The sequence below is a fragment of the Pongo pygmaeus genome, chromosome 10, assembly GCF_028885625.2.
Source record: "Pongo pygmaeus isolate AG05252 chromosome 10, NHGRI_mPonPyg2-v2.0_pri, whole genome shotgun sequence".
NCBI lineage: Eukaryota > Metazoa > Chordata > Mammalia > Primates > Hominidae > Pongo > Pongo pygmaeus.
The window spans coordinates 73,481,984-73,554,072 of NC_072383.2; the positions used below are offsets into that span (position 1 = coordinate 73,481,984).

The 72,089-nt window shown below is 37.5% G+C and overlaps 2 protein-coding genes across 2 annotated transcripts; one reads left to right on the forward strand and one right to left on the reverse strand.

Moving 5' to 3' along the window:
• Nucleotides 1-18,100: 18,100 nt before the first annotated feature.
• On the forward strand, nucleotides 18,101-36,767 carry GLIPR1 (GLI pathogenesis related 1). Its single transcript, XM_054443309.2, has 6 exons — nucleotides 18,101-18,886; nucleotides 19,661-19,906; nucleotides 28,021-28,133; nucleotides 33,187-33,272; nucleotides 36,327-36,353; nucleotides 36,457-36,767. The coding sequence occupies exons 1-6, from the start codon at nucleotides 18,713-18,715 to the stop codon at nucleotides 36,609-36,611; spliced, it is 801 nt and encodes a 266-aa protein (XP_054299284.1). The 5' UTR covers nucleotides 18,101-18,712; the 3' UTR covers nucleotides 36,612-36,767.
• On the reverse strand, nucleotides 34,341-49,597 carry KRR1 (KRR1 small subunit processome component homolog). Its single transcript, XM_054443308.2, has 10 exons — nucleotides 49,288-49,597; nucleotides 46,004-46,176; nucleotides 44,502-44,636; nucleotides 44,191-44,316; nucleotides 44,023-44,106; nucleotides 42,899-42,955; nucleotides 41,623-41,793; nucleotides 39,657-39,734; nucleotides 39,457-39,550; nucleotides 34,341-37,627 (listed from the first exon to the last, which is right to left on the reverse strand). Exons 1-10 carry the CDS (start codon nucleotides 49,370-49,372, stop codon nucleotides 37,485-37,487), a joined length of 1,146 nt encoding a protein of 381 aa, XP_054299283.1. The 5' UTR covers nucleotides 49,373-49,597; the 3' UTR covers nucleotides 34,341-37,484.
• Nucleotides 49,598-72,089: the final 22,492 nt, after the last annotated feature.

Here is a 72,089-nt window from a genome sequence, read left to right on the forward strand (position 1 = left end):
CAAAGGCCTTTTCTGCATCTATTGAGATAATCATGTAGTTTTTGTCGTTGCTTCTGTTTATATTCTCGATTATGTTTATTGATTTGCATATGTTGAACCAGCCTTGCATCTCAGGGATGAAGCCCACTTGATCATGGTGGATAAGCTTTTTGATGTGTTGCTGGATTCGGTTTGCCAGTATTTTATTGGGGATTTTTGCATCAATGTTCATCAGGGATATTGGTCTAAAACTCTCTTTTTTGGTTGTGTCTCTGCCAGGCTTTGGTATCAGGATGATGCTGGCCTCATAAAATGAGTTAGGGAGGATTCCCTCTTTTTCTATTGATTGGAATAGTTTCAGAAGGAATGGTACCAGTTCCTCCTTTTACCTCTGGTAGAATTCGGCTGTGAATCTGTCTGGTCCTGGACTTTTTTTGGTTGGTAAGCTGTTAATTATTGCCTCAATTTCAGAGCCTGTTATTGGTCTATTAAGAGATTCAACTTCTTCCTGGTTTAGTCTTGGGAGCGTGTATGTGTTGAGAAATTTATCCATTTCTTCTAGATTTTCTAGTTTATTTGCGTAGAGGTGTTTATAGTATTCTCTGATGGTAGTTTGTATTTCTGTGGGATCGGTGGTGATATCCCCTTTATCATTTTTTATTGCATCTATTTGATTCTTCTCTCTTTTCTTCTTTATTAGCCCTGCTAGTGGTCTATCAATTTTTTGATCCTTTCAAAAAACCAGCTCCTGGATTCATTGATTTTTTGAAGGGTTTTTTGTGTCTCTATTTCCTTCAATTCTGCTCTGATCTTAGTTATTTCTTGCCTTCTGCTAGCTTTTAAATGTGTTTGCTCTTGCTTCTCTAGTTCTTTTAATTGTGATGTTAGAGTGTCAATTTTAGATCTTTCCTGCTTTCTCTTGTGGGCATTTAGTGCTATAAAATTCCCTCTACACACTGCTTTAAATGTGTCCCAGAGATTCTGGTATGTTGTGTCTTTATTCTCGTTGGTTTCAAAGAACATCTTTATTTCTGCCTTCATTTCATTGTGTACCCAGTAGTCATTCAGGAGCAGGTTGTTCAGTTTCCATGTAGTTGAGCAGTTTTGAGTGAGTTTCTTAATCCTGAGTTCTAGTTTGATTGCACTGTGGTCTGAGAGACAGTTTGTTATAATTTCTGTTCTGTTACATTTGCTGAGGAGTGCTTTACTTCCAACTATGTGGTTGATTTTGGAATAGGTGTGGTGTGGTGCTGAAAAGAAGTATATTCTGTTGATTTGGGGTGGAGAGTTCTGTAGGTGTCTATTAGGTCCACTTGGTGCAGAGCTGAGTTCAATTCCTGGATATCCTTGTTAACTTTCTGTCTCGTTGATCTGTCTACTGTTGACAGTGGGATGTTTAAGTCTCCCATTATTATTGTGTGGGAGTCTAAGTCTCTTTCTAGGTCACTAAGGACTTGCTTTATTAATCTGTGTCCTCCTGTATTGGGTGCTTATATTTAGGATAGTTAGGTCTTCTTGTTCAATTGATCCCTTTACCATTATGTAATGGCCTTCTTTGTCTCTTTTGATCTTTGTTGGTTTAATGTCTGTTTTATCTGAGACTAGGATTGCAACCCTTGCCTTTTTTTGTTTTCCATTTGCTTGGTAGATCTTCCTCCATCCCTTTATTTTGAGCTTATGTGTGTCTCTGCACATGATATGGGTTTCCTGAATACAGCACACTGATGGGTCTTGACTCTTTATCCAATTTGCCAGTCTGTGTCTTTTAATTGGAGCATTTAGCCCATTTACATTTAAGGTTAATATTGTTATGTGTGAATTTGATCCTGTCATTATGATGCTAGCTGGTTATTTTGCTCATTAGTTGATGCAGTTTCTTCACAGTGTCATTGATCCTTTATATTTTCGTATGTTTTTGCAGTGGATGGTACTGGTTTTTCCTTTCCATATTTAGTGCTTCCTTCAGGAGCTCTTGTATGGCAGGCCTGGTGGTGACAAAATCCCACAGCATGTGCCTGTCTGGAAAGGATTTTATTTCTCCTTCACTTATGAAGCTTAGTTTGGCTGGATATGAAATTCTGGGTTGAAAATTCTTTTCTTTAAGAATGTTGAATATTGGCCCCACTCTTTTCTGGCTTGTAGGGCTTCTGCAGAGAAATCCACTGTTAGTCTGATGGGCTTCTCTTTCTAGGTGACCTGACCTTTCTCTCTGGCTGCCCTTAACATTTTTCTCTTCATTTCCACCTTGGAGAATCTGATGATTATGTGTGTTGGGGTTGCTCTTCTCGAGGAGTATCTTAGTGGTGTGCTCTGTATTTCCTGAATTTGAGTGTTGGTCTGTCTTGCTAGGCTGGGGAAGTTCTCCTGGATAATATCCTGAAGTGTGTTTTCCAACTTGCTTCCATGCTCCCTGTCACTTTCCGGTACACCAGTCAATTGTAGGTTTGGTATTTTCACATAGCCCCATATTTCTTGGATGCTTTGTTCATTTCTTTTCATTCCTTTTTGTCTAATCTTGTCTTCATGCCTTATTTCAGTAAGGTGATCTTCAATCTCTAATAGCCTTTCTTCCACTTGATCAATTCAACTGTTGATACTTGTGTATGCTTCACGAAGTTCTCATGCTGTGTTTTTCAGCTCCATCAGGTCATTTATGTTCCTTTCTAAACTGGTTATTCTAGTTAGCAGTTCCTGTAACCTTTTGTCAACGTTCTTAGCTTCGTTGAATTGGGTTAGAACATGCTTCTTTAGCTCAGAAGAGTTTGTTATTACCTACTTTCTGAAGCCTACTTCTTTCAATTCATCAGTCTCATTCTGCATCTAGTTTTGTGCCCTTGCTGGAGAGGAGTTGGAATCATTTGGATGAGAAAAGCCATTCTGATTTTTGGAATTTTCAGCATTTTTCACTGGTTTTTCCTCATCTTTGTGGATTTATCTACCTTTGATCTTTGAGGATGATGATCTTTGGATGGGGTTTCTGTGTGGGGGTCTTTTTTATTGATATTGATGTTATTGCTTTCTGTTTGTTAGCTTTTCTTCTAATAGTCAGGCCCCTCTTCTGCATGTCTGCTGCAGTTTGCTGGAGGTCCACTCCAGACCCTGTTCGTGTGGGTATCACCAGTGGAGGCTGCAGAACAGGAAAGATTGCTGCCTGCTCTTTCATCTGGAAGCTTTTCCCAGTGGGGTACCAGCCTGATGCCAGCCAGAGCTCTCCTGTATGAAATGTCTGTCAACCCCTGTTGGGAGGTCTCTCCCAGTCAGGAGGCATGGGGGTCAGGGACCCACTTGAGGGGGCAGTCTGTTCCTTAGCAGAGCTGGTGTGCTGTGCTGGAAGAATCCCCCTTGTCAGAATCAGCTGCTGTCTTCAGAGCCAGCAGGGAGGAAAGATTGAGTCCACAGAAGCTGTGCCCACAGCCACCCCTCTGCACTGGTGCTCTGTCTCAGGGAGATGAGAGTTTCATCGGTAAGCCCGTGACTGGGGTTGCTGCCTTTCCTTCAGAGATGCCCTGCCCAGTGAGGAATAATCTAGAGAAGCAGTCTGGCCACAGCCACTTTGCTGCACTGTGGTGAATTCCACCCAGTCCACACCTCCCAGTCTACTTAGCACTGTCAGGGGAAAACTGCCTACTAAAGCTTTGGTAATAGTAGATGCCCCTCCCCCCACCAAGCTCGATCCTCCCAGATCTACTCCGTACTGCTATGCTGGCAGTGAGAATTTCAAGCCAGTGATTCTTAGCTTGCTGGGCTCTGTGGGAGTGGGACCCGCTGAGCGAGCACTTGGCTTCCTGGCTTCAGCCCCATTTCCAGGAGAACATTTGGTTCTGTCTCACTGGGGTTCCCAGGCACCACTAGGGTACAAAAATAACTTCTGCAGCTAGCTCGGTGCCTGCCCAAACAGCTGCCCAGTTTTGTGCTTGAAACCCAGGGCCCTGGTGGTGTAGGCACACGAGGGAATAGTCTGATCTGTAGATTTCAAAAAACATAGGAAAAACATAGTACCAGGCTGGGTAGCACAGTCCCTCATGGCTTCCCTTGGCTAGGGGAGGGAGAGCCCTGGCTCCTTGCACTTCTCAGGTGAAGCAATGCCCCACCCTGCTTCTGCTTGCTCTACATGGGTTACACCCACTGCCTAACTAGTCCCAATGAGATAAATTGGTTACCTCAGTTGGACATACAGAAATCCACCTGCCTGCTGCACTGGTCTAGCTGGGAGCTGCAGACTGGAGCTGTTTCTATTCAGCCATCTTGGCCCCTCCCCGACAGGGGATCCTTAAGGGAGTTCCAAACATGAAAACAAAAGAATGATATCTGCTACCACAAAAACACACTTAAGTACATAGCCCTCAGACCCTATAAAGCAACTATACAAGAGACCACAAAGCAATCAGCTAACAACTTCACAATAGTTTCAAAGCCTTACATATCAATATTAACTTTGAATGTAAACCTTCTAAATGCTCCACTTAAAGGGCAAAGAGTGGCAAGTTGGTTGAAAAAAACAAGACTCATCCACCCATCCAGTGGTGTCTTCAAGAGATCCATCTCACATGTAACAGCACTCACAGGCTCAAAGCAAAGGGATAGAGAAAGATTTATTATGCAAACAGAAAACAAAACAAAGGAGAGGTTGCTATTTTTATATCAGCTAAAACAGACTTTAAATCAACGACAGTAAAAAAGGAGAAGAGCATTACATAATGATAAAGGGTTCAATTCAACAAGAAGATTTAACTATCCTAAATATATTCACACCCAAAATTAATTGGAGCACCCAGAATCATAAAACAAGTGCTTCTGGACCTACAAAAAGATTTTAACAAATACACAATAATATCAGGGGACTTCAACATCCCACTGACAGCATTAGACAAATCATGAAGGTGGAGAACTAACAAATTCTGGACTTAAATTCAACATTTAACCAACTGGACTGAATAGACACCAACCAAATCCTACACCCATCTGCCACGGAACATACATTCTTTTTATCTGCACACAGAACATACCCTGAGATTGACCATATGCTTGGCCATAAAAAAAGGTCTCAATAAATTCCAAAAAATCAAAATTATACCAATCATACTCTCAAATCACAGTAGAATAAAATTAGAAATCAATACCAAGAAGATCGCTCAGTACCAAGAAGATCACTCAAAACTACACAATTACACGAAAATTAAACAACTTGCTCCTAAATGACTTTTGAGTAAACCACAAAATTAAGGCAGAAATAAAATTCTTTGAAATAAATAAAAACAGAGACCCAATATACCACAATCTCTGGGATGTAGCAAAAACACATTAAGAGGAAAGTTTATAGCACAAATGCCTATGTCAAACAGCTAGAAAGATCTCAAATCAACAATTTAACATTGCACCTAGAGAAACTAGAAAAATAAGCGCTAAAACCCCAAAACTAGCAGAAGAAAAGTAGTAATGAAATTTAGACCCCAAAATCCATACAAAGAATCAATGAAACCAAAAGCTGACTCTTTGAAAGAATAAAAAGATTGATAGACTGCTAGCAAGATTAACAAAGCAAATATACTTTAAATGGGGACAAGAAATTCAAAATAAAATGTGGGAGAAATTATTTAATTTTTTTAAAAATAAAAATGGTTGGACACAGTGGCTCATGCCCATAATCCCAACACTTTGGGAGGCTGAGGTGGGAGGATTGCTGAAGCCTAGGAGTTCAAGACTAGCGTGAGCAACAGTGAGACATCACTGCAAGAAATAAAATAAAAATTTAGAAACAGAGTTCATTTTTCTCTCATATTTAACAAATGCTTAGCTAACATTTGCAACTACGGATTAATTTTTAGGGAAAAAATGAAATGAGTGTTGATTGGGGAGGTCAGCATTATTTTTAGCAAAATTACGTGGTAACACAGAACAGCGTTTTTCACTTCACGGTTGATTTTCAAAGTAAAGAGAGTTATTAAAAAGTATGTATCAGAGATCTTCATCAATTTTCCAAAGAACTCTTAGCATCATTTGACATTTAAATTATTCTTTTTTTTTTTTTTTGAGATGGAGTCTCGCTCTGTTGCCAGGCTGGAGTGCAATGGTGCTATCTCAGCTCACTGCGACCTCCACCGCCTGGGTTCAAGTGATTCTCCTGCCTCAGCCTCCCTAGTAGCTGGGACTATAGGTGGGCACCACCATACCGGCCTAATTTTTTGTATTTTTAGTAGAGACAGGGTTTGACCATGTTAGCCAGGATGGTCTCGATCTCCTGACCTCATGATCCGCCCGCCTCGGCCTCCCAAAGTGCTGGGATTACAGGCATGAGCCACTGCACCTGGCCTAAATTATTCTCTTTTCAAGGACTAATGGAGTTACTATTTTGTTTGCTCTCCTTCAGGTGTTAATTGGTTTAATTCCAGTCAGCTGTTTGTCAACAGGTTTCGAATTTCTAAAATCCTGAATGTCTTGTGAGAATTGTGATGTCTTTTTGCAATTTATTTATTATATCACATTTGCCTTGTATTGTTGGACATTAACAGCACTGTACGATTAATAAGAAACCTACAAAGATGTTGACTCTTCCCACTAGGATTAATTGTAATTATATAGAAAGTAATTGTATAAGTTTGTTAATAAATTTGTGTGTGTGTTATGACTACTTTCGTTGCTCTATTCCACCTTGTACAGGTGGTGACTTGAATTTTGTGAATACTTGGAAAATGAGGATGCCATATTTTAATTGTTATAAATGTATATGTTAGTACAGAATTTTATAGAATCTCCTGATAACGGGGCATGGTGGCATTATCACCTACTTTTTTTCTTTTTATTTAAGTTGTGGGATACATGTGCAGAACGTGCAGGTTTGTTACATAGGTATACATGTGCCATGGTGGTTTGCTACACCTATCAACCCATCAAATTCTATGTTTTAAGCCTCGCATGCATTAGGTATTTGTCCTAATGCTCTCCCTCCCCTTGCCTCCCACCCTCTGACAGGCCCCAATGTGTGATGTTCCCCTCCCTGTGTCCACGTGTTCTCATTGTTCAACTCCCATTTATGAGTAAGAACATGCGTATTTGGTTTTCTGTTCCTGTGTCACCTACTTTTTAATTATAATCTCATATTGACAAGAAACTTGAATTTACCAGATAGTTTGGAGAATTATAAAAACAGAATATTCTTAATATAAATTTATATACCACGTTCCCAGTTAGAAATATTCCTAAGCTCTTTCAGCCTATACTTTTGTGTTAATCACTATATCTACACTGAGCATTATGGATTTTTTATTTAAAACAGCACTGTATAATAGAAACATAAGCCACACATTTCACATTTTCTTTTAGCTAAATTAAAAAGGTAAAAAGAAGCAAGTAAAGTTAATTCTAATTTTATTATTTAATCTAATGTATCCAAAATATTTCAACTTATAATCAATATAAAAACTATTAAGGAGATATTTTACATTCTTTGTTTCATACCAAGTCTTTAAAATCTGAAGTATATTTTGCATGTAGAGCACATCTCAATTTAGACTAGCCACATTTCAACTGCTCAGTAACCCCATGTGACTAGTAGCTCTAGTATGAGGTAGCACAGATGTATTTATTTATTTATTTATTTATTTATTTAGGGACAAGGTCTTGCTGTGTCACCCAGGCTCGAGTGCAGTGGTGTGATCTCAGCTCACTGCAACCTCTGCCTCTGAGGCTCATGTGATCCTCCCACCTCAGCTTTCCAAATCGCTGGGACTACAGGCACATGCCACCACACCCAGCTAATTAAAAAAAAATTTTTTTTTTTTTTTTTTTTTTTTTTTGTAGAGATGGGTTCTCACTATATTGCCTAGACTGGTCTCGAACTCCTGGGCTCAAGAGATTCTCTCCCCTTGGCCTCCCAAAGTGCTGGGATTACAGGAATGAGCCACTGTGCCCAGCCCTGATAGCACAGATTTAAGGATTGAGCTCTTACAAGTGGCTCATCTCTAGAGCACGTCTTATTCAATATTCAAGTACTTTTCTTAATATGATTTGAGGTAGGGATTCTGTATTAGAGGGTGTTATGAACTCAATGTTTGTGTCTTTCTAAAAATTCCTACGTTGAAACCTTAATCCCTAAGGTTGGGCCTTTGAGAGGTTATTAGGTTCAGATGAGGTCATGAGGGTGGAGCCCCTATATGGCAGTTGCTCTGCCGTGTGAGTACACAGCAAGAAGTTGACCATCTACAAGCCAGGAAGAGGGCCCCCATTTGGAACTGAATTAGCCATCACCCAGATGGTTGTGTGGGACTTCCCAGCCTCCAAAATAGTCAGAAATAAATTCTGTTGTTTGAACCACCCAGTCTACTAAGACACAGGGAAAGACCAAAATGTAATACAATGACAACTACCACTGCCTCACAATTTGGTGGAAAAGAAAGACGTATGAAAAGGAAATAAGGGAACAAAGAAGAAAGGCAATTCTTATGGGAGTCAGAAAATACAACATAGAAAAGGTAACATTTGAGTTGGGCCTTGAAGGATAAGCAGGAGTTTGATACAGAAATAAGTAATCAAATGGCATTCCAGTCAAAAGGAACAGAAACACTGAGTAACTGAAGAACCTGGTATTTTGTGTCTGTTAAGAAGTTTAATAAACCTGAACTACAAGAGACAGGGTCTCCAGGGTGGGTAGGTGGCCTGAGGATTGCAAAGTGTTTGTATCAACCACTGCTCAAAACAAGAAGATCTGATTTAAAATGTTGCTGAGCAACAACAAACTGATGATGCCCACAGCATAGTTTTTCTATTTTCTGTAGTTTTACTTAAACTAAAACAAAGTTTTTTTATCAAGGATTGGCTAAGTTAGCTCATAGGAAGATCCTAAGATTACTGAAGATTCTTGTGTGAACATGCTTGCGATTTTTTATTATTGGCTTCCAGGCTAGATAAAGATATAAAGACAGCTTGGGACTGGGGATGCTGGGCTGAGAGAATAAGATAATGAGAAGCCTGAAAGTCACCATACATATGGAGAAAAGATTTAGCAGCAGGGGCAGTGAAGAGCTTAAGAAGTAGAAGGGAGACTCTTGCGGCCAAAGGACAGGAATTGGGGGATAGAGCAATTCTACTTGGTAAGGCCCAGGGTATGTCTGCATGGAAGATTTGTTAACATTGCTGGAATAGAATTGGTTAAAGAAGTTCGTGGGCAGAGTGTTAGACATTCAAATGCAGATAAAGACTATAGGCCAAGGCTCAAGACCTCAGGAGTTATAGAGGAGGTCTGAGGATGAAGATGGTATGAGTAGAACTGGTATAAATGAATGTCAGACATCTCAAATGTTACTGAGGGAACGCTGTGTAGCAATGTCAGCATTGGAAAACTGGGAGCTATTTGGTCCCAACATCCCAAGATACAGTGAATGAGAGTGAATGAATGCCTTTAGCCAAGCGCTTTACCAGGGATAGGATGTCAAAAGGGCAAAGAGAAGCAGCATGGCACAAAATAGTGATTCTCAAACTTTGACTGTGTCCCAGAAACACTGGGGAGAGCTGATTAAAAGCACCGATTGGTTGTTATGGTGTGGACATTCAAATGCATGCCAAGAGAGTCATTGTTATAAAGAAGAGAGACTGCCTGGGTTTTTTGTTTTTTTTTTTTTCTTGCTAGGGTATGCAATTTCTTTCTTTTTTTTTTTTAATTATACTTTAAGTTTTAGGGTACATGTGCACAACATGCAGGTTAGTTACATATGTATACATGTGCCATGTTGGTGCGCTGCACCCATTAACTTGTCATTTAACATTAGGTATATCTCCTGGGTTTAAATTCACTTCTTTCACTTACTAACAGTGTAAACTTGAGCAAATTACTTAACTCTGACTCTCAGCTTCCTCATCAAACATGTAGCTATATAATACATACCTTTCAGGATCATAACGAAGTAAACTTGAACTGAGAACATGCCAGACTATAGTGTGCCATGAAAAGTATCAGGCCGATGGTCACGGGACATAGTGAACTGGCAGAAGATAGCTACTCTCTGTAAGTGGAATAATCCAGTATGTAACTATTAGGCTTCCCCAATCTTGGGCAGGGTCAAAGCTATAGGGCAGAAGATGAAGGCTCATTGCTATATATCTATGCTAAAGAAAGTTTTAAAAATATTTAAAGACAAGTATAACAATGTTTAAGAGTTTAGAAGTTCATATTACTCAATTCTCATCTTAATATTATCTTTAAATCCATATTTTTAAAAGTGACTTGCCTGTTTAAATATGAGCAGCATAGATCCCAGCAGTGCTTATAAATTAGGTGTGGTGGCTCACTCTCTTTTTATATCACATCAGTCAAAGAAAAAAGCAGAAGTTCCACAGCAGCTTCCTCTTTGAAGAGACTGCCTCAAGGGCAGATAAAGTAAGGAAGTGATAAAGTAAAATCTAGCATGCAAAGGGAGAGAAAATATAAGTACTTAAATATATGAATTAGCAACATGCCTTCTTTGAGGAGACTTCAGTCAGGCTCCTCTAAGCCCTCTTCTCAACTGGGGCTTGATCTTGGCCCTCATCATTCCCAGACCTGCATATCCTGGTTTTAGCAAGAATCCTGTTAAGTCAATTTAGAGGAAATATTTCCCATTCTTTTCTGATCATCCTGGCCTGACCGCAGCAAGAACCCTGTTAGATCAGTTTAATAAGAATCCCCTCATCCTTGATGTCTCTTCTTAGTGATTTTTCCATCCAGACTCTGCTCCTTGGCTATAAATCCCCAGGTGTCTTTATTGTACTCAGAATTGAGCCCAATTCTATACTAAGGTCTTTTTTTCCTTTTTGCAATTTTTAAAAGTAAAATATATCTTTACCACTTTAGTGTCTAGCTCTGGTTCTCTTTAATAATATGTATAACCAGATACATGTATACATATAGTTCCAATGTTTAATATATGGTCTCAATGCCCATATGCTGATGATGAAAGTATAAATTAATACAAGTCCCAAGAGAGTAACTGGATACTCTACATTTGAAATCTTTAAAACACTCATATCCTATTCACTTATTCTAATTCTAGGAATCAATCTTACTAAATATAGAATATATAAAGATATCCACAGCATTATTATAATAAGGAATAATTGAAACAGATCTGAATATTCAACAATAATGTGTTATGTAAATTATGCATTCATTTGCAAAAACATTGTATAGTCCTTAAAATGTTTATGAAAAATTATAATAACCAAAAACATGCTTATGAAATAATAAATACAGAAAGCAAGATACAGAATTGCATGAAATTATGCCCTTGATTAACAAACAAAATTTCCATATGTGTATTATATATTTTAAATATATATATGAGAATATGTATAACAGATTGATAGAGGCACATGAAAATGTTGAGAGGGAGTTTTCTGAGATGTATTGATAATTTTTGTTTCCTTTATCCTCAAAAAGTCAGGATTCTTAGTTGCAAAGAAAAGAAGCCACTAAAGTGGAAATGATATTTATTAAAAGAAATTAGGTAGCTGACAGAATGATTAAGGGGGCTGAGAACAGTCTCTAGGCTAAGCTTCCTAGGGCAATGCCCACCAAGTCTGCTGTAAAGAAAATCATCACCGTTGCTGCTATTGAGTAATAAATGCCAGCAACAGAACTTTTCTAAAACTTTTGGCTACCCTGCTCTTCTAGAAAACTACCACCTCTTAAACTACAATCCCCCAAAACTGTACACGTCTGTTGCTATCTGTCAAAAATGGAAGCTTCATGCAGAGGCTGTTTCTTCATATTGCTCATCTCCAGATCAAAGTCTTAGAGAGCTCCAAGCAGAGGAGTGACATAGCTGACTTATATTGTAAGAGGATAATTCTGACTGCCAGACGAGCATATATGTAAAGGGCAAGGAAGGCAGCAAGGACAGTACTTAGAAGCCATTGTAATAATCCAGGCAAGAAGTAAAGCCAGGTTGGTAGAAGGTGGAGTGATGAGAAATAGTTGAATTCTAGATACATTTCAAAGACAGACATAGTAGGAATTACTAATTAACTACGTTTGAGGAGTGAGAGAAAGAAAATGCAGGAATAATCCCAAGATTTAGACTTCAGAATTTGGAAGATATTTTGGTGACAATGTACTGAGATGAGGAAGATCTTGGGGCAGATGTGACAGGTAGCAGTTGAGTGCATGAGGTGAGCTCAAGGCTAGAGATAGAAATATGGAAAATGCCTTGCATAATAGCTGGCAACTAGTGGGATAGTGGGCAGGGATTTCCTATTGGGTACAATTTTGGGCATATCTGGGCTTGCCTAATCAAAGTCCTATTTTCATGTAAATGAAGGAGCCTCCTAGGAAGAAAGTTGTGCTGAAATTGACCCAATAGAAAATTCTTTAGCCCTTGACAGAAAAGGAAGATTCTGAGCAGCATGGATACCATCACTTGAATTTTATCTCCTAATCCAAACTCTGTAGATAGGCAACCAGGGAAGATATAAGTAAAAACTAAAGGGTGTATGAGCATGGAGCACTGCTCTGGGGCTGACCCTATGGACTGACTTCTTGAGGCACCCCTAATAGAAAATCATGGAACCGTGGCCACACAAGAGAAAAGACAAGTGTCTGGAAAAGTAGCATAAGCTCTTGGTGGAAATGGACTTCTTCACCAGTTAATGTAAAAGAAACCCTCAGACAACCTTTTGTGGGTGATTTTACAAGGCGTTGAGGTCCTCTGTTAGGCAGTTGTAGGCAAAATCAATGAGGTATGTATTACAATCCCACTCTGACACAGTTGGCTCCATTTGGGGAAGAAAGATCTGGTTGCAGTATATATTATCACTAATGAAAGGGATTGAGAAAAGGAAAGTAGTAAGAGTACAAAAGAATAGATTTTCTTCTCTTACATCTGAGAAATTGAAAGGAAATATCACATAGCAGAATCCTTGGCAACCAGAAGAATTTAATGTAGCTATAGTTATGCTTGAATATACAAATATAATTAACCTAGTCCTGAGAACTGCATATAACCTAAAATCATCCAAGCTAGGCAAAAGATGTTAAAGTAAAAAATTAATTTTACAAAGCTATATATTTTTAAAAGGCAATTATTTTTGAAAATGATCCTTTGTTGGGTAGAGAAAGGGAATACATAATAAAGCTAAAAATGTCCAAACATACAACATAAAATTGTTGCAGTCTAATAACTGAAAAAGCCAATATTACTGTTTTGTACATTATTTTAGAAGAAATGAGTATATTTAGTAGGAGCATTGCTCTGCTCCAGTGTCATTGTATAAGAATTAACTTTGAATAAGAAGTGGCATTTGCCCAATATTTTTCATCTGAATATCTAAAACTGTTTAAAAACTAATTATACAATGTTTATGGGTCATTAAATACATCTATTTCTAATATTAGGAAAATACGTTATTTATTTAGACTATTCAAATGAATACCAAATGCAGTGTATAAAAAGTCACAAGGTAAAGAACCTGTCAAGAAACAAATTTAACATCATTGTGAGTAGTTTGTATCAAAAATCCACTATTGATCTACAGCACTAATACTTAGTGTCAAGATATATTTTTTCCTAACTTGATTTTATTCTCTTATCAAAATGTAATGCTATAAATATGAAAATGTTCTAGGTTAAATATAGCCTCAACTGTATGTATGTGTATTAGTCCATTTTCATCCTGCTAATAAAGACATACCCAAGACTGGGTAATTTATAAAGAAAAGGGTTGGGCACGGTGGCTAACGCCTGTAATCCCAGCACTTTTGGAGGCAGGCAGATCACGCGGTCAAGAGATGGAGACCATCCTGGCCAACATGGTGAAACCCCATTTCCACTAAAAATACAAAAAAATTTGCTGGGTGTGGTGGCATGTGCCTGTAGTCCCAGCTACTTGGGAGGCTGAGGCAGGAGAATCACTTGAACACGGGAGACGGAGGTTGCAGCGAGCGAGATCGCGCCACTGCACTCCGGCCTGGTGACAGAGGGAGACTCCGTCTCAAAAAAAAACAAAAAAGAAAAGAAAAGGAGGTTTAATGGACTCACAGTTCCACGTGGTTGGAGAGGCCTCACAATCATGGCAGAAAGTGAAAGGCATGTCTTACATAGCAGCAGGCAAGAGAATGAGAGCCAAGCAAGAAGGGAAACCCCTTATAAAACCATCAGATGTCATGAGACTTATTCACAACCATGACAAAAGTATAGGGGAAACCACCCCCCATGATTCAATTCTCTCCCACAGGGTCCCTCCCACAGCATGCGGAAATTATGGGAGCTACAATTCAAGATGAGATTTGGGTGGTGACACAGCCAAACCCTATCAGTATGGAATGCACTTATGCATACCTAGAGTAATAAAGGAAAAGAAATAATAATAATAGCTGGTATATATAGTACTTACCCTGCGTCAGGTACTACCTAATCTGTTTTTAGAAATAACTTCTTATTTAAATTTGTTTATCAATCCAATGAAGGAGGTAATATTATCATTCCTATTTTACAGATAAGGAAACTAAAGGACAGAAAGACAAAATGCCCATTCATACACCTAGTACAGAGTATTTGATTTGAACCCAGACAGTCTAATGAACTTGTGCTCTTAACAACTACAGACAAGATTTGCAATGAGACCTTAAATTAACATCTTACTAGTGTCATTCCCCTGGTCCAGTTATTTATCCTCTTTATGTCCCAATATTTTCATCTGTAAATAGGAATAATTATGTGTATACACATACATATATATACACACATATATATGTCACAAGATTATTATGAGAGCATAGTGAGATAATGAATTTGAAAAGGTTTGGTGCTTGTCATCACTGCTGCCAACTAACCTAAGCTAACATGGCCTCAAATGTCAGGTTTTTTTGATAAATATTGAAGCCTCTTGCAGTTACAGCTGAGTTATGCAAAGGCTGTGTTCCCCTCCCTTACAAACCCAATACCTGATAGCATGCTATTATGAAAGTAAGTCTTGGACAATTTTGCTAAGTGTCTTAACCTTCATTAGCAAACAATTACAAAAACATTCCTGCTGTCTACTCTTAGACGCTCCAATGGTAAGCTCACTAAACAGACATTCTAAAGTTAAGACTAGCAACCTCGAAGTCAAGACAGAAAACGGGGACCTCTTGTGAGGTGGCAATTCCCTTGAACACTACACCAGCAGGAATAGAGATCTGAGGATGTCTGCTTTAAACTTCATTCATGCAATAGCAGGAGGCTGTGTTCAATCTCCCTACAAGCCATTCACCATGAAAATTACTCATTTTGCTAGTGAAAATGATTGTCTAACATGCCCTGTTCTAATTAACAAACTCTCAGGTATCGATTTCCATAACCATATCTGAAGTGTTACCATCACCTTTGGAGTGCAGATTCCTGGTTAGAGTACTTCAGCACTAATTAACTGCTTCTAGAATATGGACTATAGTTAACTTGTACATTGTCACATATGTAAAACTAATTTATACCAAATTAAAGTATCATCACGCAACAATGTAACAGTGATGTGTTTGCTTAATAAATATAGCACCTCCCTCTTTCTGAATCCTTTATCTTTGTCCATCCCCACACCCAACACATAGCCCCAGCGGAATAGGTGGCTAGAGGTTTTGGAGCCTAAATGTTTATGGAATCTAATCAGAAATTGTGGGATTATAGAAAATTCTATATCATTTCTCCCCAAGAAATAAAAAAGCTCATCACGTATATAAATGGATATATTTAGAACAGTATAGCAAGGTTGAGATTTTTCCACATAATATAAATGATTATCTCTAGCTACACAAACTATTGCTTTTTATAAGACACTTGAGTAAAACTTGCTGGGATAGAGAGACATAGTCCATTGTGCAGAATTACCCACAATAGTGAAATTGTGGATATTCTTTTAGTCTTTTATCTATGCATGGGTTTATCAGGCAATGTATATGTGTGAATTTGTGCATGATTTTAAAGATCCCACGACTCTCCAAAATAACTGCAGTTTATTTTATTACTATGAAAGATAGCATGTTCTCGCTGTAAAAAAATTAAACGATACAGAGAAGAATTAAAAAGAAAGTTAAAAATCTTTTAAAATGCTACCATGAGTGATGAGCACTAAAAACCAATCTCTCTGTCTTAACACACATGCATAATTATCAAAGAGATCATGGTGAAGACTTGGGTTAAGAAGTGGAAAAAGTCATAGCAAAGTTCAAAGCCTTCTAAGCAGTGCAGGCTTACATTTGCTTCCACGTAAAAGTTCCTGTTCTGTGGCAAACCACTTCTCTGGACTTTTGGTGCAAACATATAGTGTGAATTGAAAAGTTTTAGACTTGTAGCTCTAAGGAGCTAACCTGGTCTGCACAATAACACAAAAATCATCTCTGTGATGGCAGACTTTCCCTTTTGCTGATTATTTTCAGGAAATTAGAGACAAAATATTAAATCATTTCAAGACCAAGGTAACATTGCTCATTCTTGGGAGTTATATGTGTATAACACGGATTATGCAAGCAACAACAAAACACCACTGATTTTGCTTGCTCGTGGGGTTTCCTCTTTCTTGTTGTATTCAAAACTCAGTCTAGCTCACAGAGACCCAGAAGAAGATGAGAAGCAGTCCTTAGACATGGTTACCACTTCAAACTGGAGAAAGGTCTCTTTGTTTATTGTCACTACATTGATCAAAAGTTGCCTATGAGACCTGGATAAGACACGGCTTATCTCAGATTCCTATAATGTAAAGACATGCTAGTAGAACTTAGGCAGCCTGGACAAAATTTGATTTTATGTATGAGTATTTTTAAGGTTATTTGTGTGTGTGTGGCAACAGTAATTCTGCCTTATGGTTCTGTAATGGTTTTTGGTTGGTTGGTTGGTTGGGCTTTTTTGAGATGGAGTTTCACTCTTGTTGCCTAGGCTGGAGTGCAATGACACAATCTCAGTTTACTGCAACCTCCTCCTCCCAGATTCAAGCAATTCTCCTGCCTCGGCCTCGCAAGTAGGTGGGATTACAGGCATGCGCCACCATGCCCAGCTAATTTTGGTATTTCTAGTAGAGACAGGGTTTCACCATGTTGGTCAGGCTGGCCTTGCACTCCTGACCTCAGGTGATCCGTCCTCCTCAGCTTCCCAAAGTGCTGGGATTACAGGCATGAGCCACTGCGCCTGGCCTGTATGTTTGTTTTTAATGATGGGGTCTCGCTCTGTCACCCAGGCTGGATTGCAGTGACCTGACTATAGCTCTTCACAGCCTCAAATTGTGGGGATCAAGCTATCCTCCCACCTCAACTTTCTGAGTAGCTGGGGCTACAGGTGTGCCTGAAATGTTTCTTTACTTTTTGTTTGCATTAGAAATATTTCCCCACCTCATTCCATTTTCCATATCTCTTAATTTTCTAAAATACACGTGTTTTCTAAAACCAGGTCTAAACCCCACCTACAGCTAAAATCCTCCAATAACTTGCCATGACTTTGGTGATAAAATAAAAAATCATTAGCAGAATTGAGAAATCCTTCCTGATCTGACTCTTCTCTTCCCCAAGTGGCATGAAAGCATCATTTGGATTCTGAATTCCATGACACCAGGTATCAAGTTTCCTACCAGTCAGAATCAGTACTTATTTACAGATGGAGACAACATGGAGAGGTTCTTGCTCTATTCTTGCCATAACACCATGTCTTCAACTTCACAACTAGATATATAGTTCCTTTCCCTCTAATTCCCTTCTCCTCTCCAGCCCTTTTTCACTTGATCAACACCTAGCTGATTCTAGCCTCAGCAAAGGCCTCACCTGCTATATGTAGGCCAGCTCTGCCATTTCCAGAATGGGTTAAGTATGCTCTCTTGTGTGTCCATATCTCCCTGTGCTTTCCCATATCCAGATCTCCAACAGCCCCTGTTGTAACTATCTTTGTCATCACCATCTCACAGCTCTTACCACTGTGAGCTCCTTGGGGCCAGTGACTGTGTTTTTATTTCTGTATTACTAAGGTGAATATACAAGGCAGGAATTTAATATCAGCTAGTTCATTTGATCTTGCCAAACCTCTATAATTAAGGAAGCAAAAAAGGTCCGATACCCTCATTCGATAGGTGGCTGAGGTTTAGAGAGTTTGGTATCCTGTCCAAGGTCTTACAGCTAGTTAGAAACAGAAACTAAATTTTCAACTTGAGTCCTGTATTCTTTCTACTATTCTCTCTCTCAATCCCTCTCTCTCTCTCTTTCTTTCTCTTTCTCTCTCTCTCACACACACACGCTTACATGTTTCTACCATCGTGAATGAATTCTAGGTCACGTTTATGATGTTAACCGGATATTCCAACCACTGTGTGTTGATATGACTCTAAAAAGAAAAAGATTTCTGAAAGCATTTTGCGAGGCATTTATAGAAGTAAGAGATATGTTTTCATTTTATCACCACAACCTCCATTAAAAATTGGAGACTATTATTCCTGGAGACTTCAGAATTTTCTTTGGAAATATCCCCCAATTCAAAAGGAAGTCTGACACAGCCTCATAAAAATCTATGTCGTAATAGGTGCTGTGTCACTGAAAACCACTGAAAAGACAGGGTTAAGAACACAAAGTGAGCTGCACACCATATATGGAAAAACCCGTTTCTTAAAACTAGTGATGAACTCATGCTCTGTTCTGTTTTCTCAAAGCTGAAGTCAGCTAGGTTCGCAAAGCTGTGAGCTGAGCACTCAGGCAATCACACTCTCAGAAACTGCGGCGGCTCTGGACTGCAGCCTCCCAAGGCTCCATGCCAGACAAAGCATGCGTGTCACACTTGCTACAATAGCCTGGATGGTTTCTTTTGTCTCCAGTTATTCACACACAGCAAATATTTTGCCAGATATCGAAAATGAAGATTTCATCAAAGACTGCGTTCGAATCCATAACAAGTTCCGATCAGAGGTGAAACCAACAGCCAGTGATATGCTGTACATGGTAAGGAAAATATCATTAATTGTGGCGTAAGTCAGTCAGAAACAACTAATGTATATTGACTTTGGTGTTAATACCATCGTAATCCTGAATGATTTTTTTTCATTGTGATTAATGTATGCAGTAAATTCATAGTCTGTGATCAAAACACATCCAGTTTAGCTCTGTCTACTCAACTGTTGTTACAAGCAAGTGCCACAGCACATTTTACTTCTCTTTGGACACTTCCTGTTTTCTGATTTTCAGTGGATTTTACTTCTCTTTTTGTTATTTTCTTCCCTGTTAATTTTTGTGATTTGGTTTTCTTTTGTTTTTTCTGCGTCTAAATTGACTTATTTTTTGTTGCTGACAAAGTACTGAGTTGCTCAGGTAGGCAGAATGGCATCTGGGGAAAGGATGGGATTTTGATTCAGTAAGGCTTGGGATTGAATTTCAGATCTGTGGCTTTAAGCTGGTTTTTAACCTTTCTGAACTTCTTAGGATATGGGCTGTTGTGGTTATGGAATAATGTTGTGAAACATGGCACACACTATTTTGCCCGTAATTAGCCTTCAGTGAAATGGCAGTTTTCCTCACTTAGATTCTAAATTCCATGAAACTAAATCATCACGTTTTCTACCAGCCCTACTCAGTGCTTGAAGACCATATTTATAGAGGACTTATATGCAGTGGTATCTTCTCCCCTTATCTCACCTCGTTTTCCACTCAAATTCTCACTGTACTCAGCCCAGTTACATTTTAGATGAACCCCCTATTGTTTAATGTTTATTTTTGCAGACTTGGGACCCAGCACTAGCCCAAATTGCAAAAGCATGGGCCAGCAATTGCCAGTTTTCACATAATACACGGCTGAAGCCACCCTACAAGCTGCACCCAAACTTCACTTCACTGGGAGAGAACATCTGGACTGGGTCTGTGCCCATCTTTTCTGTATCTTCCGCTATCACAAACTGGTATGACGAAATCCAGGACTATGACTTCAAGACTCAGATATGCAAAAAAGTCTGTGGCCACTACACTCAGGTAAGGATCTGCCCTATATTGTCTTGAAACTGTTTTTTCAAGTGTGAGGAGAAAATTGTACTATGAGGTTAAGAAAATGTATAGTATGCTAGTATACCTGTAAATATAAGGGAGCTACAGACTTACTTTAAAAATAATAAATAGAACAGACTCCAATAACAGAAAGTAGTGCTTGAAAAGTTTAGTTGTGTGAACTAAACACATAATAGGTAATATGTGAGGCCCACCAACTTGGACAGGCTTTGAACAATTCCTGTAACAGCTATTCTCCCATAGGACTTTGTTCCATTTGTGAGAAATCAGAGAACCTTCTGAGTGAAAGGATTTTCAGGTTCCAGCTGGCATGAGTTTTAAATGAAATTTGAGGCAATTGTTTTGGGACTATAAAATTGGAAGAAACAAGCCTCTCAGACAGAAACATCAATAAGAACTGATGCTTCCACAACCTCTCATTCTCTCAAACATCGACTGAAAACCTACTGTGTGCCATGCACTAGGCACCACGCATGGTGCTACACAAGCAGGGAGAAAAAGTCAGTCCCAGGCCAACAGAGAGGCCAACGTGTAAACTTATATGAACCATTCTGAGGGTATTCTGCCCCCAGAATCCATATTATTAGTCCCAATAGCCACATTCAGAGCCACCCATTGAGTTTTTTTTTTTTTTTTAAATTTTTACTCAAGCTGATTCTGGCTCCCTAACCCTACCTCACATTTGCAGGGTGATGGAAACAACTCCCTAGGGAGCATCTGTCATAATCATCTTCAGACGCTGCCTTCCTCTCCTGGCTACATTTTGTTTATTTACTGTCACTTCCTGGCCATCCTTGTCAAACCAATAACTTACGGTACTTAACCTATAATTGACTGTTTTGGGGCACAAAAAATCAGTTGAGGTATGAAGGCAAAAACGTTTCTATCAAGGCAGTTACATTGAAATATTAGGTGGTTTTAAGGAACAACATGGTGTTAGAAAAACTCCCTCACTCCAGCTCAGCCTTACAAAGCCTGTGATCTCATTCGTGGTGTTACAGATGAACCAAGTTTGGTGCAGTTACAAAAAATTAGTATTATAAGAGTAAAATGAATTTCTCCTAAATTTACTTCATAAACTAACAATTTTGGTTTACATTTACAAATAAATTTAACCAGGAAATAAGTTTCCTTGGATTCCAACAAGACCTAGGGGAGTAGAAAGCTAAATCTAGATAGCCTACAAGTGGTGCTTGTACTATTATGCATTGCGGTATTTAAATACTCAGAAATAATTGTCAGTTTGAGGGTGCCTACTTTCATTTATTTATTAGTCAGTGTTTAAGCTTTTACCCTATAACAGGCACTAGTGATATGTCTTAGTCCAGATTCTTGGGAAACAGAGCCTGAGACAATAGTTTATGAGCTAACATTTTATTGGGATACAATCTTGGAGAAGTGGAAGTGAGGAGAAATAGGGAATGAGCCAGGGAAGGAGGAGATATACAGCTGGAAATGGTCCCTGACCCTCAGGAATTTACCTTTTGGGAGAGACTTAGTGTAAATGGATTATGACAGTGTTTGGCTAGTACAATTTAGAGAAGCTGACAAAGTGCCATCTGAGCAAGGAGGACAGAGTGAGCAACTTATCCAGCCAAAAGGAAGTGTAAAGCTTCACACTGCAGGAGACATGTGAATTGGTACTTGAAAACTGAGTGGGAGTTTTTCTGGATGAAAAGGAAAGGGAAGAGAATTCTCAGCAAGGTGTGGAAAGTATACAATGTGTATGAATGGGCCTGGTACTTTAGATCAATGGCAAGAAGCTCAGCATGCCAAATATATAGAGGTCAAAAGACTGTAAAATTGACAACAGACTCCTAAACCATGCTCAATACACAAGTTAAGACACTCCATGTTCACCATTCCAGGAAATCGAAAGAAGAGAAAATTTGAGTTTATGTCATAAATGCCTCAGATTTCACAGATGGCCCTCCCAAAATTAACTGAGCTTACTTGTAAAATTTCCCCTTACATCTAAGGGAAAAAAGGAGGACTAATATTTTGGTCATGAGAAAATTCATTTTCTAAAACCCAGTCCCATACATACAGATATTAAAACCCAAGCTCAGTGATCCTAACATGAGTGATCCTCTTTAAGAGACCACTACATTCTACCCCCACTTCAGAAGAGGGGCACTCATCATGGGGAGAATGTCCAAGAACCCCCCGGGCTGGGAAGATAGAGCAGCAGCAATCACTTTTTAAATGGGCATACTGTTTAGCTCTCTACACTGAAGACCTCATTCAATTATTACCACGAATCTATTCAGGAGATGTTAATGGCATTACCCACAGGTGAATAAACAGACTTAGAGAGGTTAATAAGTTGTTCCCCTGATGTCATTTAGTTAGTAAGATGAAGAGTTGAGGTTCAGATATTAGATAGGTTGGAAGGCTTAAATAATAATTTCACTTGCGACCATGTGAAGAGACCACCAAACAGTCTTTGTGTGAACAATAAAGCTTTTTATCACCTGGGTACAGGCAAGCTGAGTCCAAAAAGAGAGTCAACGAAGGGAGATAGGAGTGGGGCTGTTTTATAGGATTTGGGTAAAGAAAATTACAGTCAAAGGGGGTTGTTCTCTGGCTGGCAGGGGTGGGGGTCACAAGGTGCTCAGTGGGGGAGCTTTTGAGCCAGGATGAGCCAGGAGAAGGAATTTCACAAGGTAATGTCATCAGTTAAGGCAGGAACAGGGCATTTTCACTTCTTTTGTGATTCTTCAGTTACTTCAGGCCATCTGGATGTATACGTGCAGGTCACAGGACATATGATGGCTTAGCTTGGGCTCAGAGGCCTGGCAAATAAAATATGTGTACATTATCTAATAAAATACTAGTATTTAGTAGGCATTGAACAAAGGGTAGATCCCTTACATGAGCTGGTTTTCCAACAATTATAATGGAAGAAGGATCTGATAGCTAGGTGAAAGACTCTGTTTTCATCATGACAAGAAATCTTCCTGGGGGACTCAAAACTACTCAATTGCTGTGTTAAATTCATGCTGGACAGTTACTTTAAGTGGATATTACAACCTCCTACTTATCCTCATCTTCTCTTCAAAAATCAAGCTATTTGCAGATTTTGGCTGATGATGGGAGGTTGTACAAAATAAAGAAAATAGATTCAGACCCATTATCTCCTCACAAAATGTATGATGTTTCTTGATGTATTCATTCAACACTTTAGCTTTGTCTTCACTAGAGATACACTGGCATTGAGGAAAAATGTTGGTGTATAAAATGGAAGATGATTCAAATTCGACATTCTGTTGCTGACAGTTCAGCTTTATAAAGTTTAGAAATAGTTTGATTAAAGTATCTGGGCAGGGTAGATTACTTGGGTTTGATAGTGCTAGGATTTCTCACTAGATGGCGCTACTGATCTTATTTTAGTTTTTCTCTCCCTGCCTCCTCCCACCCTCTTGCTATCTTTATTTTTATACTCGCGTAGAACCGTGGAAATGTGACATGTTTCACAATTTCTGTAGTATGTTTCATATATGTTATTACAATGTTACCATATCCCTGATAATGAACCAGAAGAGCTCATACTGAGAATTGAAAGAGAAAGATGGTGGGAAGGGGTTGTGGGCCTATAAGGCAGACATCTTCCTCCTCTCTGGGTTCCCCAGGTGCAGTGCTTTTGTAAGAAAGGTATAAAGAGTGGTTCCTGGTTCTGAAGAGCTTGCTAAAAGAGAAAACACTCTAAAAGCATCTTGCTGAGGGCATGGACTGTCCTCACAGTACTTCATGGCCAGGCAGAATTAGGTTCCAATCTTTTACCTATAAAAGTAAGAGCAATAACACTTATTTATTGAGTTGTTATAAGGATTAAATATGATGTCACATGTCAAATGCTTAATGGTACACCTAAGTTCTCAAAAATGAGTAGCGCTTATAATTATGGTTTTTTGTTTACTACAGTAAGAAAATATACAACAGAAACCTGCCTGATAAAAAAAAATTAGTTTTAAGAGTTTTTAAGCCTAAGAAACTTAGTGGTAAGGAAATGAGACAAGAATATTTGCTGAGTGCTTGCTATGTTCCAGAAGCTCATTTAAAACTTCAAAATAGGCCTATGGAGTTGGTATTGTTATTATCCTCATTTAATAGATAAGGAACCTAAGACCAAGGTCACACTGTAAGTAGCAAAGCTTGAATATGAACACAAGCCTTGTGGCTCCAAAGCCCACAAGTTTAACCAAAAACCAGAGTGCCCATGAAGCTTTTAAAAAGAGACTGACTTGGAAAGATAGATAAACTGTGCTACATCCATGTAATAAATATTACTCAGCAATAAAAAGCAGTGACTACAAATGAATACAACAAACGCTTATACTAAGTGAAAGAAGCCAAATTCAAAAAGCTATATTTAGACTGAGTCCATTCATATAACATTTCTGGAAAAGGCAAAACTACTGAAACAGATTAATGATTGCTGGGGTCTGGGGGTGGGGGTTGACCACAAAGGGGCTCAAGGGAACTTTCTGGGACGATAAAAATATTCTATATCTTGAATGTGGTAGTGGCTACACAACTGTATTCTTTTGTCGAAATTCGTAGAAATGTACATCTAAAAATCATAAATGTTATTGTATCTTTATTATACCCTAATAAACCTGACTTTAAAAAAAAGAGGCCAACTAAAACACACAAAATGAATGGTAACTAACATTTGCACACTTCTGAGGAAAAAGTATTAAAATGGGGAAGGGATCCAAAGATTAAGAATGCTTTTGATATAACAACGCTACAGAAGAAAGTGCTGGAAGACCAAAGGATAAAAATATAAAATGAGCCAAGGTGACAATACAGGAATAAAGACAACACTGAACACAGCATGCACAGGAATTATCTGAGGAACTTGTTAAAATGCAGACTCCAAAAGCAACTCCAGTGACGGGCATTCAGTAGGTCTGAGACAGGCCCAAGATCATTTTAAACAAAGGACCCCACATAAAATCACTTGAGATATATGAATAAAATTAAGAAATTTTAAAAATAAAACTGATTAGAAAGTAGAAGTTTAAGGATCAAACCTGAGGATTAACAACCCTTATAAAGCTGGGCTTTCGCAGTGAGACAGAGGCCTAAGCTGATTCATTGCCTGTTGAGGCTGGAGTTCCCTGCAAGGGGTTCCTGGGGATAAAGAAATGTTTCTAGGGAGCACCCCTTTTAGATCATGGAGTAGGGAAGTACACTTTCCCTTGCCAAAGGTGGGTACCCTCTCCAGTTGCCCAACCAAGGAGAAGGCAGCCCACACTCGGCCCACCATCTCCCTAGTCACGTCCCCACCTCTACCACACCTGTAAATCTTGGAGAAGCTGAGACTCCAACCTCAGCTCCCCTCTTGCCTCACTTCCTACTCTCCCTCCAGGTGTTACAGGAAAGGGGTCGGGATCCAAACCCCAAGAGAGGGTTCTTGAATCTCGTGCGAGAAAATTCAGGGTGAGTCCGTAAGGTGAAGGCAAGTTTATTAAGAAAGAAAAGAAATAAAAGAATGGCTACTCCATAGACAGAGCAGCCCTGAGGGCTGCTGGTTGCCCATTTTTATGGTTATTTCTTGATAATATGCTAAACAAGGGGCGGATTATTCATGCCCTCCCTTTTTAGACGATACAGGGTAACTTCCTGATGTTGCCACGGCATTTGTAAACTGTCATGGTGGGAGTGTGGCAGTGAGGACACCAGAGTCACACTCATCGCCATCTTGGTTTTGGTGGGTTTTAGCTGGCTTCCTTACTGCAACCTGTTTTATCAGCAAGGTCTTTGACCTATATCTTGTGCCGACCTCCTACCTCCCCGTGACTTAGAATGCCTAACCGTCTGGGAATGCAGCCCAGTAGGTCTCAGCCTCATTTTACCCAGCCCCTATTCAAGATGGAGTTGTTAGGGCCGGGCACGGTGGCTCACGCCTGTAATCCCAGCACTTTGGGAGGCCGAGGCAGGCAGATCACCTGAGGTCAGTAGTTTGAGACCAGCCTGACCAACATAGTGAAACCCCATCTCTACTAAAAATACAAAATTAGCCGGGCATGGTGGCACATGCCTGTAATTCCAGCCACCTGGGAGCCTGAGGCAGGAGAATCGCTTGAACCTGGGAGGCGGAGGTTGCAATAAGCTAAGATCGCACCATTGCACTCCAGCCTGGGCAACAAGAGCAAAACTCCGTCTCAAAAACAAACAAACAAAAAAACACAACACCAAGATAGAGTTGCTCTAGTTCAAACACCTGATACAGGGAGCAAATTTCATTTATTTTTAAAGTAAACTTCTTCGTTTTCTGCAGCCACACTGGCTTTTCTTTCAGTTCTGTGAATGGGTCAGTCCCACCCAGGGATCACACAGGATGTTGCCCTCTGCTGGAAGACTCCAGACCAGCTCATCCCAGCTCCAGCTCCACCTCATTTCTTCAGAGAAAGGCACCATGCCATATATGCCCTTAGCATCTTCCACTTCCGGGTCACAGTGGTCAAACCCTCACCTGATGAGTTTCATGACTGCTTTTTTTCTAAGTTTTGTGAATGTACCCACTGGTTCTAGCTCATTCATTTTTGTGTCCCCTGTATTTAGCACAGTTCTTATGACAAAACTGCTCAAAAACTTATGAGTCAAAAATAATTTAAAATGTAATTTGATACTGCTGTAAAAAGGAGTGCATTTAATTGCTGGCTGTATCCACCTTTAAATACTTTCTTCTTTAGGCTTTTGTGACACCAAACACTCTTGGTCAAGATGGGCTATATAATTGAATTTGTGGAGCCCATTGCAAAATGAAAATGTGGAATCTTTTGTTCAGAAAGCAAGAGAAAAGCACCACTAAAGGTGCTATAATATGTGACAGCACTGATCTAAACCAAGCATGGGGCTCTTTTGAGTGCTGGATCCCATGTAACGGCGCAGGTCTCTCTGTTCTTGGTTTCCCTCCTACATCACTGACCACTCCTTCAGTCTGTTTTGCAGGCTGGTTTTGTGTTTGCTTTCATTATCCCAGACTCTCATTTACTTGATCTATTATATTTGCCTGTGTGATCTAATCTTGCCCCATGTCTTCCAGATTTACATCTCTAGCCTTACCCTGTCTTCTGGACTGCAGCCACCAAGTCAATCTTCACTTGATGTCTAATAGGCATCTCAAAATCAACATATTCTGAACAGAACCCCTGCCCATGCTCCCACCTACCCTCCTCCTTCCCTAGTTTTCTCCATCTCAGTAAATGTTTCTCAGGCCCCAAACCAAAACTTTATCTCTTCCCCTCTTACCCTACACTCAAAACAAAATCCTTTTAGCTTTACCTCTAAGCTGAGCCATGAACCTGATTCATTCTTGGGAGCTCCACTGGCATCACCCACGTGTGAGTCACTGTCTTTTCATTCTTATACCATTGAAACAGCCTGCAAAATTACCTGCTTCCTGTTTCCCTTGCTCTTCTCAGTGCGTTCACTTCATAACCACCAAAGTGATCTAAGACATGAAAAAGAACATAGCACTCACAAGAATCTCCCTGATCGGTTTCTCTGCCTTTGACCTCACTGCTTACAACTCTCCCCAACTCATCAGATCTTGGCTTCACTTGCTTTCTTCCTGCCAATCTATAATGCCAAGCAAATTCCATCTCAGGGCCTTTCTCCCTGGTGTTCCCTCTGCTTGGAATGCTCTTCCTCCATTGTTTAAGTTTCCTGAATGTTTGTCCTGAGTGCTGCATCCTCGTCATCCAAGTCTCAGTTCAAATGCTTCTTCTTCAGAGATGTCTTCCCTGAACATCCAAGTTAAATCAGCATCACCTCGCCAGCAATCACTCCCTATTGCATTACCCTGTTTTATTTCTTCATTGTACTGTCAAAAATTATCTTATCGTTTATTTCATACACACACACACACACACACACACACACACCCACACACACACCCCAATAATGGTAACTACAGGTCTATCCAGCTGATTTCTGAGCATCTAAACCTTCCTGGGTTTTAAGCACTCTAACTAGAGTGGTATACCTCACCATGTGTATGAAGACCTAATCATACCCAATGTTTATCTTATGGTTTCTCTCTGTTAAAAATCCTTATTTCCTTTCAGGTTGTTTGGGCAGATAGTTACAAAGTTGGCTGCGCAGTTCAATTTTGCCCTAAAGTTTCTGGCTTTGACGCTCTTTCCAATGGAGCACATTTTATATGCAACTACGGACCAGGGTAAGTGCCTGAATCAACCGGTTTATAGGAAATGCCCCCCAAAAAAAACAACAAAAAAATCATTTTAGCAGTATTCCTCTTCATTATAGAAAATCTGGATAGTAAAGTATAAATAAAAAATTAACATAACCTTTAATTCTTCTGCCCAGAGATATACTTCATTAACATTCTGGTACATTTTTCTTCGAGAGAGAGGGTGTGTGTGTGTGTGTACATCCTTCATATATACTACCTAAATACATACGCACATATTTTTAAGAGTGGTAAGACTAAAATATTCATCAGGGACATAAATTGTATATGGTAATACCACAAAGTGGAAGAACTGATGTTATATTTATTGGTTTATTAAAAACTTGGCAATGTTACACAATTTTCAAAGCAAAACAAATTCCTCAACTTATATAACCTATTTCATTTACTTTTGACAGTTGTTTTTAAAACAGATATAGTTCCCACTTTGGGAAACAGGGAAAACACCTTCCTCCTACTTTCTTTAAACTTACATATGTGTGCTTGTGTCATACACATATTTAGAAAACTGATCATACTGAAAATATACATTTTCTATTTTTCACTTAAAATTATGCTGTGAAAAATTTTCCCCTTTTCAAAATTTTAAGTGATTTTAATCATAAAAATGATATTGTTTATATAATGCTTACAATGCTCTCAGCACTGTTAAAAGTGCTTCACATATATTAACTTAATCTTCACTAAAAGTTTATGAGATGGCTCCTATTACTACCCCTGTTTGACAAATGAGAACAGCAAGGCACATACGGGGTCAGCAACCTGCCCAAAGTTCTACAGTTAGTGACTATCACTGATGGACTTTGATCTGGCTGTCTAGCTCCAGAGTCCATGCTCTTGATGGTACCACCATCCTGTTGAAGAATTTAGATTGTTCACTATATTTTCATTTAATATATGATGAACAACCTCTTATATATATCTTCAGTCACTTCTATTTCCCTATAATTCCTTGAGATACTAGCACATAAAGACTGTGACCATTTTTGTTTTATTTTTAAGTACATATTGCCAAATTACATTCCACCATTCTATCAATTTGTATTTCACCATCAGTACTAGGTATTATAATTTCTTAGTATTTTCTAATTTGATGGAAATGGCATTTCATTTGCTTTCTTTTGCATCTCTGTGATTACTAGTAATTACAAATTTCTTCACATAATTGTCTATTTATATTCCTTTTTCTGTGGATCATGTGGGCTGACCATTTTTCTACTAGATTTTCTTATTTATAAAAGTTGTTTATTTTAAAGGTTTTTAACCATTTGCAATATATATGTATATAACGATCTTTAATTTGTTGCCTTTGAATTTTTGGATTCCTGGAGATTGGCTGAAAGAAAGCCATTTCCCTGATGTAATGTGCAGAAGACATGCTCGATATTCTGATTGAGTGCTGTAGGTGTGAAGGAGGAGACAAAGCAAGTGTCATTCAGAAGATGACAGCTTTGACTTAATATCTTAAGAGTTGGAAAATAGAGAAAACCCAGAAAAAACTAGACAAAGCCATAATTCAGTTAGTGGTAACTTTTCATATGACTTTTTTTTTTTTTTTTTTGAGACAGGGTCTCTCACTCTGTCACCCAGGCTGGAGTACAGTGGCTCGCTTATGGTTCACTGCAGCCTTAACCTCCCAGGCTCAAGCAATCCTCCCAACTCAGCCTTCCTAGTACTTGAGACTACAGGCACATGCCACCATGCCCAGTTAATTTTTTGTAGAGACAGAGTTTTGCCATATTGCCCAGGCTCGTCTCCAACTCCTGGGCTCAAGTGATCCACCTGCCTTAGCCTCCCAGAGTGCTGGGATTATAGGCATGAGCCACTACACCTGGCCTCATATGACATTTTTAATGGTTAAGATACAGTTAATTTACTGTGTGACCCTGGACAAGTTAACTCTGAATCTCAGTTTAACCTCCAATAGATCAGGATAACAGCACCCATCACTTAGAGTAGCTATGAAAGTGACAAGAGAAAGCTTTGTAAAATACTAGGTACATATAATGCTTGGCAATGGTGAATGTTTTGTAAGTATTCATGATTTTTATTCATTAAAGTACAAATGTAAATTTTCCTGGTTTAGACTCACTTATCTTCAGAGTTATAAACAATATTAAATTATAAAACTTACAACCAAAGTTATAATGCTTCCATAAAGACTAACTTCAAATATTCATTTATTCAACAAATATTTGTTTACTGAGCTCCAAAGAAGAACAAGGCCGTCTCTGTCTTTATGAGAGTAATATTTATGGGCCAGATAATAAAAATACAAATAAAATAACTGCATCATTATAGGGGCAATTAAGGAACTATAAATAATACTGTAATAGAAACTATCAATAGGCAAGGCCCCTATTTAAAATAATCAGGGAAGGGCTTCATGTGTTATATTTAAGCTGAGGCATGAAGAATGAGAAGGAATCAGGCATAAGAACTTCTGGAACAGCTGTCTAGTGGAGAAAAGAACAGCAAAAATTCCGTGAAGAAAAGTTTGGCAAGTTTAAACCACAGAGACTGGTGCCCTCGGTCCGCTAAACAGATGAAACGGGGGGAGGAAGGCAGCTGCAGATCTAGCGGGAACTTTTAGATCATGACAAAGTTTACATAAGAAGCCATTCAAGTATATTAAGCAGGGGAGCGATGAGACCTTTAAATTTGGACATCAGTCTGGATGGAAAATGGATTAGAGGAGCATAAAAGGTAAAACAGAGAGACCAGTTAGGAATGTCCTCATTTCCCTTTGCCCTCTGCCCTCTGAGGTATTATTTTCCTGTACACAAAAAGTTGTAGGCCGCCATTCCACGTAATCTTAGGAAGTCCAGTATCCTCCTCGTTATTTCTAAGGATACCTCAGAATGGGGTCTGGGATGCTTAATCTTCCAGTTGCCTGTAATACTCTCTTCTTCATTTCCCCTGGGCACCATGAACAAGGGTATGGTGTGTAAGAGATCTTTACTCAGAGTGGATTAGTGGAAGAGAGGATTATAGCACAGAAGAGGAAATAACTTTGACCACAAGATAGTCAAGATAGTACCAGTGTGCTTAGGCCGTCACTGCCTTAGGGACCCTTACCCATATTTATCTTTTTCTTTAAAGATCTGTCTTCGGTCTTCCCCTGGGTCCCAGAACCCCAACCCTCTTCTCTCTCAGGCTACCAGGGAAAACATTGAAATGTCCTGTTGCTTTATTGTGCTGAATACTTTAGGTCCCACAGTCTTAATGACTCCCATCTAGACAAATCCAGGCCTTTCCAGTAGCATCTTTCTCCCAAGATGAATACTACCATTTCCATAGACCTCACCAACTGTCTTGGTTTTTAGCTTATTTTTAAGTAGCATTTTTTACCTTTTCCTTTACAGTTTGGAATGCACAACTAAGTATCGTAAGTGATTTTATTAAAATCATTCTAGAACTTAAACTACTTAATACTGTGCTTATTAACAATGAAAGACATTCCAATAATTAATGTCTATTTGGGACATCTTTTGAAATTGCTATCAGAATTTCTACTATATTACCTTTTTTCCATGGTGTAGAGTAAGCACAAGGCAAATTAAATTTCTGAAGCAACTTAAAATTTGGAGCAAAATAAGAACATAGATTTGGGGTTGGAAATAAGGTGTCATTATAAAGTTGTGTGTCTAAGGTGAGAGTTCTCAACTTTGGAGGTAATTGTACAGTGTTGGGGAGAGGAGGGCCATAAACTTTGATTAGAAAAAACTTGTATTTTTATTTTCACTAACCTCTATTAAAAATAACATTTCCTTTCATTATAAATGAAGACAACACTCCACCGTCATATTAGCAATAAATGTGACTGACTTAACAGTATCATCTGTGTAAATATGAGATTTTCATACCACACTTCAGTTGCTGCAGAGAACTCAAAATATAGTTTGTGTTCATCACTACTTTGAAACTAATAGCCCCCGGTAGATCTTAATAGAGAAGCACATATTACTGTATTACAAATCTTGTGTTAAACATTTTGATAACTATTTCAATTTAATTGGTTTCCTTTATAATCCTATGTATTTTATGCATTTAACAACAAACTATGTTGAGAAAGAGCTCATAGGCCTCACCAGACTGCTAAAGGGTACGATTACACAAAAAAAGTTTAGAACTTTTTCCAAAAGCAGAGTTCCAAAAAAAATTAGTGCTATGGCAGGTTCATTGAGATAAATGTGCAGCCTCTCCCCATTACTACTATGAGGATATTTATGGGGATATAAAATGCTTGGATATTATTTCACTTTCTAGTCTGTGACCTTGGTCAATTACTTATACTCTGTGACTCAAACTCTAGCTATATAATGGGTATAAATAGACAACAGTAACTTCCTCACAGGGTTTTTGTGAAGATTATTTTATTCAAGGTTGTTTAGAACAAAGACAAGCACATGGTAGTGCTCACTAATTAGTAGCTATTATTCATATCACATCTTGTATGTGAAAACAATTTGCACTTTAGAAATTCCCCCATACCATTATTTATTATTTTTTTGGAAGGCACCAGCCAAATGGCTCCTATCCAGTGAAAATTATGGAGGGCTGACCAACTGAGAATATTGAATGTGGGTCACCATAGCTTTTCTAAGATGGACGGTTTTTTGAATGGCAGTAATCATATAGGCCAGAGGGCAGGTAAAGAGAGGGAGCACAGCCCTGGAGTCAAATCCAGGTTTCCTCTGACTCTGAAATGTATAAATTGTGATTAAAGGCATCTCTTACATCTTTTGTCTCATCTGTAAAACAAGAATAACTTCCTCTCAGAGCTGTCACAATTAAATGGGATGCAGATTAAAATAGGTGCATAGACGCAGGTACATAGAATGAACTATGCAAATATTAGCAGCCTTCCATTTCTGCCTTCCTGTCTTCGCTTCTATTACCAACTCTCTGGACCTTTGTACTTCACTCCACTATTCTTCTGGATTTAGTTAAGGATTCATAGTAAATTGCAATTTTAAAAAACCGAAAAACTTCTAATGGACATCCTTCTACTTTACAGAGGCAATTACCCAACTTGGCCATATAAGAGAGGAGCCACCTGCAGTGCCTGCCCCAATAATGACAAGTGTTTGGACAATCTCTGTGGTGAGTAAAAGGAACAATCTATCAACAGAATAATGTAACAGTAACATGTAACTTTCTACAGAATTAACAATGAAACCACGTTTTATCCTAACCGCTATCTTCAAGGAAACTGGCATCAAGTAGCAATTAAACCAATGGCTTACTGTTCTAGGAATACCTTTAAGAGAAATTTAAATGTGAAAATCACGTTCTTTTTATTTAGTTCTAATTGGTCAAACAACAACAAAAAAACCGTCAGAAATTGTAGACTAAGATTCCTAAGATTTGCTTATTTCAGCAAGATCAAAAATAAATATAACAGGTCATCCAAACAAACAGAATTCTGCTTTTTTTTTTTTTTTTTTTTTTCTTGAGACAGAGTCTTGCTCTGTCGCCCATGCTAGAGTGCAGTGGTGCGATCTCGGCTCACTGCAACCTCCATCTCACGGGTTCCGGCGATCCTCCTGCCTCAGCCTCCCAAGTAGCTGGGATTACCATGCCACCATGCCCAGCCTGGCCAACATGGCAAAACCCCCTTCTACTAAAAATACAAAAACTAGCTGGGGTGTGGTGGTGGATGCCCGTAATCCCAGCTACTCGGGAGGCTGAGGCAGGAGAATCACTTGAGCCCGCGAGGTGGAGGTTGCAGTGAGCAGAGATTGTGCCACTGCACTCCAGCCTGGGTGATACCGTGAGGGTCTATCTCCAAAAAATGAAAATAAAATAAAGCTGCAACATGGCACTTTTTATTAGCCAGACAGCATTTAATGAAGAAGTGTAGAAGCTGCAAGCAGGTAAATTTCCAAGGATGTTTTACTAAACATCCAAGCAAAATTCTGCTTTGTGATTTTGAAATATTAGTAAGTGGCCAAGAGTTTATTCCTGGTTGTTGTTCTAGACGCAAGCCCTTCCATCCCAGTATGTTTTTATTTTTACCATGGTGTGAAGGGGAAACTTCAATTAAGCTGTGCAAAGCCTGTGGTACTTTCGTGTCCATATTTGTAACAAACTGAACTCAGAGCAGCCGGGCTAGAGTAGGGTGCTTAGAATAGAGGAAGGACAGAGTGGGCCAAGTTCCACTGCACGAAATTTAGTTTGGAAAAAAGTGTTCCATTGCTCATGTTTTATAAGGTCCCTTCCAGGCCTAAAATTATAAAATTCTATATATTAAACTGCTTGCTCTCCTCCTTCCCATTTAATGTTGAATACTTATCTTTACATACAATAGTACTTTTGCAAAGTTTTCTGAGCCATTTTTCTCCCAGTCCAATCATGCTTTATTTCACTTACATCACTCTTGTGAAGAAAAGTCAGTAACATGTAGCCACAATGCAGATAATATCACGGTATCAACGTATTCACTGAATTCTTCCTTTCACTCACTCTTCACTTCAAAACATATATATTTCTTCCTTCCAAATTAACCAGTATACATAAGGGCTAAAACTATGGATTTCAGAACCAGTATGCCAAGTTTTGGTGCAATTTCCAGTTCGACCACTGTGACTTTGGGCAAGTTTCTGCTTCTCTTTTTTTTCAACGAAATAATCCAGTGAAAAAAACGTTTCCCTTTAAAAATCTAGGCAATTAGTAACACTACCACCACCGCAATGACAAAAATACTTCTGGTTTTAGCTTTTGATCTTTGGTGATCTAATTTGAGATGATCTTTAATCTTGGGGAATAACATTTAGAAGATTAAAGCTCTAGTCCAATAATGAAAACCCTTGGACTCTTGAGAAAACACATGCTAACTTGTATTTATAAGATGTGAAACTCATTACCCATTTACTTCAGATAAGTGCTCGACATCTTACAGATTGATCTTGTCACTAATTTCCTATTCTCAAAGCTAGCTTTATGTAATTTGTTTTCATGTAAGTTTAGGCTTACTTGAAAGTATTCTACTCTTCGCACTAATACTGAATAAGTAAGATTTGTGACTAAAAAACTTAAGAATCACCATTTGACCTTTTATAAGGTCTGATGAAGGTAAAGGTTAGAGGATAAAAGCTTTTATTTAACAGATTCCTTCTCAGACAAATTATGGCAAGCACTGGAGCATAAATTCCTTCGTGGTCTCCTAGATACTGCTGGTAGTTCAATAAATACCCTTGGAGGCCAAATCAGGACTGTTTTACAAAATGTGCTGGGCATATTAGTGGTTACATAAGATGATTTTAGCTAGTTCACAGATGTACATTTGTTTCAATAGTTGAATATTGAACATTTAAAAATATATATAAGAAAAAATAACTAGAACACCACACTCTTGATTTCATGGACATAACTGCCAAGAAAAGTGAGGGTAGCATCTTTACAGTAATTCACCACAGACAAAGCCCACTCACAGGTATGAAGACCAGGGATGCTCACAAGTGCCCAGAGGACCAGATGATTGATGGGTTCTACCACGAGCATCTAACAGCGACTGCTGCAGAACTGGTGTGGAAAAGGTTTCTGTTTCATAAAAGAAAGTATCCAGAAGGCTAAAGGCAGTTGTGGAATTTATTTCTTCCCAGTGCTCTGATTGTCAAAATTTGAATAAAGCTCAGTGAAAGGAGGACAGTAATTAATGACTTGATAGCCAAACATCATAATGATGATTTAGTGACATACTAGACTGGATGAAAGAGAGGTCACTGTCTTTTCACTATGGACTCATCATAAACAGTATCATTCTCCTCAGGAAGAAACTTATTTTTAGAACTATATTTTAATAAATTTCTCACATTCTAATATTTAATTTTTATTTTTTAAATTTTATTACCTGGTAGTTATGATGTGTAAAATGATTTTCCATTTATAGTAATGGTATAGTTTCCTTTTTATAAAAGGTTTATTTTATAAAAGGTTTATAAAGTTTATACAAAAAGTCAACTTAACTTAAAAATACCAAGTTAATTCAGTCAGTTCAAAAAAATTTTGAATAATTAAACTTGGAAAGTCACTTCAATAAAGCCAAAGCAAGTTAATGGTCATAATTATAAGACTTAGCTTTTTAAAATAAAACCCTCAACTGTATCTACCCTTTTAATTTTTTTTCTTTTTTCTTTCTTCTCCCTAACTTTACAGTTAACCGACAGCGAGACCAAGTCAAACGTACGTACATCAATCTTAAATTGTTTCATTAAGAGCTATATGAATTCTGTCAGTGCATTATGAGGAACAATGTCTAAGAGGATATTCTATGTTTGTTTCACAGGTTACTACTCTGTTGTGTATCCAGGCTGGCCCATATATCCACGTAACAGATACACTTCTCTCTTTCTCATTGTTAATTCAGTAATTCTAATACTGTCTGTTATAATTACCATTTTGGTACAGCACAAGTACCCTAATTTAGTTCTTTTGGACTAATACAATCCAGGAAAGAAAAAACCCAAAAACCAACCTTATTCACATATGGCTTTTTTTTAACCAATAACAATTAGGTGTACTTCTATTTTAAAACATTTCAGAAAAAAATATATGTTACAGCAATACTCTTACTCAAAAGAAGAAATTTCCTAACTCTATCAGATAAACTCATCTTTACTATAAATAAGCATTATTTGCAGGTTGCCACAGGTGGACTTTCAGTAAGTAACCTAACCCATGTTTCAGCTTCTAAATCTGCAAAATGAGCAAGGTACAGTAGCACATTTTTAGGTGATTCTTAGTAACTCCAGTAGCCTTCATTAGTTAAAAACATTATTATTTTCTGCATGCTGCTTCGACTCTACATATCTGGTTTTCCCTGTCTTCTTGGTTTACCACTTCCCCAGATTCAGAACAGAGGAGTAACTAGAGGATCTGATTTTAGAGGCCTTAATTTTTTGTTTGTGGACTGTCAAAAGTAAAACCAAATTTTCAAAAGGGATAAACCTAAATATTTACTTGTTATCAATCATTAGAGAGGGGAGAGGGAGCATCAAATGCTGGGACATCATTACTAACCAATGGCATCAGACACTGGATTTAATGGATAATCACAATGGTCATAATGTATACAAAGACATATATACCACTTTCTAGTATAAATTTTTCAAAAAATACAATAATAATATAATTTATAAAGAACACTCTTCTATGACCATTGATAAAGACCACTCTTCTATGAACAACCACCACCAAAAAAAAAAAAAAAAAAAGAAGCCCTCAGAAAATTTCTCACAAATAAGGCAACTAATGCCTGGTATCTCAAAATCCTTTACAAAAGGAGATAGTTCTAGTCAAGGAGTTTTGGGTGTGTTACTTTTTCTTCTTCTTTTTCTTTTCATCTGCCTCCATCTTAAGCGCAATTTCTTCAGCTGTAAGAGCTCCCAGTTTCTTATTCTTTGCTTTCTTAACCTTTTCCTTGATGCTGGCCACATCAATTTTAGTTTCAGCAGAAGCTAGACAAATTAAAAGCACAATATATGTAATACTTTACTTTACTTTAGATTTTACCAAGTAAAACAAAGAATATATGTTTAAGGCAGTAACTTCAGAGTACTCTTATAATTGAATAATTGAAAGATCACAGTATAAAATATAAAAACACTTGCCTAAAGCAGTTAGAAATTTCTTCAGACTAAGATAAAACAAATCATAAAATACTTTAAATATATATTAGTACAAGTATACATAAAAATGGCATAAATGGCATAATTGAACCAATTACTGGATTCAACTATATTAAGACTTATTTCCTTAAATCCTACTTCAGACTAAATTATTTTACCTACATTCTTTTAATCCTACTTCAGACTAAATTATTTTACCTAAATTCTTTTCCATATTTTGGAACCATATTTTGGAACTTTTGAGTCCTCATTATTTTCCATCTTGCACATTAAAATAATTTAAAATTACATGTATCCCTTCTCAATAAGTTTAATCAGCTAACCATAAGCTAGAGGTCAAAATCTACTTCCTCTAATATCAAAACCAAAATTTAAAGTTTTCCAAATATTAATTCAATATTAACTGAATATTCAATGAATTAATTCATTTAATATTAGATTAATTCATTGAATATTCCATAAATGACTAATAGTATTTTAACAAGATTTTGGTATATTTAACAACATTTTGGTAATTAATAAAGACAATAATTTGGGAGTATTTGGAAGTCCCCCTAACAGAAGCCAACTATCTAATCAATGCCAAAAGTGTGAACAAAATAGAGAGAGGAAGCAGTGAAAAAGAAAAGAATGCAACTTTTTCTTACCATTCAAAGTACAGGATCACAGCATGAAAGAATCATAAGATAAAACATCATAATGTACAAACTACCCAGCAACCTGAGAAGCACAGAGAGTGTTAAAGCCTCCACCGTGCGGAGAAACTAAATTAGGGTAACTAGCTATTGAGTACCTTCAAAGCACTCAACTGACAGGTTGTACAAACTGGAAATTATAATACTTATGACATTTCTACCTTTTATATAACCAATAATCTACCATAGAATATAGTATTTTTAAAGCTATTAACAAGCAATATATTAAAATAATGTATTATATCTGTTTCTGACCAAGTCTATGTACAATATTGCTGGTGAGCCCTCTCCCCTCAGTGTGTCACTGTTCACTTTGGAGGGTTACTTTAGGAAGAGGACAAGTGTTACCACAGGGGGAAAAAAATGCAGAAGAGGATGCATCAGAAGAAATGAAGAAATGGCATGAGAATGTTTTCTCTTAGTGTCTTTTAAATACTAGGTTAGTGCGAAAGTGATTTCTGCCATTTAAAAACCACAATCACTTTCACACTAATAGCTCCTGAATAAGACCTGTCAGTGTCCTTTAGTCTAAGGTGATGAGAAATCCATGTTACCAATATAGAAACCAAACTCTAAGCCAAGATCACATAAAGAGAAGAAAAAGTACAACTTCTGATAATTCCTCTTTGAGAGGCATGACAGCAGAGCTCAGGGATCTTCTTGCATTTCTACAGAAGATGCACTGGCTGCCCTGGGTTTGTATCTTTCACAACAAAGGGTCTTTCCCAAGCACAGACCAGAGGTCAGGAGAGGACTGTCAATCCAGTTTGCACTGAAATAGGCATTAGCTGCCTCTAAATTATAAATTATCTCAGCCATCCCTTGTCCTTAGGATTAGTAATTAATGAAATGCTAAGAAAACTGATGAAAAGATACAACTGTTTCTTAAAGAGATTCAGACAAATTTACTATGGGTTTACTTTTCCTAATTAATAAAGACTTTTACATCATAGAAAGCATTACCTTCCTTAGGTTTCACAATTGGTTTTTCCTTAGGTGGAATAAATGCTTTGTTTCTTTCCTCTTGTCTCTTACTGATGGCTTCTGCTTGTTTAGCCTACATTAATAAATAAAAAATACATCAGTTAAATGTATTTATAGTTAAATAATTCAAGTATCTATGAACTTTGCTATTAATGTGAGCCAGACATAAAATGCCTTACCTTTATTGCTTCCATTTTCTGCCGCTTCTTCTGATTTGCCTTCAAAAAGTATTCACCACTAGCCAATTCTTTATCAATCTGTTGAAAATGGTATTTACAATTATATCAGAAATAATGTAGAGGAGAAGTCATGTCCTAAGCAAGTCACAATATCCTTAGGGTAAAAACAATGGGGTCAAACTCTGATTTATTAATAAAAATGGTAGTGACATAAAGGAAACAGAGTCTAAGCTGAGGGGAATACACACACAAAAGTGTGGAGGTAGGAAAGCACCTCCATGGAATACAACCCAGAGTAGTTCAGGGATATGGCATGGAAGGTCACTGATTCAGAAAAGTGTGAGAAGAAACTGGAGAGAGTGTTGTGGGGAAAATTTGAAGAAGCTTCAATGGCAGACAAAGTAGGAGTGATAAGATTTAGAAGTGACTGTAGGTTTCTGAGAAGACTGAAAAGACCAAAGCACAATTTTAATGGAGAGGAATGAAGAACAGATGAGAGCCTGGAATAAAGGTAGTGGCATGCAGAATAAAAGCCAGAACTATCAGGAATTGGTGACTAATTAGCAAAAGCAACAGCCTGTTCATTCAATATACAGCCAACATGTAAAATGTGTATAACCGACCTGTCTCCCACTTATATAGCATTATTATATCTAAGGCACTATTCTAAGCTCTTTATAATTACTCATTTAATCCTCATTAACAATTCTTTAAGATAGGTATTATCATTACTCCCACTTTAGGTATGGGGAAACTTAAGTATGGATGGGATAAATAACTCGCCCAGTCACATTATGAATAAGTATAAGAACAAGTCAATCGAGACATCACTGTTTCAAGAAGCTTACACAGCTACGGAAGAAAGATAAGTCAATTACTACAAGAAAGGGCCATAAGAAATAAGGCAGGTGTTACAGAAGCATGGTTTAATGACTGCATCACTCCACTTTCCCCCTAACTACTATCAATTTCCTCCATGATCCAACACTTCCATTGTTGTTTTCACTATGATCATCATTTTCCCCATCAATCACAACTCTTCCCTGAAAGACTCCAACCATGGTTGTGGAAAAAAGAGATGTAGAAAGCAATGAGTTCACATGCTGAGCAGAAGTAGAAAGGGAAGGCTTTAGGATATAGCCAAGGAAGGGAATAATGAAGCAAGAACCCCCAGGAGATAGGTGAAGATGGAATTCAAAGAACACAGAAAAGGCTGATGCAGGTGGAAGAAAACCCATACGTGAGAGAAGAGGAAACAGAAAGGGGTTCTTATCTGGTGGTCTCAAATATTTCAATAAAATACAATGTCATATGCTAAACATGGGAGGGCACTGAGAGAATTAAGAGGAAACATGAATTCTGAATGAAATTAATCCAAAGATAAAACTTTCTCTAACTTAATTTGGTAGCCACGTTGCAAGGAAGAAGTCAAGTTTTTAGACTGATCCAAGTTTTAGAGCTTTGCTGAGAAGGTGGGACAGAAGTAAAAAGGGGCATGAATCAAAACAATGATGTGCAAGAACAAAATGGAAACTGGTCATGATGGGAAAGGAAATGAAGCAGAAGACACTTGACAAAAGGAATCATAACTTAGAAAAACGGTGGGTGTTAAAATTTACAATTTAAAATTTCAGAACTAGAACAATCAGAGCACACAGTCACAATAATGTTGCCAAATCAGAGAAAAGAGTATTGTAGACTAAATTGTTGAACTTTTATCCGTGGAACATTTACAGTGGCTACAGGGTCACAAACCTCCTGGATGCAGTTTATAATCAATGTGAAGGCCCCACTGCACACCTCCATGCACTCAGCTCAAAATATGCCTATTTATATTTACCCTCAGTTTCTTATAGCTCTGCACACACACATTATATATATATACACATATCCCACCTGAAGTACCTTCAATAAAGTTTCTGACCAAATTCATACCTTCATATGAAGTTCAACGTTTAGTACTAACCTGACTTTCTGGTTGTGGTGGTGGGAATGGCGTATATTCTTTCTTAACAGTTTTTTTCTTTGGTTCTTTGCGTTTATTCACATTTTTATGTTTGAACTGCGGCAAAAATCTCTCCCAACTTTGTGATCGTAATTCAGAATCTTTTGCCAACTCTCTCTTAATCATTAAGCTCTTTAGTCATGCAACAAAGTAAAAATTTTTACTTTCCAAAGTCACACATTTGTCAGACATTATAAATATTGCTTCTATAAATAATAAAAGAAACAGTTCCTAGTTTCTTTGGTGAAATTAAACCAATTACATAAGCAAAAAGGTAAGTTATCACAAACATGTATAATTATTAGAAAACCATTAGAAATTTAATTATAAAATGCAGAATTGTTAAAATGAGACAAAAATAAAACTGAATTTTCAACCATTATTTCATTAAAACATTTAAAATGCAACTTATAAAAGCAGGGAGGGCTCTTAATTAGCTGATGTTCCCTGCAAGCAGGAAGTTTTCAGTAGCAACTGAAATATCGTAGAACAAGACAAAAGTAAACTTTCTCATGATTACAGAAAACCAGTATTTTCACATTTCCCTATTCCATTTAAATTTTAGACCTTGGAACATCAGAGGATGCAAACCAGGGATCAGACACATAGCTTTGTTTTTATCTGCAATATCCCAATGTAACTCAAAATCACTTTCCCCCTAATCTAACAGTGACTTTATAACTTAAGTTCATCAAATTGAAGTGGATTGCTCAACAAACCCATCATAAAATAGTTCTGTGTACCATGGTTACATTTCCAAGAATAATCAAACTTTGTGCACACAGGGATATAACATCTCTCTCAAAGGGGCTACAATTTGTGTGTTAAATTCATAAAAAGGTTTTAATGCAACATGAGATGTTCCAGATTTTAATAGAAAAATGCAGATTTCTGAAAGATCATATCCTTAAATACATGGATTCATAATCGAAAACTGGATTGATATGATCTACAACAGATTCTGTGAAGCTTACTTTCATTGATTACAACTATATAACATATTACAGTATCCCCTTCAGTAGTTTTCACACTGTGCTCCATAGAGAGCTTCTAAGAAGTACCTACAAAACTGGGGTAGAATTAAGTAGGCTGAAGTCTACCCCTAATTTACCCAAAATAGCTCTGCTTTATCTGTTTGTGCATTAGAATTTCATAAAACATTTAATTTCAAGAAAGGTTTCTGTAGCTAAAAGAAGTATGATAATCACTGGTACAGTTATATATAATTACCACTCACTTTAATGTTATAAATTGGATGAATATTCTTCATAGTATCTAGGACTACTTTTCTAACCTGAAATTTACAAAGAAAAATGAATTAGTCACAAGGATTTTAATGAGCTATGGAGAAGAGGATTAATACTGTAAAATATCTAATCAGGTAATGGGTACCAAATTAAATAATTTAATTAAATAATTAAGTAGTTCCTTCAACTGCTCTGAGTGGCTTCTAGATCTTTCATAAAGGCAGTCAATCTCCCTTGAATACAATACAGTTTCTCAATTACTGCTAAAATGTAGCACAGAACTAATACAATACTCTAAAGCAATGTGATTTAGGAGGAAGAGGGCTGGAATACAAGGACTGCCACTGCATACAGGAAAATCACTTTCCTGTTCCAGCTTTTCTCATTTGTAATATAAAGATAAAACCATATACCTCAAGACTCTCTTGTAAGAATTGTATTCAACATACTTAATTATTGCTCCATGAGAAAAGAGCAGACAATTTATGACAAAAAGGGCCAACAGGATTACTATTAAAGGCCCTGGAAATGAAGCACAACCTCACAAGCCAGATCCAGACAGTAATAGTATCAAAAGGAGTTAACAGAAATAGCATTTGCTCCACAGATTTTCTCACCACATTTAATTTGAGAAGTTAAAGAAAATGTTCATGAAAAGTTATTAAACATACTAAAATTCAAACAAAAGAAAATACATCTTGAAGAAAAGTTTTCAGAGTGTGACCTCTACTGGCTGTATACACTACTGCAAATAACTGGATTTTTGCTCAATTTTCCCGTCATTTGGGCATATGTAACTATATATACCATGTTGTTCATACATGCTACAGACTGAAGACCTTAATGCTCATTTAAATTTTATAGTGGGAGGAGTAACAGTGTGCAGACCATCTAATTCAGAAATGGATGTCTCCATAGTTGCCAAGGTTGGCCAAAACATGTTAGGGTCCAGATACGATGATTCCCTTGAATTATATGACACAAAAAGTATTTACTAATGGGAAATCAAAGCACATTCTAAAAAAAATACAATTATAAAGCATTATCCAATAAATTATAACCAAATTATTTGTTCTCTGCTGAAAATGAATCGAAGATAATACATAGTTCTCACCTCTTTTAAGCCACTAAAAGGTCCAATGGCTGAAACTGTGTTTCCCTGAACCATAATGTAACAATTAGTTAAGAGTTCCAATGCCTGTATCAAGAGATCAAGTTAAAATTCATTACTCTGAAAAATTATTAAGGAAGAGACTCAAGTTTTCCACTAATTAAAAAATACCTTCAATGTAGATCCTTTGGGACCAATAAGCCGTTGTCTTCGTTTTACAAATCTCTCTTTATTCCTTACTAAAGAACCTATTTTAATGATGTCACATGCAACATCATCCTGAAGAATTCGTACTGCCTTTTGCAAAAAAAAAAAAAAAAAGACATTATCAACATTTTTTACAATTACATTCATTTTCCAGGCTCATGCTATTGTTATCTAAGCACAAATATGAAAACTTGATGGTGGAAAGAGGAAAAGATGGGATGTTATAGGTTAACACTGATGCAAACAAAGCAAAGTCTCTGTAATTCCAGATTTACCTGTTCAAATGAAACACTCCTTGCTAACAGTTTTATCAGATCTCTGGCCCTAATGATGATATATGGATCAAAAGTCTTCTTTGTAGTACAAACAGTCATGCTGCCTTCGATCAGGTCCAGGGTTGCATTAACATGCTACAAAAGGAAAGAGCAAACAAGCAGTTGTCTAAAAATGAGTTTTTTAAAGATAATTATAAAGCCTCTCCTAACCAACCTATTAATTTCTGTCACCTCTCAATTCCTATCAATTACTTCCCTGAAGAAGCTAGGTAGTTAAGTATAAATAATGAATACTCAACTACTTTCACACTTTACAGACTATAAGAAACTGGAGCAATTGAAACCATTTACCGTTGGTTTTAGAATACTTTGTACCCACTGGAATATAGATTGCCTCTAATTTAAAAATTATAAATCAAACAAATGGGATCATACTTAAAATCTGACTAAGGTAAAAATGTAAAGCTATACAGCTTTCCTATTCTGGACCCAGCTCCAGTCTACCATCTGCTCCACTGGGTAAGAATTGACTTTCCCTTTCAAACTTTTCTAGCTATTTAGGGGACTAAATACAAAGTAAAAGCAAATTATCATAGTTTCAGAAAAAAGCAATGATTAGAAAACTTAAGCATTAACTTTCAACAGGAAAAAACAGATTTCAACAAAGCGAATTAAAATGCTATTTTCTCACTTGTGAGCATAATCTCAAGAATATTTCAACATAGTTAAGTGCTGAACAATTCAACATATGGTTGAGTCTCTATGAGTTTACAAAAAAAAAAAAAAAAATGAGCTCAATCCCAGATGCAGCTATAAAACACAACCTGCAGCTTGCTGAGCCACCTTCACCCACAATGGCACAACCAACTCCAGAGCAGTCCCACAGTGAGAAACACATTTTATATCACAACCTAATACATATACACACACACGCACAAAGCCAGTATCAACAAAAGATACTTTTACCATGTGATATGTCATTTTCTAAAGGCTCATTATAGCCATTAAATTGACTTCTCAATACACTAATGGGTTTCAATCCCCAGTTTGAAAAAAAAAAAAATGCAGTTATCTAGGGGCATAGCATCAGCAATAAACAAGGAAAAGTTGGACACATCCACATCTTCCGTTTAAGATGAAAGGTAATCCATTAGAAACATGACTAAGCTCAGACTGGGACAGATACATGACAACTATCATGGCCTGGAGCAGGCATACTGAAATTGGGACTTCACAGGTGAATTTCAGACAGCTGTGAAGCTCCTAAAGTATTAAAGGTATGCAAATTTTTCAAAGTAATTTATTACTCATAAAATTAAAAACAAATGAACATTAGGTAAGAAGAAAACTTACCTAAATAGTTTAAAATACTAAAGGAACCAAAGTAACCAGCTATGTTAGTGCCATTAAAAAAAAAAAAAAAAAGCATTAGCATACATACACCTAAAGGCATAAGCAAGAGCAAAGTCTCAAATAAATGTACTGATATAAGATACACATACATGTTCATTTAAGGCTTTCTGCACCAATGGCCAACACTCTTTCAAGTAAGCTTCCCTGTATTTTGGGAACAAAGTTGCAAAACTGCTCTCCTCCAAAAGTCCTCTGGGATTGTCCTCTTTGGAAAAAGCTGGTTCCTTCCAACCATCAGGAACTGTAAGGAGTTCTGATTCATCTACAGAAAGGAAAAAATTTACACATCACATTTTAACTGTCTTGGACATACACATCACATTTTAACTGTCTTTTGGACATACACATCACATTTTAACTGTCTTTTGGACACTTTATGAACATCCTATGCACATATTCACAAGCCTTCCAATACTCCTTGCATTTCCTTTTCCCCTGCTTTTTATATTATTCAAGAGTCAAAGAACATTCCTCTGTCATTATCATCAATTCTCTGTATTCAAATTATCTGTACACATTTCAGTTGCCTCATATGAAAAAGTTCCTTAAGAGCAGAAACCCTCTTCACACTAATTGGCATATGCCAGGCAGATAGTGAGTACTCCTGAAACATGTACTGCGCTACACTATCATAAAATTGAAGATTTGAATGCCATTTTGGTTAGTATTTTAAATACAATTAACCTTTCTGACTTTCCTGGAGTGTATGGAACCTGGATGTGTGTGTTTGTGTAAAACTTCTGAAAGAGGATTCTAGTTTATCTTTCAGTTAATAATCACTGGTAATTCTAGATTTTCCTAAGCATTTTGTGTGCCTTATTTCCATATGCCTTTCATCGTAACTATAAAAGGTAGAATCTGTATTATTATTCTCATTTTATAGAAGATGGTCTAAAAAGGCTAATTGACTTGCAACACAAAGCTCACTCAGCCTGGGACTCCTTTCACTACAAGAAAATGCCTCCTAAGGGCCGTAAATTATCTTCTGAATCATTTATTTAAAAAACTCTTGGTCTTGAATTTGAAGAACTCCTTAAATTCAATAGCTATACTCTAACAGTTATACTCAAAGGTATGATCCATAGACTTGCAGTATCAGCACAAACTGTAAGTCTGTCAGAAATGCAATTATTGGGCCCCACTACAGACCTACTGAATGAGAATCTCTTCGACGAGGGACAGGAGTCTGTGTTTTACCACGCTCAACAGGAGACTCTTAAGCACGGTAAAGCTTGAAAAACAGGTCGTTACCCTATGTTATCAGCCTCAGACAGGTAAACTTTCTGCTTATACTCACATCCACTTTGCTATTTCTGGTTCAAATCACAGACAATTGGCTAGTCTTCATATAAAGGATTCTCCAATGTTCTTTAAAGAACACAAATTCCACAAAAGTGATTACTTATATTATATACTTTTTTTTTTTTTTTTTTTTTTAAAAAAAAAAAAAGACAGGGCCTCGCTCTGTCACCCAGGCTGGAGTGCAATGGCTCCATCCCAGCTCACTGCAGCCTGGACCTCCTGGACTCAAGCAATCTATTCACTTGCCTCAGCCTCACAAGTAGCTGGTACTACAGGCATGTGTCATCATGTCCAGCTAATTTTTTTTTTTTTTTTTTTTTTTTTTTTTGGTAGGGAAAGGGTTTTGCCATGTTGACCAGGCTGGTCTCCTGCGCTCAAGCAATCCCCCCTCCTCAGCTTGCCAAAGTGCTGGGATTACAGGAGTGAGTCACTGCAACTGGTTACTTACAATGCTTACCTGACGAAGTCCCTATCCAATTTAAACACTTCAAAGGCTATGGATCATTTTTTTTAAAATCCCCACTACAACCTAAGGAAAAAAAACTGACAAAAGAAATACACAGGAGTTTCACAATTAAGGAAGCCTCAAAACATGTGAAAAGATATGCGACCTCATAGGTGATCAGAAAATGCAAATTAAAACTGCAACCAAATACCATTTCATACTTACCAAAATGACAGAAATTCAAAATTCAGATAACATGTATTCATACGAATGTAAGGTAATGACAACTTTCGTCCACTCCTAGTGGGAACAAAACTGACACCAGCACTTTGGAAAAAAGTTAGCATTACTTACACACATCCTACACTTCAGTGATTCCAATCCTATGTTCACAACCTAGAGAAACCCTTGAACATGTTAACCAGAAGACATGTACAAAGATGTTTTATCAGTATTGTTTATAACTGCAAGCAATTGGGAACAATCCAAATGTCCACCGATAGTAAAATGAAAAAATAAATTCGGGTATATTCATACAAGGAAACGCCACATAACAGTGAAAAGACTAAAACTACACCTGCAAGTATCACCCTGTTTGAAAAACAAAAAGCTAAATCTAAGAAGCAAGACACAGAAAAATGCATACAGTCCACTTTCATGTACATAAAATTAAAAAACAAGCTAAAATTAAGCCACTTCATGACTACAAGAGGAGGAACAGAATGCAACACAATTCAAAGTGGTTACGTCTGATACAGGAAAAGAGAATATGATCTGAGAGGTGCACGTAAGGGTTTGAGGGGTATGGTAATGCTCTATTTTACTTAGTCTGAATGCTAGTTTCTTGCATGGTTTTATTAAACTCTACATAAGTTGTATCCTCTGCTATGTAAGTTACATAATCATTTAATGAGCAACAACAAAGAAACCTTGAATACTTTCCCAATGCATCTAAATTGAGAGTTCAATGTTTTTAACACTTCCTATAAGCCTGGTTGAACAGAACCCCAGGCTATTTCTGACTTCTCTATCATTCACACTGAAGAAAACGGGTAAAACCAGACTACAACGCAGGAGTTAACAATTAAAAGGTAACACAACCTAAAGAGTAAGGGCTGTGTCGTCTAATATTTTAGTATCTGACAAACAGGAATTGATAATCTTTCAAAATGTCTTTACTGACAAACTAGAGCTAAGGACATGTCGGATAGCTCCTTTCCCCATACTTCACCCCATTATCAGGGTCCACTCCTGTATATCACGACTACTTATTCCCACCTCACCCTATTCCTCATTCCGTCAGTGACTTTCAGCCACCTGCAGGCTACAAGGTTCTGGGTCGCCCTAGGCATTTTCTTAATACTCATTCTTTTACAGAAGACGTAATCCGCAACAGCTTCGCTTTGGGGACCCTTTAGCAAAAGCAATGAATTAGGAACACCTGGGTGGCACCATATCGGCCAGTCGTTCCTGTGGGCCCAGCCAAAATCTTATCAGCGATTATTCAGGTACTCAACTACACAGTACAGGCTCCAGGTGGTTTTATAAGTTCACAAGCAACGAAAGAAAAAAACATCGCAACTCAACGTACACAAACCCCAAGCTTCGGTTCCCACATAACATCACCTTGGTTCTCCGGCTTCGGCTTCTGGTTACGAAATTCACTTTTTCCAGCCCCTTTTTCTGGCCGCTCCAGCAACGGAGACGCCATTTTCAAGCTGCTTCCGGTGGCTCCGGAAATGAAACTGTTCTTAAACCCTACCGGCTAAAACGTCTACCCTCAAAATGAGTTCCGCGGAACTCAGACGAGGAGATCTGCGCAGTCTCCATGCGTACGTGCGGTAAGCCCGCGCTTTTACACACCATAGCTTCTCCTACGTGGCCAATGAAGAGCCGGAGACTTTCTCCCAGTATGCACTGCAACCATGGCGTTTGCGTACTGGGACTTGTAGTTTAGCAGGTGGTATAGGCAAATTGGATACTGTTTTATCCGTAGTTTCCTCGTGGCCTCACGGTCTAACCGGGACCATCGGACAGCGGAGTGCTACCAACCTGTCATTGATGTCATTCATTCTTTCGATAAATATTTATATGTTGGACGAATATGCGCTAGATGTTGGGAGGAAGTACAAATATGAGAATACGATGTATATTGGGCCTCCACTGCAAGAAGTGACAGGAATAGCTACTATTTATTGTGAGACTGCTTTGTTTCAGCACTTTATTTACATTATTTCTAATTTTAAAAACAATGACAAAAGTAAACTTTTCATAGTTGTTTCTGATGGTAATCTTCCCAAGTGTTGGTATTTCTCTAAGTCAGAGGGATGGTAATTCAACATCCTGACGTTTCTGAAGTATTTCAACTAGCCTAAGATTTCTCAAAATCTCTGAACTCCTTTTCTACCCCCAACATTACATGAGGCTAAGATGTGTGGAGAGGTTCATCACTAACTACAAATAACTACACTTTTAGAAGTATAAAAGTTCTTCAACATGCCAAATGCAAGATTTTTTTTAATTTTGATTTTATTGCTTGCATTTCTAAAATTTTCTGCAGCAAATAGGGAAAGTCTTTGATAGGTTAAATTCCTTGCATTAATAAAATACACGTTTGTCTGATAAATCCACTCTCGTGTATCTTATACAAAAATTTAGGTTTTCATATATGAGATCCAGGTATGAAACAGATTGTTACATATGGATAGAAGAACCCACGACAGAGGGGTTTTTTGCTTTTATCCTGTGCGTTTTATAGATGACAGGGATTTTATCTCTGTTCTTTTAATTTCCTCAAAAAATGATAAATCCCTAAAATAGAACAAATAGCAGCAGGTGAAAGTTATAAAGTGAGGAGTACACCTCATGAAGCAGGTTTTTATCATTCTTATTTTAAGTAACTCAATCACTAATAAGTGGAAGGCCCGTCTTCAAGTTCAGGCAGTTTGACCTAGCAGCTTCAGGGGGCTACTATTCATTAGGAGCTTCAAATGTGTTAGAAAGAGGGCTGATAGGGATTAAGGGGAGGGAATAGTCTAGAAATAATATTTGTGTTATAGCCCTTTATTTTATAGCAAAATTTTCTACATAGGCTTTTCTTCCCATTTACGTGTATATTTTTAATCTTAGTATTGCTATTATTTGAGGAATATTGAGAATATGATGGAGATGGGAAAACGAAAACCCACCCATCCTTTTCTTGGCACTATTGAGTCTGTTTGTAAAACCCAACCTTTTAATTACCATACTATGCAAAGCCCACAGTTCATCTGTCCCTTTTTGAAATTTTTACATTTTTTTCCAAATCATTACTGAAAGGAGTGTAAAAAACATAGATAATAATTGAGTTCTAAGATTCTCTAAGGTCCTCTAGACCTCCTTTTATAGATGACACCACACTAAAACTGTCTTGTCTGCTTTCCAAAGGAAAAGATTCATCAGGCTCCTACAATAAGTTATTTCAGTATTAAATGATTCTTTCCCTTCCCTAACTCAAAAGCCCCCACGTTGTCCACCAACTGAGTATACAATATAAAAACAATATATGATTGGAAGTTAAGTGAATTTTTTTAAGTCTGTTACTTGCGTTCCAGAAGCCGATAATCTAACACAAGTTATATCACAGGAATAGGGAGTTATCTTACATATAGGATATAAAAGCTTTTACTAAAAAATAAATCCTGCAACAAAAATCACAAATTAATTTAAAAATATTAATTATAATGACTATTAATCATATACTGAAGGGTATATATAATTATACAGTACTTTTTCCTCTGTGATAATATGAGATAAAAATACAGCAAGACACTAATTTGATGCTAGTAGTTATAAGAAGTAATGTATAAAAATTAAATGAATAGAAAATTGCGTAAGACTGAGAGGCTGAAGCTTTTCCTTAGTACACATACATTTTTTTTTCAGTTTTAAAACAGACTCTGATGCTTAAATACCGTTACTCATTAACTGAATTTTCATATTTTGGCTTGACAAGCAGGAATAGCACATATATATACTTACTAAAAATTAAAATTGACAGTCAAATTGAATGAGAAATGTTTCAACAGTTTGCTTAGACTATGTTTTAAGCAATTTTGAAGAAAAATTTTAAAATAAACGTGGTATGGAATAAATAAATTCCGAAATTAATTCGACTAGTTCTTCTAAGAATTAAACATTGTAACCAATATTACATATAAATAGTTTAGACTTTTAAAACCACTAAACAATTGTTTCCACATGTGGGAACAATTTGCTCTAGATTCCTTACTTTGGAAAAGAGCAGATCTAATTTCAACATCTTCCAAAAATTCATTAGAATTGAAAGAACATTTGATTTTAAATAAATATTGAATAATAACTAAAAATTATAAATATTTATTGAATACATATTGAAAATAAATATTGAAAAATCTCCTAAAATCACCTTAGAAGACTATAAACTCAAAAGTGATTATCAAAATGACAGTGTCCAAATTTTCATCTCAATTTCAATGATTCACTGATTATAAATTATTCAAAATAATAATTTAAAATTTAAAATGATGAGGAATAGTATTAAAAAAATAAAGGATATAAAAGAGGGCAAAATATTAGCAAAACATGTAATGGGTTGATTACAATAATATTCAAGGTGATAAAAAGATGTAAGCAATTCAATCGAAAAATGAGGAAAGGCCGAGCGCGGTGGCTTACACCTGTAATCCCAGCATTTTGGGAGGCCGAGGTGGGCAGATCACGAGTTCAGGAGATTGAGGCCATTCTGGCTAACACGGTGAAACCCTGTCTCTACTAAAAATTCAAAAAATTAGTGGGGCATGGTGGCACGCACCTGTAGTCTCAGCTACTAGGGAGGCTGAGGCAGGAGAATCACTTGAATCCAAGAGACAGAGGTTGCAGTGAGCCGAGATCATGCCACTGCACTCCAGCCTGGGTGACACAGCAAGACTGCATCTCAAAAAAAAAAAAAAAAAAAAAGAGAAAAACGGAAAATATATTAGTAGATATTTGTGATGGTTAATTTTAAGTGTTAACTTGACTGGGTAATATTGTCCTGATATTTGTTCCTACATTATTATGGATGTTTCTGTGAGAGTACTTCCAGATGAGATTAACATTTAAATCAGTGAACTTTGAGTAAGGTAGATTGTCCTCTATACTGTGGGTGGTCCTCATCCAATCAGTTGAAGACCTGAATAGAACAAAAACATTGACCTCCCCTGAGAAAGAAGAATTGTGCAGCAGAGGTCCCTTGGACTTGAATTGTAGCATTGTCTTGTCTTTGTCTCCAGCCTGCCAGCCTACCCTGCAGATTTTGGACTCACCAGCCTCCATAATCATGTGAGCCAATTTTTTAAAATAAATAAAAATAAATTTCACACACACATACACACACACACACACACACACACACACACACACACATTGGTTTTGTTTCTCTGGAGAGCCCTAATACAACAATTTATAGTAGAGCTAATCCAAATGACTGACGAACATATGATGTTCAACCTCACTACTGTCAACAAAGTATACAGACTTAACAATGAAATATCACTTCTCACCCACCAGATTGAAAAAAACGAAAAGAAATAATAAACATATATTTAAAAAAATAATACTGCTAGAGGAAAGAATAGTCTCATACATGGCTAGTGCAAATGTAAACTGTTACTGCCTTTTTGCAGAGCAATTTAGCAATATAAAATACACACATATGGTTCTGCAGTAATTCCGCACCAGATAAACTATTGAATAGAAATAAAGGACCATTCAATTAGAATGTTTCTACAATAGTGTTAATTACTACCTTCTATAGAAGTAGTTTAGTGAAATATACTTTGGAGCCATACTGACTAGTTTGCCACCTATTGGCTATATAGCCTGGGGCAAGTTTCTTACCTACTCCTGCTCAGTTTTCTAAAATGGGGAGAATAACCAAACCCCTCAGTAGCTTAATACATGTAAAGCGCAAAAAAAAAAAAAAAAAAAAATACTTAGCACATGGTAAACACTTAATAGGTGTTAGCTATTATTGTTTATACTGGCAAAAAGTAAAAGCATTTAAACTATCAATTAGGGATCTAGTTAAATAAATTGATGTTACTTTCATAACCATGGGCTATTATACAACCATTTATAAGAATTAAATCTATATGAAAAATTACATAGAATATTGAGCAATAAAAGCCAGATATGTAATATAAACATACACATACACACACGTATATATAATATGATCTCATTTTTCTAAGGCAAACCATTCATTTATTCAACAAATAATTATTGAGCATCTATGACGTTCAAGACACTGTTCTAAATACTTGGTTATATTCTATGTGCTGAATATAATATATGAATACATGAGTTTGTATGTGATTGTACAATAAAAAAAATTGAGACGGATACACATTAAGATTTTAAGACTGGCTAACTTAGAGATGAAGATGATCAGAAAAGAAGATGAAACTAGGCAAAAAGACAAAAGAAGATGTCCATGATAAAATAGCATGTATAATATGATCCTATTTACATACAACTGTCTGTGTGTGTGTGTGTGTGTGTGTGTGTGTGTGTTTCTGCATGAAAAGATGGTCATCTAAATGTTGACTATGTTACCTCTCAGTATAGAGACATTTCAAAGTATGGCAATTAAATAGCAATACAGTTGTAAATCAATCACAATATACATCATTTTTCTTTAACATCCTTGGAAATCTGAACATAAATATGTAAATAAATAAACAAATAGAATATGTACTTAAATGACACTAAAAGGGGAAAGCAAAATGGGCATCTCTAAAGGGTTTCTTGGCACAAATCTAGAATCTAGATTGGAAAGCCCTTGGGTCACAGCCACAGGCAGGCCTTTCTTTTTCTTTTGGAAACAGAGTCTAGCTCTGTTGCCAACGCTGGAAGGCAGTGGTGCCATCTCAGCTCACTGCAAACTCTGCCTCCTTGGTTCAAGCAATTTCCTGCCTCACCCTCCCAAGTAGCTGGACTACAGGCGCCTGCCACCATGCCCGGCTAATTTTTGCATTTTTAGTAGAGATGGGGTTTGCCATGTTGGCCAGGCTGGTCTTGAACTCCTGAACTGAGATGATCCACCCACCTCGGCTTTCTAAAGTGCTGGGATTGTAGGCAGGCCCTTTTTGATTGTGACTTCTCTCCTCTTTGGCCTCTTAAGCAATCTAGACCCACATGCAGCCGCAGTCATCTTCCTGTGAGAAATGTGCTCCACCTGTTCTTATCTTGCTCATTCATTTTCCCAGGGAAATCACAAATTGCCCTCACAACAACTCTCCATTGGAATTAAAGACCTTAATTCTCACGGTAACCAGAGGATAGAGGGGAAAGAAAGAGTAAGGATGAGATTTAACAATGTCTTTGGAGAGTGTATTATCTCTTATTGAAGCAAACAGGAAAATGGCAAATAAATGTGGTTTATTTTTATTTAACATTTCTACACTGATTTATCAGAGGTAAAAATTAATTTTGCACAGTAATCTACTTTCTTGCTAACTTTATTTTCTTTTTTAAATAATCTAGACAGGATTTCTCAAATACATAAGGTTGACACGTTTTTATTTTCTTTTTTTATTATACTTTAAGTTTTAGGGTACATGTGTACAATGTGCAGGTTTGTTACACATGTAAACATGTGCCATGTTGGTGTGCTGCACCCATTAACTCGTCATTTGAACATTAGGTATCTCTCCTAATGCTATCCCTCCCCGCTTCGCCCACCCCACAACAGGCCCTGGTGTGTCATGTTCCCCTTCCTGTGTCCATGTGTTCTCATTGTTCAATTCCCACCTATGAGCGAGGACATGCGGTGTTTGGTTTTTTGTCTTTGCGATAGTTTGCTGAGAATGATGGTTTCCAGCTTCATCCATGTCCCTACAAAGGACATGAACTCATCATTTTTTATGGCTGCATAGTATTCCATGGTGTATATGTGCCATATTTTCTTAATCCAGTCTATCATTGTTGGACATTTGGGCTAGTTCCAAGTCTTTGCTATTGTGAATAGTGCCACAATAAACACACGTGTGCATGTGTCTTCATAGCAGCATGATTTATAATCCTTTGGGTATATACCCAGTAATGGGATGGCTGGGTCAAATGGTATTTCTAGTTCTAGATCCCTGAGGAATCGCCACACTGACTTCCACAATGGTTGAACTAGTTTACAGTCCCACCAACAGTGTAAAAGTGTTCCTATTTCTCCACATCCTCTCCAGCACCTGTTGTTTCCTGACTTTTTAATGATCGCCATTCTAACTGGTGTGAGATGGTATCTCATTGTGGTTTTGATTTGCATTTCTCTGATGGCCAGTGATGATGAGCATTTTTTCATGTGTCTTTTGGCTGCATAAATGTCTTCTTTTGAGAAGTGTCTGTTCATATCCTTCGCCCACTTTTTGATGGGGTTGTTTGTTTTTTTCTTGTAAATTTGTTTGAGTTCATTGTAGATTCTGGATATTAGCCCTTTGTCAGATGGGTAGATTGTAAAAATTTTCTCCCATTCTGTAGGTTGCCTGTTCACTCTGATGGTGGTTTCTTTTGCTGTGCAGAAGCTCTTTAGTTGAGTTAGATCCCGTTTGTCAATTTTGGCTTTTGTTGCCATTGCTTTTGGTGTTTTAGACACGAAGTTGTTGCCCATGCCTATGTCCTGAATGCTATTGCCTAGGTTTTCTTCCAGGGTTTTTATGGTTTTAGGTCTAACATGTAAGTCTTTAATCCATCTTGAATTAATTTTTGTATAAGGTGTAAGGAAGGGATCCAGTTTCAGCTTTCTACATATGGCTAGCCAGTTTTCTGAGCACCATTTATTAAATAGGGAATACTTTCCCCATTTCTTGTTTTTGTCAGGTTTGTCAAAGATCAGATAGTTGTAGATATGTGGCATTATTTCTGAGGGCTCTGTTCTGTTCCATTGGTCTATATCTCTGTTTTGGTACCAGTACCATGCTGTTTTGGTTACTGTAGCCTTGCAGTACAGTTTGAAGTCAGGTGGCATGATGCCTCCAGCTTTGTTCTTTTGGCTTAGGATTGATTGGCTTTGCGGGCTCTTTTTTGGTTCCATATGAACTTTAAAGTAGTTTTTTCCAACTCTGTGAAGAAAGTCATTGGTAGCTTGATGAGGATGGCATTGAATCTATAAATTACCTTGGGCAGTATGGCCATTTTCACAATATTGATTCTTCCTACCCATGAGCATGGAATGTTCTTCCATTTGTTTGTATCTTTTTTTATTTCGTTGAGCAGTGGTTTGTAGTTCTTCTTGAAGAGGTCCTTCACATCCCTTGTAAGTTGGATTCCTAGGTATTTTATTCTCTTTGAAGCAACTGTGAATGGGAGTTCACTCATGATTTGGCTCTCTGTTTGTCTGTTGTTGGTGTATAAGAATGCTTGTGATTTTTGCACATTGATTTTGTATCCTGAGACTTTCCTGAAGTTGCTTAGCAGCTTAAAGAGATTTTGGGCCGAGACGATGGGGTTTTCTAAATATACAGTCATGTCATCTGCAAACAGGGCCAGTTTGACTTCTTTTCCTAATTGAATACCCTTTATTTCCTTCTCCTGCCTGATATTGCCCTGGCCAGAACTTCCAACACTATGTTGAATAGGAGTAGTGAGAGAGGGCATCCTTGTCTTGTGCCAGTTTTCAAAGGGAATGCTTCCAGTTTTTGTCCATTCAGTATGATATTGGCTGTGGGTTTGTCATAGATAGCTCTTATTATTTTGAGAAATGTCCCATCAATACCTAATTTATTGAGAGTTTTTAGCATGAAGGTTGTTGAATTTTGTCAAAGGCCTTTTCTGCATCTATTGAGATAATCATGTGGTTTTTGTCATTGGTTCTGTTTACATGCTGGATTATGTTTATTGATTTGTGTATGTTGAACCAGCCTTGCATCCCAGGGATGAAGCCCACTTGATCATGGTGGATAAGCTTCTTGATGTGCTGCTGGATTCGTTTTGCCAGTATTTTATTGAGGATTTTTGCATCAATGTTCATCAGGGATATTGGTCTAAAATTCTCTTTTTTTGTTGTTTCTCTGCCAGGCTTTGGTATCAGGATGATGCTTGCCTCATAAAATGAGTTATGGAGGATTCCCTCTTTTTCTATTGATTGGAATAGTTTCAGAAGGAATGGTACCAGTTCCTCCTTGTACCTCTGGTAGAATTTGGCTGTGAATCTGTCTGGTCCTGGACTTTTTTTGGTTGGTAAGCTATTAATTATTGCCTCAAATTCAGAGCCTGTTATTGGTCTATTAAGAGATTCAACTTCTTCCTGGTTTAGTCTTGGGAGGGTGTATGTGTCGAGGAATTTATCCATTTCTTCTAGATTTTCTAGTTTATTTGCATAGAGGTGTTTGTAGTATTCTCTGATGGTAGTTTGTATTTCTGTAGGATCGGTGGTGATATCCCCTTCATTATTTTTTATTGCATCTACTTGATTCTTCTCTCTTTTCTTCTTTATTAATCTTGCTAGTGGTCTATCAATTTTGTTGATCTTTACAAAAAACCAGCTCCTGGATTCATTGATTTTTTGAAGGGTTTTTTGTGTCTCTATTTCCTTCAGTTCTGCTCTGATCTTAGTTATTTCTTGCCTTCTGCTAGCTTTTGAATGTGTTTGCTCTTGCTTATCTAGTTCTTTTAATTGTGATGTTAGGGTGTCAATTTTGGATCTTTCCTGCTTTCTCTTGTGGGCATTTTGTGCTATAAATTTCCCTCTACACACTGCTTTAAATGTGTCCCAGAGATTCTGGTATGTTGTGTCTTTATTCTCGTTGGTTTCAAAGAACATCTTTATTTCTGCCTTCATTTCATTATGTACCCAGTAGTCATTCAGGAGCAGGTTGTTCAGTTTCCATGTAGTTGAGCGGTTTTGAGTGAGTTTCTTAATCCTGAGTTCTAGTTCGATTACACTGTGGTCTGAGAGACAGTTTATTATAATTTCTGTTCTTTTACATTTGCTGAGGAGTGCTTTACTTCCAACTAGGTGGTCAATTTTGGAATAGGCATGGTGTGGTGCTGAGAAGAATGTATATTCTGTTGATTTTGGGTGGAGAGTTCTGTAGATGTCTATTAGGTCCACTTGGTGCAGAGCTGAGTTCAGTTCCTGGATATCCTTGTTAACTTTCTGTCTCATTGATCTGTCTAATGCTGACAGTGGGGTGTTAAAGTCTCCCGTTATTATTGTGTGGGAGTCTAGGTCTCTTTGTAGGTCTCTAAGGACTTGCTTTATGAATCTGGGTGCTCCTGTATTGGGTGCATATATTTAGGATAGTTAGCTCTTCTTGTTGAATTGATCCCTTTACCATTATGTAATGGCCTTCTTTGTCTCTTTTGATCTTTGTTGGTTTAAAGTCTGTTTTATCAGAGACTAGGATTGCAACCCTTGCCTTTTTTTGTTTTCCATTTGCTTGGTAGGTCTTCCTCCATCCCTTTATTTTGAGCCTATGTGTGTCTCTGCATGTGAGATGTGTTTCTTGAATACAACACACTGATGGGTCTTGACTGTTTATCCAATTTGCCAGTCTGTGTCTTTTAATTGGAGAATTTAGTCCATTTACATTTAAGGTTAATATAGTTATGTGTGGATTTGATCCTGTCGTTATGATGTTAGCTGGTTATTTTGCTCATTAGTTGATGCAGTTTCTTTCTAGCCTCGATGGTCTTTAGAATTTGGCATGTTTTTGCAGTGGCTGGTACCGGTTGTTCCCTTCCATGTTTAGTGCTTCCTTCAGGAGCTCTTTTAGGGCAGGCCTGGTGGTGACAAAATCTCTCGGCATTTGCTTGTCTGTAAAGGATTTTATTTCTCCTTCACTTATGAAGCTTCGTTTGTCTGGATATGAAATTCTGGGTTGAAAATTCTTTTCTTTAAGAATGTTGAATATTGGTCCCCACTCTCTTTTGGCTTATGGAGTTTCTACCGAGAGATCAGCTGTTAGTCTGATGGGCTTCCCTTTGTGGGTAACCAGACCTTTCTCTCTGGCTGCCCTTAACATTTTTTCCTTCATTTCAACTTTGGTGAATCTGACAATTATGTGTCTTGGAGTTGCTCTTCTCGAGGAGTATCTTTGTGGCATTCTCTGTATTTCCTGAATCTGAATGTTGGCCTGCCTTGCTAGATTGGGGAAGTTCTCCTGGATAATATCCTGCAGAGTGTTTTCCAACTTGGTTCCATTCTCCCCGTCACTTTCAGGTACACCAATCAGACGTAGATTTGGTCTTTTTACATAGTCCCATATTTCTTGGAGGCTTTGTTCGTTTCTTTTTATTCTTTTTTCTCTAAACTTCTCTTCTCACTTCATTTCATTCATTTGATCTTCCACCACTGATACCCTTTCTTCCAGTTGATCAAATCGGCTACTGAGGCTTGTGCATTCATCACATAGATCTCGTGCTGTGGTTTTCCACTCCATCAGGTCCTTTAAGGACTTCTCTGCATTGGTTAGTCTAGTTATCCATTCGTCTAATCTTTTTTCAAGGTTTTTAACTTCTTTGCCATGGGTTCGAACTTCCTCCTTTAGCTTGGAGAAGTTTGACCATCTGAAGCCTTCTTCTCTCAACTTGTCAACGTCATTCTCCATCCAGCTTTGTTCCATTGCTGGTGAGGAGCTACGTTCCTTTGGTGGAGGAGAGGTGCTCTGATTTTTAGAATTTTCAGTTTTTCTGCTCTGTTTTTTCCCCATCTTTGCGGTTTTATCTACCTTTGGTCTTTGATGATGGTGACGTACAGATGGGGTTTTGGTGTGGATGTCCTTTCTGTTTGTTAGTTTTCCTTCTAATAGTCAGGACCCTCAGCTGCAGGTCTGTTGGAGTTTGCTGGAGGTCCACTCCAGACCCTGTTTGCCTGGGTATCAGCAGCGGAGGCTGCAGAACAGTGAATATTGGTGAACAGCAAATGTTGCTGCCTGATCATTCCTCTAGAAGTTTTGTCTCAGAGGAGTATCCAGCCGTGTGGGGTGTCAGTCTGCCCCTACTGGGGGGTGCTTCCCAGTTAGGCTACTCGGTCAGGGACCCACTTGAGGAGTCAGTCTGTCTGATCTCAGATCTCCAGCTGCGTGCTGGGAGAACCACTACTCTCTTCAAAGCTGTCAGACAGGGACATTTAAGTCTGCAGAGGTTTCTGCTGCCTTTTGTTTGGCTATGCCCTGCCCCCAGAGGTGGAGTCTACAGAGGCAGGCAGGCCTCCTTGTGCTGCGGTGGGCTCCACCAAGCTCGAGCTTCCTGGCTGCTTTGTTTACCTACTCAAGCCTCAGCAATGGCGGCCACCCCTCCCCTAGCCTGGCTGCTACTTTGCAGTTTGATTCCAGACTGCTGTGCTAGCAATAAGTGAGGCTCTGTGGGCATAGGACCCTCCGAGCCAGGCGCAGGATCTAATCTCCTGGTGTGCTGTCTGCTAAGACTGTCGGAAAAGTGCAGTATTAGGGTGGGAGTGACCCGATTTTCCAGGTGCCATCTGTCACCCCTTTCTTTGGCTAGGAAATGGAATTCCCTGACCTCTTGTGCTTCCTGGGTGATGCGATGCCTTGCCCTGCTTCAGCTCACGCTCAGTGCACTACACCCACTGTCCTGCACCCACTGTCCGACAATCCCCCATGAGATGAACCCTGTACCTCAGTTGGAAATGCAGAAATCATTCGTCTTCTGTGTCGCTCATGCTGGGAGCTGTAGACTGGAGCTGTTCCTAATCGGCCATCTTGGCTATACTGCCTATTTTCTTTTTTTTAAATCTTATTTTAGGTTCAGGGATACATATGCTAGCTTGTTATATAGATAAACTCCTGTCACGGGGGTTTGTTTTACAGATTATTTCATCACCCAGATACTAAACCTAGTACCCAATATAGTTATTTTTTCTGCTTCTCTCCTCCCACCCTCCACCCTCAAGTAGGCCCCAGTGTCTGTTGTTCCCTTCTTTATGTGAGTTCTTATTATTTAGCTCCCACTTACAAGTGAGAACATGCAGTATTTGGTTTTCTGTTGCTGTGTTAGTTTGCTAATGCAGGAACAGAAAATGGATGGAGCTAGAGGATGGAGCCTCCAGCTCCATCCATGTTCCCTCAAAAGTCATGATCTCATTCTTTTTTATGGTTGCATAGCCACATTTTTATTTTCTAACATACATTAGCTGCTTTTCATTCCAGTCAACTTCATGGAAAAGTTTAAAATTCTAAATCAATATATCTAACAACATCAATAACAGTAATGATACCTGTGGCTGTAAAAGTAAGCCCTCTTCTAACTCCAAGTGATTTCATGATGAAATAGGTATCTAGTCAAGCACACACAAAAAATGTACCCTAGCTGTAAACTAATTATACATAATCAGTCATAAAATTATTATATTATTAACCTATCTTTGGAAAAATAAAGTGTTGATAAAAGTGGATTGTTCTGCATGTAACCCAAGAACCCTGGGAATCTAGGACAGAGACAAGATTTATGAAACATATTCAGTAAGTCTTGAAATGCTTTCTGCTGTGCAGCAGGATGTTTCATGTAGTTGGTGCCTGGGTGAAATATCTTTGCAGGATACCCACCTCTTTCTCCAAGGCCACACTTAGCAAATTCTGTGGAGAATAAGGTATAATGTACTGTTTTGACTCTAACCAGACATTTAATCTTAGATAAGACTTAACCAACTGGTTTCTTTTATTGTAAAATGAGAGAGTTGGGTTAAATTACTGTTTTTCAAACTTTAACCAACCTCAGAATCACGTGGAGGGGTGGCCCCACTCTCACTTTATAGTAGTGTAGTAGGCCCTGAGAATTTGCAGCCCCCCAACAAGAAGGAATTATTGAACCCAAAATATCAATAGTGCCAAGGATAAGACACTCTGGCCTAAAGGTATTCTGAGTTGCTGTTATTCTACTTTAAAGGGCCAGTAAGTGCCTAACCAAGCATGCCATCAAAGCAAAGTTATTTTCCACTTTTTTTTTTTAATTTAACCTACTTAGGGCAGTATTATTTTGGTATCAAAGCCAAAGATTCCAGATGGCTGTTCATTATGATGCTGGGCTCCTCTGTGAACAGGTCTCCATTTTCCTCAACCATATCATTGTGGAATTCTGTTGCCTCATGACCTGAAAAAAACATTGGGATTTGTACATACAGTGGACCCTTTGGGTTGAAAGACACTCATTACTGCTTGGATATTAGTCTCTTCAGGCCCCAAGCCAAAAAAAATTCATATTTTCGTTGGGAATCTAGCCTCTCCTATAATTTACAGGCAATCTTCCCTCTTTCTCTTTGTGATTGTTCTCATTGATAAGGCCCAGCTTTGATATAATTTTCAGTTAGAACATTCTTCCCCCTAAAGGAAGCTGGAATACATTCCATGGTATTAGGTTCCACCATAGCAACAGAAGGCTTTTTAATGCATGCATGAATATTCAGGATTTAATCAGTGGCATGTGAAAGGTATTGATACTACTGAGAATTATTTTATGCTAATAGAAAAAGCAAACGACAGTCTTTTATTTGTAAACATAACACTGAAAGAACATTTGAACTTTTCTGGAAAGCAAATCTTTTGTCATTTCTTGAAGCTATATGCTTTTCCCATCCTTTAGATGGCAGTAACTGCAGATGGCCCATAATAAAATGAACTTTTTAAATGAAATATTTTAAACATTTAATACATTTATATTTTTAAAAACAATTTCATGATGTTAATAAGATGGTGGCATTGCTTCTTCTAATTTCAAATTCTCTAATTAAAAAGTCTAGCTACCTGACACTGGGAGGTGTGTAAATGCAGGCTTTAACATAATACTTTTTATCATCCAACAGTGATTTTAACCTCTTTTTGTTTACCATTCCCTTTACTATGTGAAGAAATACAGACTCTTTCCCCAGAAGAGCACATGATTGCATAGACATAATAGCACTCTTCCATAGAATCCCTAGAGGATCAGGCTACCAGTTTAGGGGGACTTGCCTTAAAGCAACATGAGAGGAGTGTCTCAGAAGCCTGAATCTGATCTTATAAGCACTAGAGTGTCCTGCTCTTAGAGTTGCCCAGGGGAGGCAGAGGGGATGGAAGCACTCTTTACCTTTAATAAATAAGCATATGCCTTCTTCTACAATTATGATTTCAGTATGATTAAATAGTTGCATAGAACTATACTTCTCAAGACTCCTTTGACAGCAAGTCATAGAAACTCAAAGTAACTTAAGTAAAAAAGAGGATTTATAGTCCCATAACCTGGATACTGCATCTAGGAACTCAACAGTGTCATCAAGACAGTAATGCCCTCCCTCAATCACTGGCATGTTCTCTCTCTTTCTCTCTGTCCCCTTTCTGTGTCTATCAGCAGTTCTAGGATGTACATTCTCAACAGAAGAAGAGTTTCTTTTTCTGAAGAGTTATATCAAAAGTCCCAGGTGACCACTTATGTTTAGTTTGGTATTTTTCAGTTCCATGCATATTTTTATTTTTATGGCTACTACACACATACACACGTACAATCTTTAAACAAGATAAAGTAGGCTTTACATATTTTACATGGCATATTGTACATTATACTTAATAAACATGTATGTAATTACTATATAACTATTTTATATTAGTTACATTCATATAATGTATATGTATATTATATATATACAAAATTATATATATAATGTGCATGTACTTATGAGACTTGCTTTTTATGTGGAATATATTGTTTTTAGATATATTCATCTTGAATCCATGTAATGCTAGTTCATTCAACCACAGTAAATAACTTTTGAAATTAGTTTATAAAAGACATTGTGGCTTCCATCTTTGTTGCATTCTCTCTCTAGCTCTTTCTCTCTCTCTGTCTCTCTGGGATCACTTATTCTGGGGAAAGCCAGCTGTTGTGTTGTGAGCAGCCCTGTGGAGAGGTCCCTGTGGTAAGGAACTGAAACCTGTCAACAGCCACATGAGAGAACTTGGAGGCAGCTCATGTAGTTTAGTCAAGCTGTCTGATGACTGCAGCCCTACCTAATCTCAGCCTCCTGGGAGACCTTGAGCTGCAAGCTCCCAGCTGAGCTGCTCACAAATTCCTGACCCTCAGACACTGTATAAATGTTTAAGTTGCTATTTTGGGGGATAATTTTTACACAGACAAACATAACTAACACAATATTGAAGCAAATCTAAGAATTTATCAATATATCAGGTTTTGGTGGGGATACAGACATGAAATTTTTTCTCAGTAGAAATAGTTTTCCCTGGTTCTTGCCACTAGAGGGCAAATGGTCACAAATAATGGCTTTTTCTATTTCCATACAACTCAGATATCCAATGCAAACATTCTTAGAGACCATCTGCTCTGTTGCCTTACAGATGAGTATACAAATGCCCACAGACATTAACTTACCTGTTCAAGTTCACACAGGCTAGATCTCAAAGTAAAAACTCAGCTGCAGTTAATAACATACAAACCAGCTATTTTTAAATTTTTTTAAATTTTTGTGATATACACCTATACACCATACATCTATGTATATATATACACCTATGTGTATACATCTATACATAGGTTTATATATTTATGGGGTACATGAGATGTTTTGATACAGGCATGCAATATGAAATAAGCACATCATGGAGACTGGGGTATCCATTCTCTCAGGCATTTATCCTTTGAGTTCCAAACAATCCAATTACACATTTAAGTTGTTTTAAAATGTACAATTAAGTTATTATTGACTATAGTCACCCTATTGTGCCAATCAGTTAACTATTAATTAATGCTGCTATTTCTGAAAGTCACTAGGTACAAATAAAGAAGGCTTTATCTTTTTTATTTCAACTAGCATGTTAAAATTCCTAAGATCGCAAAATTCATAACAACCATTGCTATTTATTGGGTACCTATTATGAACAACTTATTATACACATGTGCTACATGTATTTTCATTTAATATGTATAATGAAGCTTTGAAACTTATGCCTATCAATGCATGAGGGTCAGTGTCTTGTCCAAGGACACATAGCTAGAAAGAAGGAAAACAAATTTGATTCTGATAGAGGTTAAATCTCTTTGCAGTATTTTTCTTAGGGGACAGCTCATAGCCTCTGATTATACCAGAAGTTTGTTGCTTCTGGAAACTTTTAGTATGTTGAGACATTTAAATGATTGCCATATAACATTGGAACAGAAAAGAAAAAAATTGATGACTCTCCTTCTTTTTTTCCCAGAAAAATTCTCTCTCTCTCTCTCTCACACATGCACACACACACATCACACTCTCTTTCTCTCACACACACACACATATTGCCTCTTTCCTTCATTCTAGCAGACCAGCTTTGTGACATTGGTTAACCTTCCTAGAGCTTCATTTTGTTGTACCTTCTTCATTTCTAAAATAAGAATACACCTACCTCTTTTAAGCTCTCAGCAGGGATGCTGTGATGATTAATGAAAAAGTCTTCATGAATCTCATTTGATTTTGCAGAAGACAGAAGTTTAATAAAGCTGAAGAATCATTATAATGGTAATTAGTCACATTTCAGGACAGATGGGCAAGTGTCTGGCAGTGGTGGCTTAGCTGGAGCTGTTGCCACACCAAAGCAATAAAGTAATGTCAATATGTCTGCCACATCAAGTTAGACGCAAGGAGGGTGCAATAGCAGCCTACTTCACACACTGCTTTGTTCATCATCTCTGCTTGGCACAGACTGGGACAGAGTTACAGCATTTCTAAGACAGACAGGCAGTTTGAGAAGAACCACCTCATTATTGTGGCATATAATCTCCAAAGATAGCCACCACTGATAGCTTCCTTCCTTGTTGATATGCATGTTACTCCTCACACTAAGAGAGTGAGGAGCCCCTTGAATCTGGCCTGGCCCTGTGATTGTTTAGATCAAGAGAATACTGTGGGTATGACTCTGCTAATTCTAGGTCAAGACTTTAGAAAGACTGGCAGCTTCTGCTTCCTCTATCTTAGAAGAATGATGCAAGATAAGAAGTTCAAATACCCTGAGCCCATCTCACTATGAGAAAGCCCAAGCTAGCCATGTGGAAAGAGGCACAGAAACAGGCCTGACCAGCTCTTGGATATTCCAGTCATCCCAACTGAGGTTCTGAATGTGAGTGAAGAAGCAATCTTAGACACTTCAGCTTCAGTAGATACCATGTGGAGCAAAAGAACTGTTCAGTCCAGATTGTTTTTAAGCCATTGTGTTCTGGCATGTTTCTTATATAGCAATAGACATTTGAAACACCTGTCAGCATTTAAAATAGGGTCATATATCTCTTGATATTCTCTCTTTGCTACATGAAGCAGAGGATTTCTTCAGAGAAATGAAATAAGAGAAAAACAGTAAGAGTTTGATACAATTGAGAGGGTAGTTGCTTTTTAGAGGATACAAATTTTAGTTTTATAAAAGTCTGATTAAGATAGAGCAGTTATCCTTTCTTTGTTCACTCATGCATTCATGCTCAAATATTTGTTGAATAAATTTATTGCTTACTATACCTCAGACATATGGATTATACACAATCTCCAACTTATGATGGTTGGACTTACAATTTTTTGACTTTCTGATTGTACTCAGAAAGTCAAAAAATTGCAAGTCTAACCTTCATAAATTGGAGAGCCATCCTGTTTTTCACTTTCAGTAGAGTATTCAATAAATTGCATGAGATGTCAAACACTTTATTATAACATAGGCTTTGTGTTAGATGATTTTTCCCAGCTGCAGGCTAATATAAGTGTCTGAGCACATTTCAGATAGGCTAGGCTAAGTTCTGATGTTCTATAGCTTAGGTATATTAAGTACATTTTCAATTTAGATTATATTTTCTAACTTATGATGGGTTTATCAGGACACAATCCCATCATAAGTTAAGAAACATCTGTAGTGCTAAGTGAGATAGATAATGTCCCTGATCTCATAGTGCTTATATCCTAATTGGGGAAAACAAATAACAACAACCAAAGCAAAAAGATAATTTCAGTTGGTGATAATGCAATTAATCTGGGGAAGGGTAATGTGATAGCATTATCAGAGTCTTTCTAAGGGTTCCCCACAATGCATTAGCAATAAACTAACAAACAGAAAAAAAGAAAGAAAATGTTCACCCTGAGATTATAATACAGTTTAATTATCTGTAACCTAATTAGCAGTTTCTGGGTATGAGTAAACACAATTCACGGTGTGGGCAGGGCTTTCCCATTTTGTACTTTGAGTCTTAGCTTTGTTAACACTGAAACTGATCTGGTGGGGTAGATTTTTTTCTCCTACCTTATTAGCTTTTTAGGGAAGTAAAAATGGAATGTGCTAGCATTGGAGGTACAGGTACTTTGCTGGTCCACATGCTGTCTATTAACACCGTCCCTAAGACAGAGCCATTGATGTACTCAAAGAAAATGAGTTTGATGGGCACCTTGGTTGATTCCATGCCTTCGCTATTGTGAATAGCGCTCTGATGAACATATGAGTGCATATGTCTTTTTGGTAGAACAATTTATTTTCCTTTGAGTAATGGAATTGCTGGGTCAAATGGCAGTTCTGTTTTAAGTTCTTTGAGAAATCTCTGAACTGCTTTCCATAGTGACTGAACTAATTCACATTGCCACCAGCAGTGTATAAGTGTCTCCTTTTCTCCATAGCCTCACCAGCATCATTTGTTTTTTGACTTTTTAATAATAGCCAGTCTGAGGCCAGGTGCGATGGTTCACGCTTGTAATCCCAGGACTTTGGGAGGCCGAGGCAGGTGGATCACTTGAGGCCAGGGGTTCAAGACCAGCCTGGCAAACATGGTGAAACCCTGTCTGTACTGAAAAAATACAAAAAAAATTAGCCAGGCGTGGTGGTGGGCACCTGTAATCCCAGCTACTCGGGAGGCTGAGGCAGGAGAGTCGCTTGGACCTGGGAGGGAGAGGTTGCAGTGAGTGGAGATTGCACCATTGCACTCCAGCCTGGGTGACAAGAGTGAAACTCCGTCTCAAAATGATAACAATAATAATAATAATAATAATAATAATAATAATGATAATAGCCAGTCTGACTGGTATGAGATAGTATCTCATTGTGGCCTTGATTTGCATTTCTCTGATGATTAGTGATGTTGAGCATTTATTCATATGTTTGTTGGCCACTTGTATATCTTCTTTTGAGAAGTGTCTGTTCATGCCTTTTGCCCACTTTTGAATTGGGTTATTTGTTTTTGCTTGTTAAATTGTTTAAGTTCCTCATAGATTCTGGATATTAGACCTTTATGAACATTTTATCCCATCTGTAGGTTGTGTGTTTACTCTGTTCATAGTTTCTTTTGCTGTACAGAAGCTCTTTAGTTTAATTAGGTCTCACTTGTCAATTTTTGTTTTAGTTGCAAGGGTAGATAGGTTAATGAAATGTGGTACATACATGCCATGGAATACTATGCAGTCATAAAACAGAACAAAATTATGTCCTTGGCAGCAACACAGATGCAGCTGGGGGCCATTACCCCAAGCAAATTAATGAAGGAAAAGAAAACCAAATACCACATGTTCTCACTTACCAGTAGGACCTAAACATTGGGTACTAATGGACATAAAGATGGCAACAATGGACACTCAAGACTACTAGAAGGGGGAGGGCAAAAGGGTTGAAAAACTAACTAGTGGGTACTATTTTCAGTACCTAGGTGATGGGATCAATAATATCCCAAATCTCTGCATCACAAAATATACCCGGCTAACAAACCTGTAGATGTAGCTCCTGAATCTAAAATAGAAGTTGAAATTATTTCTTCAAATGAAAATAAGTTTGAATTAAGAGAATCAAGGAACTAGATATTTTACAGTCCTACATTTCTGGAAGGCTTCAGTTACTTAATTTCTTCTGAAGAAAGGGCATTTTTCATAAGAGAATTAGAAAAACCACTCTTCTTTCGCATACATAGCATGGTTCTCTGTGATATCCCATGAATGTTCTGTTGAGACCCTTCCACATTCTTTTGAAATTAGCAATGATTTCCTTGAAAGAGGAAATTCTGTCTTAATTTCTTCGTTTATTTATCCTGTCACACAATCTCCTGCCCATAGTACATGCTTAATAAATATTTGTTAAATAAGTGAATGTCGGATTAAGAGACCAGTGTCTACATTTGAAATCCAGCTCTGCAACCCACTAGCAGTGTGATCTTGGTCAAGTTACTTAATTACTCTCAACCACTACATTGTTACTTTAAAATTAATATTAAGTTTCCAAAATGGTGACTCTTGATAAATTAGAATAGACACATAGCTATTGACAGCTAATGCTGGCAACACTATGTGTGTGTGTGTGTGTGTGTGTGTGTGTATAATGTATACATATATACATGTATATGTATATATATTAGTTATATTTGTATTATTTTAATTAATTTCAATCATTTGTAGGCATACATATATGTGTATGTACATATGTATGTATATATATACACATGTGTATATATGCCTACAGATGTGTATATATACGCCTACATATATACATATATATATATACACACACACGTATATATATATATATGTGCGCACACACACATATATATATGTGCCTGAAAATGTAATCCTTCCCTCATAGAGGTTATTTGCCTTTAGATAAAATCTGGGAAAAGTGAAGATCATTACTGTTAGAATTCAATTTGAATATATTTTTACTTAAATACTGACTTTTTAAACTTTGCTTTCTTCTAAGACAAATTTCTTAGTTGGCCAACAATAACTGGCAATGTCTAAGCATCTATGATAACTTATCAAGAGTCACCACTTTGAAAACTCAATAATATTAGTTTTAAAATAATTATGTGGTGGTTGAAGTTTATTAGTGGAAATGAGGCAGGAGGACAGAGCAAAGAAACAGCAAACTTGATGTATTTTACGACCTAAAGGTCTAACGCCAGAAGAGCTAATCTTACAACGCCTGTTCAAGAAAAACTAATTGAAAAGTCCCATGATATTAATGAGATAAGTTAAATGTCCTTACCTACAATGAATCCCAGTAGAAATTTTACAATAAATTTGTCTTCAGTGAAAGGTAATAGGGTAGAGAAAGGAAAAAAATCACATAAATTAAGAGTTTTTGCCATTTTTTATGTTTGTCACATATTTGTGGACTAAGTAGATGAGGAATTATTGATATAGAATTCAACAAAATTCAATGAGATATAATTATAATTATAATTATAATTTTAGAGCATAGGATTTATTTGGCAAAATGGGAACATATAGTGGTTGGGATGCACCAGTGTTTAAAAATGAATAATAATAAGATAATATTTTGGATAGGACAATCAGCTTAACATCAAAAGCCATTTATTTAGACTGTAATTTAACAGAAAATATAATGCTAATATTCAGTTTATATAATAATCCCTTTAAGTGGTAGAAATTATAGCCTTTAAGAGTCGAACCTCTTCTTTTTTAACTTCTAGGAGAGCCTTATCTGCTTTCAAAAGGTCTTAAAATAACCATCTGATCTTTCAAAATCTATATCAGTCCTAATTCTAGGGTGTCTCGTCCTTCAGTGAACATAAAAGTTTATAAATAGATTTAGAAATAGCAACAACAAGTGATTCCTCCTTCTAAAATGCATTGTTACCTTGGATAACAAATAACTGAAGGATTTCCAACTACTTGCATTCCTTTCTGACCAGGCAATCTGAGGGCACGCTCTAGCCCCCAACCATCCAAATAGCAACTCTATTTGGAATAAAATTAGATAGAAAATTATCACTGTAACCTTGCAAACACTGAGACTACCCCACAGAAGTAAGCTGGTAAAAACATAAGATAAACAGCAGATCCTAAAGATATGCCAAAAATTTAAAAAAGTGTTTGTATCGTTGAACTCCAGCTGGATATAGGGTACAAGGTGGAGAATATGAAAACTGGTTACACATTCCATACCACTCTAAACAGCTCAATGAAGATTCCTTGGGATTTATTATGACAGATATACTGTTACACTTTCTTTAGCTCTCAACTTAAAAGCATATGTTTGGTTCAATCCCCACCCAGAATTACTGGGTTTATATCACTGTCAGGTAACCAATGTCTTCCCAGATAGTGGAATATGTTACTGAAAATATCTTTATTTGCCTTCACTCACAGATTCACACACAGCGGGGGCTTAAATGATCCTTAGTCCTGGGAAAGTGGGTGATGAGGGGGTCAGGAACGGCGCAGGTAGAAAAATGTTCTCTTAGTGGAATGCAGTATTGGCTCTTCACCCAGTTTCTGCAGATGACCTAAATAACAATTGCCTTAGAGATGCTGGTAATTTGAAATAAAAATTACAACCTCTATCCGATGTTGGCTAGCATCTCTTGAACCATCTAGTCTTTTATTTATTCCATAAAAATATATCAAGTGCCTTCTCTGTTCCCCAAAGTGTACTGGGCCCTACAAATACTGCATTTAACGAGACAGACGTTGTTCCTAACCTGCATATGAA

Excerpts from the sequence above, each read along its gene's own strand:
- GLIPR1 (XM_054443309.2), top strand. The coding sequence starts at position 18,713 with ATGCGTGTCACACTTGCTACAATAGCCTGGATGGTTTCTTTTGTCTCC. Across the intron at positions 18,887-19,660 it reads CCAGTGATATGCTGTACATG|ACTTGGGACCCAGCACTAGC; the intron begins GTAAGGAAAATA and ends TTATTTTTGCAG. Across the intron at positions 36,354-36,456 it reads ACAGCGAGACCAAGTCAAAC|GTTACTACTCTGTTGTGTAT; the intron begins GTACGTACATCA and ends TTTGTTTCACAG.
- KRR1 (XM_054443308.2), bottom strand. The coding sequence starts at position 49,372 with ATGGCGTCTCCGTTGCTGGAGCGGCCAGAAAAAGGGGCTGGAAAAAGT. Across the intron at positions 44,317-44,501 it reads GGAGTGTTTCATTTGAACAG|GCAGTACGAATTCTTCAGGA; the intron begins GTAAATCTGGAA and ends TTTTTGCAAAAG. Across the intron at positions 42,956-44,022 it reads CTTTTAGTGGCTTAAAAGAG|GTTAGAAAAGTAGTCCTAGA; the intron begins GTGAGAACTATG and ends TGTAAATTTCAG.